General features: G+C 37.2%; 1 long non-coding RNA gene across 2 annotated transcripts; it reads left to right on the top strand.

Moving 5' to 3' along the window:
* The first annotated feature begins 17,771 nt into the window (after positions 1-17,771).
* LOC133272479 (uncharacterized) lies at positions 17,772-57,215 on the top strand. 2 transcript variants are annotated; one of them, XR_009744448.1, is made up of 3 exons: positions 17,772-17,953; positions 23,447-23,685; positions 56,248-57,215. It is a non-coding gene; the product is annotated as an uncharacterized LOC133272479 (long non-coding RNA). The 2 variants fall into 2 exon arrangements; XR_009744449.1 differs by lacking the exon at positions 17,772-17,953 and adding an exon at positions 22,149-22,249.
* The last annotated feature ends 14,874 nt before the right edge of the window (positions 57,216-72,089 follow it).

Here is a 72,089-nt window from a genome sequence, read left to right as displayed (position 1 = left end):
TACTTCAGGTTTGGATCAAATTAATCACACATGATATATTTAATGAAGATAAAATGCACCCACAGAGGTCATCTGGCTCAGGAGGGATATCTCAAGTGTGGGAAAGAGAACAGAGAAGATGTCTTGTAGAAAACAAAACAATGTAGCTAGCTGAATGGAAAGTAAAATATTACGTACCTAAGAGTATCTGAGAAATGTTCTGACCTGTCTTGGTTTCTCCTGCTATAAACACTACATCACCATCACAACGAAGAGAAATAGACTGTGATCACTGAATATTGAGAATTTTATCAGTGCATGATAATTAGAAAACACCTGTTCAGGATATAAATGTGCTGGCATATGGAGAAAATTTTTGATGTTCGATAGCCCTTAAAATTTCTCATTTTTCATGATGATGGAGGGATCTAGGTTACTGTTATACAATGAAGTATACTGCACAAACAGAGGTGCAAACTCTGCTTTTGTTTACTCATGTAGCAAGATTTAACACTTTGTTTAACAGCATGCAATGGTATTTGTGTCTTTATTACTATTCTAATAGTTTGTATATCTCATTTAAAGAATTATAACAGCACATGAATAGATGTTGAACATGATAAAGAAGAAAATGTGCGAAGGTACTAGTGGCTTTCTCTCAAGTTATAGTCAGTATATCCCTCTAGAGATATTTGTACTGTGCCTGTAGGTTTAGAGCTGTAGTACTTGTTAGATAATATAACTAACTGATCTTAAAAAAGGGAAGTTCATGACTTATGTCTGAAACAACACTTACACCTGATATCTGGGGGGATTCTTCACAGGTCTGGACTATAAATACTGGTATTCTAGGAAAAAAAGATAAACGGGAGGAGAGAGATACCTGGGTTGCAATTATTTACCAAGCCATAGAGAAAAGTGTACTGAAACCCAGACAACTTTGAGGTTCCCTAGAGCAAAAATATTTTATTGTACCTAGTGTAGGCAACAGCTGCTGATGGCTAAGGCTGCAGAGAGTAGAAATGCTCTATGTTTATAAGAGCACATTTATTGACCAAATAATAGAAGGGTAATGAATAAATCAAAGGAGGAAATTAAAAAAAAAACCTTTGAAATAGGAAAAAAAAAAAAAAGCTCTGATCCAAAGATTAAAGAACTTACATTACAAAATTTTTGTTGTGATGTGTTTTGTTTTATTCCCTGGGCCTATATATTCCTAGGATTTGCTGCTAGGATTTAGTCTAGCTGTAAGGTAAAGTGTCAGTCAAAGACTGTAGTGCTGGATCTTTCTCTTGAATGTCTTGGCTTTACTCATCCCCCTGGCCTGAAACAAGGCAATAACCTGAGTAGATGTGATGATCCCACTTATCTACCGAACTCCATTAAGGAGCATAAGGAATGTGGGAGAAGTTGGTGAGAAGGTCTGTGACGTTTAATTCAACAGCAACTGTTTAAACATGTACAGTATTAAGAGTTCACTTTAGAAAAACAGATTGCCTACATAGCTGTTTAATTCTAGCCTGCTCTAATCTGGAGAATCTTTATGAGTTCAGTGATACAGTGATAGAGTACATTTACTTGGTTTAGACCAGTGAAGATAGCAAAGCAGCATCACACATCAAACACTCAGGTCGTAGGTATGTGTAGTTCTCTTAGCTGGGAAAAATCTGCTCTGAAAAAAACCATATAAACTTCATGATTTGATTTTCCAGTCTTACGGGTACTGTTTGCATGTGGTATTCAAAAGATTGAAGAGGAAAAAAACGCAGTTTGTACCCAGCTGAGTGTATTTTTAGTACTGCTAAGGAGCCTTCAACAATGCTGAAAACCAGCATTGAAATTTTACTATTCTGCCACCTCCAGAACAGTGTTTTTCTTCCCTGAAATGAGTTGCTGCTGGCTTGTGGATGTCCCAGGAATGTGGCAATCTTTGTTATCTTAAAAGACAGTACAATTTGTCAAACAGCATTAAAGTATGTAACCTCTCAGAATACTCTCAGTGAAGAGACCTAGGCTGCTCTGAGAGGCTTTTCAGAGAACATAGTAAGAATCCTGATCTGAATCTTCTGCTGGAGAAGACAGTTTCCCTCCATGGGTAAGTACATGGAAATTAGGAACATTTAAGGTTCCTGATCTCTGCCTTCAGCTTTCTGAAAGTTAGCTGCCTCCTCAGAGTTAATCACCTGGGTCCTGTCTGACATGAATACAGAAAAAGGGAGACAGGTGTCCTCCAAGTGCAATTTATCCTGCCTATCTCAGGTTATCTTGGGAGGGGATAAATTCCCCTGGGATCCTGTGTCTCCTTCCTGCAGTAATCTTGACACCTAGTTAAGATTATGTGCCTAAGTACTAGATGTGAAGTATCAGTGAGATGAATCCTTCCATTTCTTTTCTGTATTAGTTAAGCTGTATTTTGAAGGCAAGTGGGGAATGAATGCTAGCTCACAGCAGACATAGCTTGTCAGACTCCTACCTCCATTTCCTTCTAACTGAGGCTTCTTGAAGTAATAAAATAGTATTTCTTGTTTTGCAATCCATAGTCTCTGAGGTGTCATGCTGTGTACACATTGGTCACAAATAATTAGCATGCGCTATAGTAAGCAGAAGCTGAGAGGAAATTATCTTAGAAAGAAGGTGTCTTTGTATTATGCAACATTCTGATAGCCTGTTGAGGATCTGAAAACTTTTGAAATATATAGTGGTTAAGAAATTAAAAGCGAGCAACTGTTCCAATGAAAAGGTAAATCCATCTAACACTTGGTATGCCGTTCTATTTCAACCTTAGTTTTTCTAACAATGTTACATGAGAATTCAGCTGTTTGTTATGTTTAGAATGGTGAAAAGAAATATAGCAGTCTGCAATGTACACATTTCTGAGGTACAGCGAGACATGCTCCTCAGTAAGGGGTTACAACATAACATAAATCAAACTCATAAAAGCAATAACTTACATGTATTTTATTACCATAGGCACATTTATTAGGATTAAAATTTTACAATATCATAATGCCCCTACTGGCTCACCTTAAAGTATTAATGTGATAGGAAAACTATTAATAAATATATATCATACAGTATGTATTTTCTGGAAAAGTGTGACTTTAAACACTGGGTATTGTACTTGTCATGAAGAATTTTCAATATTCGTTCCCAAGTCATAAATTAAAATAAAGCAAATAGATAATGCTTACGTTATATATCAGTGTGCCCCCAGATGACTGAATATTTCTACCAGTTTTCCCCAGGAACACATCCTTCAGCAAAACAGAAAATCCATAAGCCTTTGGTGTTGTCTTTGCAAATGGTTATTCCAAAACATGCATGGATGTTTCAAAACGTGGATCTGAAGGAAAAAAAAAAAAAAAAAAGAGGTTTTGTTATGCATAGCATACATGTTATGCATTCTTTTCAGTTACTTATTTTAAGCCTATATTTGAGTAATAAAAAATGTTATCAATATTTCAGCCATTGGGTTTTCAATAGTTCTAATAACTAAGCCTATTGTCACAAAACTTAAAACTTGCAACTTAAACAAAAGATAGCTAAGTTAGCAGGGTTTATCAAACACAGAATAAATGAAGAGTCTGGAATCTGATAGCTTTCTTTTCCTTTTTTCCCCCTCTCTCTTTTATTTTGCTATTAGCAGTTCTAGCTGGTTGAATTACGTTCAACTCTATCAAACCTCTACTGAATCCTCTGTAGAACACTCCAGATGTTCTTCACCTTTATGTAATGCACATTTTCCCAGCTGTTCATTACTGGTCTTCATGACTTCATTTTGACAACAACACATAAAGTAAAGGGCACTTCAGGGGGATGTTTGATATAAAACTATAGCAGCCATCAACTTAATATGTTTTGGGATATTTCAATAGCATTTGTTTATCTAATACATCACTGTGGGTGGGATTCATCTCACCTAACTTCAGGCATCAATAATCTCATCTAGTCATGCCATGGTCTTCAGGAGACTGATAGGCACATTTAGGGCATCAATCATTTGACAAAATTCTACTTTGGGAGGAGATGAACCATGCCCAAAAAATTCCTATCCTACCCACTCACTGATTATAAACGCTAAGGTGATTAACTCAGATACGGATGTCGGATTTGAAAACATCTACATTTCATCTCTGTGTCTAGTGGAGATATAAGAAATTCTTAAACCCCTGTGTAGATATTTTGGGATTAATGTGTCTGGAGTATGAAGTGATGCTGACATAAGGAAGAAAAAGAACAGAACAATCTGAGCAGTGGAACTACTCAAATTTTTGGGGACACATATTTGGCCAAAAGTAATTTCAAGCATTTTCTGAAGAGCTGACATTGGATGTGAAGACTGTCTATCACATTTGCATGTGGCAGTGCAAATGCACTGCTACTTGATTGGGATATGCCATTTTGAGTGCAAGAGAGGAGTAAGCAGGCAGAGCTACAGGAACTTAGCTCTTCCTGAAAAGGTCATGCTCCTCGAAGTAAAAGGCCACTTTTCTGAACACGGGCTCAAAGGCCCAAAGAATGACGAAGTCCATTCTTTGACCTCTTTCATCTCCTGAACTGCTTTACATCATAGGACATTCTTCTTCAGGGTCTTCTTGCAAACCTGTCTGCTCTGCAAATGTGTCTTTGCAGAAGATCTGCTGGAATGGTATCATTCTGTGCTGTCGATAACATCTTTACACTGTTTAAGTCCTCTTGCCACCATCTCCCTCTTTGCTGCAGAAGAGGCCTTCCTATTGGAATGAAAATGACCACGAGGCAATTTCTGAGTGAAAATAAAATGAAAATATATGATATTGTGAGCATTACCTAGTGAGTATACAAATAAGCATTGCCATCTGTGGTAGTTTTTTCAAACGAGATTTTTAGGATCTGTTTTATTTTTTGTTTTCAGTGAAGAACAAAAACTGGAAAGTTGTAGGGAAATCTGTCCTGAAGTATTTGCCACCAGTATATGTATTTCTTCTTTACAAACAACATTCATTTATATTTCATTTGATCACTTTTCCCATACTCTTTGTCAAAGAAAAACAGTTGATTGGAGGACAAGGACACTTACTGTGAGAACAAACTGGCATGGTATTTTGCAGATCAATATTGATATTTCCTATTTGATGCATATTTTATTGTTAATTGGATGTTGGGTTATTCCTGTTTGGATATATGCAAATATTTCTGAACTTTTTACTTAGAAATAATAAGAAAACATAATTTTAAAAAATGCGTTTCAATATATGTAGAAAAACAAACCTAGTTTAGAGTTTGGACAGATGGTCTGATTTGGTGCAGCTGAAAAATAGCACAATTAAAACCTAAATATTGTATGTTTCCACACTGCATGAGTCAGAGGTCAAGCGTAGGCATTTATTTTTAATTTTGCCAGAAGATCTTGTCTAGTGCACAATATAGAGCAAAACTAAGCAAGATTAATGCTCATTCCTGACTGAGTATGATTGGAACTTTCTGCTGGCATTTATACATAGGTTTAAATTCATTAAAATACAACTATCTAATATTTGTTCTATATGACTGAATTAATTACATTTGTAAATGTTAACACTCAATGACAGGTCTACACAAATCACCTCATTAAAATACATGTACACTGTGTGCCTGAACTCTTAATTTTAACTCATTTTTAGCTAACATCAACATGTTGATATTAAAAACATTAACCTATTGAGGAGTTTTCTTACCATTTCCTGTATATTCCTCATCACAAATAATGGAATTATTAAAGAAACAAAGAAATGGAGACAACAAACTGCCTGGACTTTGAATGGTAGCTGTCACTAGTAGAAGAATGTGAAGATATATTTTGATAGATGATTTCCCTTGTCCTAATTCAGGAAAGAGTGAATGCAACATACAAAACCATAAATGCTTTCAAGCTTGTAAAAGTTATAATGGAAAAAATAAACATCTTTCTCTCTGTTTGCTCTTTCATGATCTATAAACTAAAGAAAGATAATTTCAATAAGGATTTAGTTACTATAATTTTCTGATGCTAGCACTTGATACAAGAAAGAGATACCCTCTTTCTGTACTTGCAGGTTCTTCCCTTTTTTCCACTTTAATCTCTTCCTAAACTGTGTTTCTCCTGCACAGTCTGGCATGGATAAAATATTTCCGTTTCAGTTTTTGGTTGGTTGTTTTTTTCCCTCTTTTTTCCATCAAAGTCATTCAGAAGTCCTACTTCTTTGTAAATCTCACTGATGTTTCTACCTATATCAGTTTTGATTATCCTAGAAGATTTTCAGATGAGAAACTGTGTGTTTTATCCAAGTCTGTTAGTCTTTTGTCTAGAAAAAAAATATTCATTCAATTCTAATAGTACCTTCCATGTTTTCTGACACAAGTTTGGTAAAAACATTAATAAGCCCTCTTTGGCACATGAGTAATATTTACCAGCTAGGCAGATGGTCACATGCTCTAACTAAATACGTATGCCACAGAAGACAATCTGGGTATTCAGGTTAGCAAATGGAGAATTGTAAGACTCGGTTTCAAAATTATTAGCTGAGCCCTCCTTCTGAAAGAAAATGCCTCAGGAACTGTAAAGCCCATGAGGTACATGCAAAAATTTTCAATTGCTAAAGCCTGCTCCAAAGGCAACCACTTCTTGATTGCCTGACACTCAAAATACCTAGCTTGAAATTTTGAAATGCTAGCTTCTTTGGGACCTCACACTTTATGGTATTGTTATTTCCAACCTTATACTTAGATTTTACAAGCCAAATACTTTGCATGATGTCCTCTGCCAATACTAAGCAAATACATTGTAAATGATATGTGTGAACTGTGATGTAGAGAAAGCAGTTATAGTTTATTATTACTCTCTTACAGCTCTTCTTTAAAGCTAAATAGGTCAATGTAGACTACCCTAGACAATGTTCTAATTTAGATTCTACCTGCATATCTACCAAACTGGTTGAAATTTACAGTATGTTTGCTTGCTTTATTTATAAATTTTTCCTGTCTAAGGAAATCACTTTGATCAGCTGAAAATGGAATAAAAGATAAAAAAAAAAAAAAGACTTATGAACAAAAAATTTTCAAAGAATCACTGTGTCATTAATTTACATAAAATTTCAGATTCATTTAGAAAAAAATGACAAATCATTACTGAAAACACATTCAGTTAGGCTATATATAAGCCTATTGAGATAGACGCAAAGATCAAAACTGGTGTGTTGTAATTTATAAAATTCCAGACATACTCTTAGTAGGGTAAAGATGCAAAGTTGTGCTGATATACCATTTATTTGAAACTGTAATACTTGTAATGCTTGGCATTATTATTTATATACTTCTAGCAAACTCAAAAAAAAAAAAAAAAAGAAAATTGGTTAGGTATACTTCTGTTTCTGAAGCCAAAAAAGAGAACTGGCATTTTGCAGTGGTCTGTCGAAAGCATACAAACATCTTTGATGCATATGATCCTGCAAAACTTCAACCTGTATACATGATTTTCATGAAAGAATAAAAGTGCTCAGTTTTGAAGGCCTACTGTTCCACAGTCTTAGAAACTCTGGAAATACTCAACAGATTGGTATTGTTTAGAATCTCCTCTGAATGTTTTCAAGGGTTATGTAAAATTCTGAATGCTAATTCTGTTCAGAAATGTTTGGAGAGGCAAACAAAAAAATAGCAAACAAGCCCAGACAAAACTTGTCAAATGTGTGTGGGGAAAAAAAACACCGTGCCTTTTGCCTATTGTATTGTAGGGAGCATATCCCTACTTCCTAATGATCACCACTTTCCTGATCACCTCTAAAGAGAAAGAATTCCTATAGCTTTCCTGTACTGACATGTGTTAGTTACTGTACGCTATTGCTTTTAGACCAGACTCTTTATATTAGCTTATTGGTTTTCTCAGATTACAGCCAAAGGGCTATATATGAGAAGAACAGCCTTTCATGCAGTATTGTGGCATTTTCAGTTAAGAAGTTAAAAAGACATACACAAATTTATTTTTCTATTTATGAAGAATTATTCTGATTCATTTGAAGCAGAAATACTTTGTAGCTTATATCAGTCAGTTATTCATTCCTATTATGCTAATTTCCCCGAGTACTTATTTACATTTGAACCATTAGGGCACATAAACCAGATTTGTGATTGTTTTCCTTTAAGAAATAGTTTCTTACAGCCTTACTGCACATGTTTCATACTGAATTGACTGGAAGAAATCAAAGAAATCTGAAGAATTTGACTTGTTCGTAAGAAATGAAGAGTTGTTGACTGATATCCTAAAAAACTCTGCAGTTTTGGGGGCTTTTTTGTAATCAGCTCTATGGAGTCAAGCAATGTTTTCAAATGATGTCATGTAAGATATTTCTCTAAGTTCATGAGATTGCCCATTATTAAGGAAACCTCTAGTTTCTTTCTAAAGCACTGTAGAAACAATAAAGAATAAATTGGTTTCCTTACCACCTTGTAAGACTACTGCATTTCACTTCCCATTTTCCAAAAACAAAAGCTGAGGCACCAGTGTTGAAAAGATTGATTTTTAAAGTGACAGAGCTATCACAGAAGTGCTCACCCATTCTCAGTGTTTTCTAAAAAAGATCCTAAAAACCTCACCGCATTGTCTGGTGACAGTGCAAGTCAGTTCCAACTGGCTCCAAGATGGACCTGCAGCTAGCCAGAGCTGAGCCCATCAGTTACATTGGTAGCCTCTCTGTGATAACATATTTAAGAAAGAGTAAAAAATGCTGTGCAACAGTAGCCAGAAAAGAGGAACATGGAAATATGAAAAAACTATGGAGACACCAAGGTCAGTGAAGACGGTTGCAGAGGAGTCCTCCATGAACTGGAACAGAGATTACCCTGCAGCCCATGGAGCAGGTATCCCACAGCCTGTGGAGGACCCCACATATTTCCCCTGGGTATCCCAATATTTTTCCTGTATCTAGCTCTGATTTGCAGATTGTCATAAATGTAAGCTCAGTAATAGAGTGAATCCAGCTAAGTCCTATAAAAATCTGTAATATCACTGCAGGTAGAGGATGAGATAAACCCTACTTAAACTAAGGATGCTGTATGGAACATTATCATACTGTAGAAGTGATCCACCACTGACAGTAGCAATTATTACATGTCCTAATAGTTCCACTCCGTTGTTGCTAATTCTTTTGGGCACATACTAGGAAGATGTTCTCTCCTAGAATCAGTACAGCCTGAAACCTTATTGCAACCATAAATTAATTTCTTACGTGATTGCAATCTTTACTGAGGAAAGTAGCTTAAATCAGTATCTTTTTTTTTAAGTCATGATTAACCCATACCCTTACTCTGTGAAGAGACATTCAGTCAGAAAGGAAAAAAAAAAAGTAAAACGTGCATAATACATATGAACTTTATTTTACCAACATTCCTCATATTCTTTAAAAGTTCATACCTAAAATAAACACCGTGGCACCACTTTTCAGCTTGCTACTTGAAGGAGCAACCCTAATTGCAATGACAAAACACCAGATCAGAAAGCACAAGATTTGTTAAGGAAAAAACATAAATTCCCATTTTATTGCCTCTTCTGATAGCAAATCTAACAGAAGTCCTGGAGAAATTTTTAAAGCACCTAAATTTTATGTGTGCTCCAATAGCTTTTCTTTTCCCCCAGGGACAAAAAAATACCTTAGTAAGAGATAGTTGTGGGTCTTGAGATTTATTGTCTCCTCAAATATAAATCACCTCTTTTTTATATCAGACCAGAAATCAAGTTCTAGTCATTTTTACAGGCGAAGTTTTGAGCTCAATAAATGCACAAAACAGAGTTCAAGAGTATTTTATAAACTCTTACTTTAATAAGTTCAATAAATTGCTTTATACTTTTAAAACAGTGTAGAATGGCTTTTGTATCAGTTTGTGCTTTATCCCTTTTTTTTTGCCTCATCATTGTTTTCTCTCCTGAGTTATATGATTGTCTTCAGAACCACAAACACTATTCACTGGTGTACTGGAAATTAATAGTGTATTGATAGGTGTATATTTATCAATAAGAAAGCCTAATCATCTCACATTTTGTTTATTTTCTCCTGCAGCTCACAAAATGTCTGTGGCAGGCTTATCTGTACGTAATAGATTTGTTGTGAACTTATACTCAGTTAAAGGTTAGAATCATAGTATCATAGAATGATTTGGATAGGAAGAGACTTCAAAGATCATCTAGTTCCAAATCCCTTGCCGCAGGCAGGGACACCTTCCACTAGATCAGTTTGCTCAAATTCCTGTCCAACCTGGCCTTGAGCACTGCCAGGTGCTCAAGCCACAACTTTTCTGGGCAACCTGTTCAGTGCCTCACCATCCTCATAGTGAAGAATTTCTTCCAAGTATCTAATCTAAATCTACCCTCTTTCAGTTTAAAGCCATTTACCTTTGTCCTGCTTATACATGTCCTTGTAAAACGTCCCTCTCCAGATTTCTTGTAGGTCCCCTTTAGGTACTGGAAAACTGCCCTAAGGTCTCCCCAGAGCCTTCTCTCTTCCAGGCTGAACAATCCCAACTCTCTCAGCCTGTCTTCATAGGAGAGATGCTCTACCCCTCTGTTCATCTTTGTGGCCTCCTCTGGACTAGCTCAAGCAGGTCCATGCCCTTCTTATGTTGGGGACCCCAGAGTTGGATGCAGTACTGCAGGTGGGGTCATGAGAGAAGGAGAGGGACCTCCTTTGACCTGCTGGCCGCGCTCCTTTTGATGCAGCCCAGGGTACGTTTGGTTTTCCGGGCTGCGAGTACACACTGCCAGCTCATGCTGAGCTTCTTGTCAATCAACATCTCCTGGTCCTGGGATGTGTTCTTACTTATTAATGCAGATTATGTAAAACCAAACTGGAATCCACATATTCTGCTTTTTATATTCCACCTCATTTCAGGAACAGTGGAAAATATTTTGTACTTTCTGTTTTCTGAATCCTGGATCTGGATATATTTGATTTCAGTCGCTATAATGGAAGACTCAGGTACTGAATATTATTATGGTGATGGTCTCATGGCTATTGCCAGATAGTTGGAGAATCAGGCTGCTGTTGCTATGGAGGGAAGCCTAAGTCTGAGCAAAGCAGACCCAAATTTCCGCAGCTGAACAGTCCTTCACTTCCCCCTTCTCTGCACCTCACTCTTTTCCCTCTCCCTTGCTCCTTCTCATGGTAGAGGCAATTTCACTCTGCCCCCAAACCACCTCTTTAGCCATGTGTTATCACCTTTTATCAATACTACTAGAAGCCTCAGCAGCAACTCTGTAAAACACAGCAATAGGTACTATTTATCATGAAATAAACAAGGAGAGGAGCTCAATAGGGTACCTTGTCAATGCTGTAGACACAGTGCTGTACACCCAGTGTAATGCACCCACTCAGCACAGCTCTGTGGGTAGGGTACAGTCTTACAAGGTCTGATTGCAGTAAGGCTGTGCTTGCATCTTCCAAGGTAATGAACCTTTTCTGCCAGTACTATTTTGACTCAGCCATACAGATCTGTGAAACATTTGTGGCTGGCAAGTCTCTCCTTCCTCCGTTACATAGTGCAGGTGTCACTTGCCAGAGTATTTGTAGATGACCCAGCACAGGGCAGGGATTAGACGCAAAACCCCCCAGCCTCCCACAGGGTTAGCCGGCCCACAGCAATGATCCTTTCCCTCTACAATGTACATAGCATTTTGCTGATGCTTCCTGGTACACGAGCCCCAGAATGATGCAGATGAACTAAAGGTATTCAGCAGACAGCTGGGTGGGCAAAGGGAAAACACTCTGGGAAGCTCTCCTGCTCAGGGTCCTGTGTGTTATATTTCTGAAATAGGATTGTTTAGTTTGACAGTTAGCCACAACCATGATCAGTGCTTGAATACAATCCCCTGTGTCTGGGTGTTTCCACGGTGTAATCTGACATTTCTGTGTGGGGATGTACACATATAGATGGGATAAAGACAAACAGACATGCACCTCTAGATCTCTTTTCTACCCATGTTCCTTTGTTCTCTTGAATGATGAAAACCAAGTAAAAAATAAAATAAAATAAAATATTTTTGTCCCAGATAACTCAGCTTTCTAATGCTCCTAAGTCAAGATAATATAACTACCTAAGTGTGAAGAACTTCCCCCATGCAGCTGAGAGCCTCAGCCCTGACCTGCAAAGACCACCCTCTGCAACAGCAGTTATAATTGTACTTTCATGCTATTTCAGTCACAGACTCTTCCTAAGGCTGTCACCAATGTAGAGAAGGGTTTATTTGGACATGATATTTTTATAATTTTGGCTGCTGTGTAGTTGGAAAGAAGAAATAGAAAAAAACCCAACAGTTTCTATTCAGTTTACTGGCTTGAAGGCTTGAAAAGCATCATGGTTCTAAGGTTCCCTATGAATCCTGTGTTGCCAGTAATCTTCCTTCTACACTTTTAGATACAAAATAATATACATGAATTATGCACTTAAGGTGTTTAAGCAAGTGATAAACCCTTTAAATGAAGGAGTAAAGATTTATCAGATGTGGAAAATATTGCTGCCCAAGCCAGAACTTCCAGTCACAGGTTTTAAGTCACTTGGTAAATCTGCAGCCTAAACATGCATGCAGCCGGGCCACCTTTTCTATGACCCTGTCAGATCTTATTATTTAGCAATTTGCATATCTAAAATGTAGCTACAGGTACACATCTTGGTCTTTGAATCTCTATTCTGTAATTGAAGGTGTAAATAAGTAAAGCACTTACAGATTAAAGTTAATTTAATTAAATTTTACAGAGTAAATTTCTCTACAGAGGAATTAATGAAGTTACTAGATTTCAATGTATTTTTCATTTTCAAATCATTGCAAGATACATTGAACACCAACTAACTTTAGCAGTGCTGGATTAAACAGGAAGGGTATTCTGACATCAGCTGCAGTAATATATGATTATGAATCTCTCTCCAAATAATAAAAGCAATTACAAAAAAAAAAAATTAGATTTTTCTGAGTTATTTTGTTTAGAAAGAGGACTGGAAAGTTACTGGCAAGTTTTTTTGAACTTTTTTCCAACCCTTGCTACAAAAAGATTCCATACAGCTCTTTATTCAAAGCCAGATGCTCACCCAGCCACAAACTAAACGATACTGAATAGATTTACCAATAGGCTGAGCTTGTTTTTTTGCTGCTTTCATAGAAAATCTCTTTGGTGGAAGCAAATCTCTTCCACCAGGATTTTATTAAGATCTTCTAGAACTGAAAAGCACAGCTCACTGTAAAAACTGAGGTATGATCTCTAAATGCTATCTACTCCAAATCGAACAGGAGATGTGTGCATGTTAGGAGCCCATGGTGAATGGGAATAGTTTCCTAGATGACAAAACAGCTGTCAAGCAGATGAGTACAACCTAACTGACAGAGCATTTTAGAAGGTGACTGGATTTAGTCTGCACACAAACAGCTCAAACCCAACACAGGTGAGTTGGTTGGCTGAAATCCATTATTATTACTTGGCCATAATACAGCTGTTATGATACATAAAACAATTTTGGCAGCTCCAGGTTAGTTCCTAATGGAAAATGTTATATCAGGAACTATTAGTAAAGTTGCTCTGTTGACACCATGCTACGTGTTGGCAGTCACTTCAGAGGTGAAATATGGAAAAGGGAAGGTGAATTCAATATGTTTAATTTATTTTTATTTATTGATTTTTTTTAATCAAAAGGCACTTTATCCTTCTGGTCAATGCTGTGGAAAGCTGAAATGGGCATCTGGGAAATTTGATGACCTAACATCATTCATGAGCTCACCTCTGATCTGACCGTTGACTGCAGTTTTCATACTGTCCTTATAACCATTCTTGATATATATTACATACCTGCCAAATTAATGACTATTCTTGTTTTTATTCCTATCTAATTGCTGCTGCAACCTTTTCTTGTTAAAATGTAAAATGATTAGTTTTCAGTGATACCTCAGTATGCAAAGATTGTAATGATATGTATTTTAACTCATAACTTTATGCTGTGATTTCAAAATCATTGCTTTGCTTGCTATTCCTTCATAGCTCTTGTATTATTTGTCCTATTATTGTGAAAGACTGACAAGTTTCTGCTGAACATAATTATTAGCTAATACACCATATAAATGCAAACATTTAGTCCTACAGCTTCTTATACAAATAATGTGTTTTCATTGCTTCAAAAAGTATCAAATTTTTAAGCTTTAAAATGGGACCTTTATTATATATATGGGATTCAATTAGAGCCTCCTTCTGATAAGAAAGAGGTTGATGAGGGCAAAAGGTAAATAGATGAAGCAAAGAAAGAAAATCCCAAACTTTTCCACTTTAAAGCAAATTGGAAAACATAGCACACAGTACCTCATGATGCTCGAGCAGATTGGATGCACCTAAGAGTAGTACTAAGAAAAATGTGTTTGCCTATTGACTCATGTTCTGTACCATCCTTATTCAGAGCTATACCTTAAAGCCCACACTATTGCCCTTAATCTTTGACCATCAAACTCATTTGACAGAGAGAGATTAATTCCACTTTTGTATCAGCCACATGAGCTTTGAGACAAATGCAGTTACAAACATCTTGCTTTATAAGCTAGGTGGCCTGCAATATGAGTGGGAGATTTCTACTGATGCTAAAAGTTAGGATAAAATATTTTATTCTTTGCTATATTTAAGTTATTGTTGGTATGTATTTGCTTAGTACATGGTTGCTAATCTTAGTAAAAGGCAATGAGGAAAAAAATCCTCCTTAGGACAACCATATTTCTGGTCTTTTTCTTCCTTCATTTTTCTTTTTCATGCTCCTCCTCTTCTTTAACCTTCTGAGTCTCACTCTCATTCCTTTGGCATTTCCTGAACATATTTCATTTTGCCTAGATCCTAATCATTTCATCTCATTGTGAAAGCCTTACTTACATTATCAATGACAACACGGTAGGTAGGGTTCGTCTCATCTAACTTCATGCAACCTGGTGTAAATAAGTCCGTAAGAGCAAGATTTTTCATTCCACTCTGCAGACTTCCATTATTGTCAATGGTCAGAATCAGGCACTATTAGGAAATGACAGGACCAGTTCAGTTGCCTGAACATAGATGTCTGGTGCCAGACTGGTAGAAATGCTGAGACCTGTACTCATATGGAGTATAACATTAGAGCATGGCAGACAATACTTAGGCAGCTGAATTAGCCCAATTCAATCCATCCTACAGTAAACATCCAAAGTAAGGCAGGTACACTGAGTCCAAGGTATCCTACAGAAGATGTCTACACGTGAGCTAGCTATCTAAGATGCTTATAGTCCACTGAAATTTAAGTCAATCAATTCATTACAATGTGGGGAGCTAGTCAGCTCATTTTGAAGTAGGCATGTATGGTAGGTCAGCCAATTCATTCCAGAAACATTTCTGAAAGAATTAACTAGACTTCAGCCAGCTATAATCTGACTGCAGACAGCTATATTTAGGCATCTGCAATACAGAGGACTTGTCCAGCATTTCATTTAATAGAATCCCACTTTTGACTTTAGGTGATTTCAGCAAGATAAGATAAATCACGCTCTACTCCACCACCAGCAGCAATGGAGTTCAGGCAGATGCATTAAAGACAGGGAAATTCACATCCTTCAGAACAATTGATTCAGTCTTGTCTAGGCCAGGAAGACAACACTGCACCAATGACATTTGATTCAATAAAGGATTATTTCTTTGAATCCCTTTTCAGTCTTCAAAATGTGATGCTTCTTTTGAAATGACAACAGATTTGACAGTATTGTAAACCAGCCTGTACATTACACACAAGGACCTTGGAGGTGACTAGTAGGAGGCAGCTTTGCCTACAGCTAGCACAATCCTTCCATTTTGTGTTTGTTTAGGTAAAACTAAAGAAGATGTTTAATCACTGAAGTTTAGAGATGGATAGAGGTTCAAGAGGTTATCCGGATCACCTTAAAGTAGGATCAAGTTTTTGTTGGACACTCCTGACTGATAATTTGTCTATCTTGTATTTAAAATCTCTAAAGGGAAGGATTACTGAAACTTCAGGCACAGCATTTTCTGGGATTTGTCACAGCAATAGGCTTATTCCTTATATCTAGACAGTTGTTTTTTTTTTATAAAAAAACTTTTTCTTTTTTTTTTTTTCTTCTTCACTCTTTTCACTCCTGGCAATGAGGAAGAAATTAGTTTCATCTTTATAGCCATCTTTTACACAGTAGAGGACTGCTGTCATGTTCCATCTCAGACTCCTTCATTTTTTTTCTAGGCTAAATTCTCTCAGCCTTTACTCACAGGTCATGTCTTCTAAACCTTGTCTCATTTTTCACGTGTTCTCTGGGCTTCTCCCATTTATTTTTCTTAAAGTGTGATATTCAAAAGCATTCACAGAACTCCAGTCTCACCAGGGCGGGCTGGACAGAATTGTGTTCCGTATCTTCTGTGTGTCACCCTGCAAATTCCCCACAAAATGAGAATATTTTGGATATGAAAATTATTTGATCAATTTACATTTAGTTTGCAACTCATTATGAGCCCCATATTTGCGTTCTACTTATGCCTGGACAGCCATTCCCCACTTTCTAAGTGTCCATAAAATTTTGGATGAAAGAAATGTGCTTCAAAATCTTAAGACTTCAGCTGGTTTCAGAATCAGTGGGCAGTCTCAAGGGCTGCAAGATTTGTAAGTTTTCATCAGAAAAAAAAAAAGTTTTTTCAGTGAAAAGAAGAAGGAACCAAGGATCAAAAGAAATAGTTCACTTATCACAACCTATTTTTCATTATGTAATTTTTTTTGCCAGCATGCTAAACTACTTTCAGACTTATAATTAACTCTGAAAAGGAGAGATGGAACACTTGACCACCTTAGGGACAACATGTTTAAAGAATCACTGTAGAACAGCTACATAAAGACTACAAATTTTGTCTTTCAATTCATACTCTCTCATTTTTTGGATATGGATCAAAATAGCAGCATACTATTTCAGAGCTTGTCTGAGTAGGTATCTGGAGGATAAAAGGATTGGCTGATAATGGAGACAAGGAGCCCAACAACAAAAAGTAGGCAAAAGAAAAAGCACTGGGTAAGACAATACTCCAGATTATCCCATTTCACTAAAAAAATTGTGTGAGGTCGGACTATGGAGTGAAACTTCAAGACTTGTGCTATTTTTTTTAGAATTCTTCATCTCTATTAAAGAAACTTCTTAAGGTTCAGGAGATATCCTGTCTTCACTAAAGTCGATGTTTTTTTTTATTGACTCGAGTAAAGATAAGATTTTACATTCAGATCCACATCCCTGAGCCAGCACAATTTTTTTTCCATTGCAGGATACAGACTTTATTAGAATTAAAATGATCAGTACATTTCAGTCATGCTGACAGTTTCCTAAACCTTGTGATACCCTCTCCCTTCTTGCTCCTTCTCTCTCCTTCTCAGCATTGTTTCTCTTCCCAATAGTCAGCATCTCATTATGGAAAGGCAGGGTCATAAATAATTTAAAAAGATGAGAAAAACTGGGGAAAGAGGGTGGGGATGAGGTAGGCCTTTTCTTGTGTTAACACCACACCCTTAAAGTACACCATGCAGTCAATAAGTATATGTATAGGGCTTTGATTCTGAAGCCCCTGCCCTGTGAGACATCTAGATCAACTTAAATCAACAAAAGATTGTTTTGAAACAGTGGAATTCTCCTATCCCAGGAAGAAGGAAAAGAAAGTCAGGCAGGACTTTGTACCGATTATGTACTGGCATTTTACAATTGTATGTGGCTTATTTTCCAATACTTGAACACTATGAATTTCTCTTAACTTGTGGATTTAGCTTGCTTACGCAAAATGCAGAGGACAAAGCCACAGTGCAAGAGCATGGACTGTTCAAGGCATGGCTGGGGCAGAATTAGTATGGGAAGAGTGGTGGGAAGAGCAGCACAGATCTCTCATCTCTCAAAGTTACTCCTCTGTTTTTAACCAGAAGGACCATTCTCATGCCAGTACTCCAAAGACACTGCCAGAATTAGCAGGTATGCTGCCTCTTTTCCTGAATAGTCCCCAACACTAGCTTCTATTAAAAGAAATATGGAAATTAGCAGTTAAAGTCAACGAAGTTGATAGCTCCTACTTACCAAATTGGTGCCTCAGTGATCAGCTCTAACAAGGAAAAACTGTACCCCGCTCCTTATCAACAGCTTCAGACTTGGCAGAGTTGGATTTTGAAGTGACACCAAAAATCATGAGAAAAGTGACACATAGTTTAGTATGATTTTACTTGTACTTTAACCTAAATAGGGCTGAATAGAAGTGGATGATTCAATCATACTGAAGTTCTGTTGTCTCTTTGCAAAAGTTGCTTTTCAGTATAAAACACTTGCAGGCTAGAACCTAATACCAAGTTGCTTTAAAACACTGATTCGTCGTGCGTGTGTTTGTGCATGAGGCTTCACATGAATTTGTTGTCATTCCATCATTCACAGTGACAGGCATTGTAGCTTGCTGTCATCCTATGGCACCTTACAATGATGTGAACTTTATTTTTTTATTAGGATAGTAAATTACATTCAGTTAAAGATAAATGTATGAGCTTAGTCTGAAATTGAATATTGGTTGGGATGCCTGCAGTACTAAAAGGTTAGAATGGTTGACAATAGTCTTTTGGGATAGTTCTCCATTGTCACTTATATGGTTCAACTGGTGGAAATTCTCATGTCCCACTTCCTGTCACTTACTCTAAAATTAAGTGATATTAAGGCAAGAATTAAGAAAATACCCCTTAAGTGGGAATTCCTCATAAGTAGGAATTCATCCCAGATTAAGACAGATGTATCAGATATAGGTATCGAAGTCTACTTTAGTCATGCTTGTCTCTCTTTTATATAGTGCTGCTGGATTATTATTGAATATTGTATTATAATAATGCATAATAATTCCAGTGTACAATGCATTCAGTACACTGTACATTGGAAGTACTTATTTTTCTCTGTTAAGTACAGAAAGGCACCAATGTTGAACCAGTTCAGTCTTAAATGCCTAACTTTTAGAAAGGTAAGTAGCTGAGTGTGATTTTACATGTTTTAATAGAAGATTGCTCATTTTTAAAAAGTTTTTCTCTATGTCTCAAGCCCTTGGAAAAAATCTGTAGCCCTTTACATTCTACTAAATAGAAGATCAAGGGTGGGAAATAGATCCTTGGACCCCAGAGACACCCCACAGAAAACCATTTTCACAAACATTCATTCACTCATTTTTTATTACTGCTTCTTTTTCATCTATTTAAAAACATGTGGGTTTCTCTATGTCCATTGTCCTTAAACTTAAATTAGAAATAGGGTCTTTAGATATCTCTTTAAAAGTGGTCCCAATAAAAAATGCTAAGTAGGGGGTTCCTAACAGGAATGCAAACTCAGCATTACAAATGACACCAGTAGTAAATGTAAGCATGCGGAGCAGGGCAGAAAAAAAAAAAATGAAAAAAAACCCACCAAAACAAACAAGAAAAAACCAACTCCCTTTGCTATAAATCAAACTCAGATTCAATATGAATCATCAAATTTAATATTGCCATGATCAGTATTCATGGAAAATAAATGATGCCAAATATGCTTTAAGAAAAAAGAAATCTGTTTAAATGGTATTAATGGTAAGGCATACTACAGCAAGGTGAACAACACTGATAATATTAAATTAACCCAAGAGGCTCCCTAATCAGGATCCCTATGCAGAAATCTGCTTGCCAACTGTCGTTCTTTTTCCCATTGGTTTAGTTAAGGGTTGAAGTTCTTCTTGAAGTTTCTTTTTTAATCATTAGATCCCGACCTTACAGTTTTCTCTGACTACTTTCCTTCAGGCTGTCTTTGCTCCTGTCAATTTAGGATTTCCAGGGAATTATTCTTCTTTGAAATGCATATTCCAGGCTTGAAATACTGGCATATGTACACTGTAGAGTAATTGTGGAGGCCAAATGTTTAATTACACATGACAGCTGGAGCTGTAGGAGTCCGAGGCATGCTTGAAAACAACTTATGCCCTATGCAGTCTTAACGAAAAGGAACAAAATAATATATATTTAGGTTTTGTGCCACATGGTAGCCGCTGTTCTCTCTCTTTTCACAACTGAGGGTGGTTTGCAAGAAGTTCAGCTGCTTTCACTTCTGTGTACTGTCTCTCTGAATATATACTTTTTTCTCTCCATACAGTCTAGGCACAAACTTTTAGACCATACAATCCTGCAAGAAATGATCAGGTTTTTTTGTTTCATATTTTCCTGAGTGACAGAGAAAAGGTTTTCAGTAGCTCCTTTAATACAGTGTTCTTGATACAAAGTTATAAAATTATGTATTACTAGAAATGCAGGAATCAAGTGCTTTTAATTATGGATGGTATGAGCAATGTTCATATTTTACCCTAATACATGTGATGTGCTCAGAAATAAAGCAAATGAAATAACCTGACTTCTAAGTTTTCAGAAAATGTTTATTTCAATCAGCAAAAATGTCCACATTTATAGACAGAATGATTTTCAGACTTATGAAAACACATATTTAATTCTGCTTACAGAAATACGCTGCTCTTGGTAAAACAGAGGTAAAAAGTTATTTCCTATTATCAATATATCTGTTGTCAATGTTCGGCTCTTCATTTGAAATAAATTCATATAGTTTCACTGACAAAATCCGTGTGTTGGTCTAAAGCATTTGGGGGGTCTGACTCAATATCTGATGCAGCTTTTCTATATATACACATATTACACACACACATTTTAAATTATTATTTCATTTAATTATTATTATACTTACTATGCAAAAGGAGCTAAAAATTTATATTGAATTTTTGCCAAATGAGATTTTCTTTCTACATTATGTTACCTAAGCACATCTTCATTAAAATATACCATAATACGAAAGGGATTTCTTTTTTTATTCTTTTTCTTTCTATATTCTTACTTTATATGGGATTGATGCAACATTTAATTTAGTCATGATGCATTCGTGTTTGTCAGGAAAATAGCAAGCATTTCTTTACCCCTTGATTGTTCAGTTCCCTAGCGAGAAAAAAATATCATTGCTGCCCAAGTGAAAAAGATATTTCACTACTTCCAAGGAGTAGTTTATTACTATCTGTGGCACTTAGATGTACAAACAAGCAAATAAAGAACATTATTATATTTTCCTGATGACTTTTCTTTCATGTAAAGTTAGCAAAGATAAGATTGCTTTGACAAATTAACTTTAAAACAATATTGTTTGGTGGTGTTGGGAATGAACTGCTTTGTACAGTAGGTTAAGGATGAAGAATGTTGTAACTGAGGAAGTTAGAATAAAACTAACCAGCAAACAATTTGAGCACTTGACATCATTTCCATGAATCTGCAAGGAAACCAAACCTCTGTTAAAAGCATGAAGCAAAATTTCAGTTTTAAATATTTTGTATTTCATGAATGAAAAAGACTTCCTTTGAAATGAGCCTTCTTGCTAAAGATGTGAACCATTAAGCATTACTTTTCTTTCTTTTCCTTTTTTTTTTTTTTCCCCTGCAGATTCTGTGCCTTTATTATGAGAATTTGAAGGTAAACAATTTTTTTCAAATTCTGTCAATTCAGGTTTTTGTGGATTCTGATTACCTCTGAATTTAAAAAATAAGGTGGCGGACATGACTCTGAAATCCTCAACTCGATAAGGAGAAAATTAGAAAGGCAGCCAACAAACACTGTCATCTACCACTTCAAAGCCCCCAAATGAGATAGATACATTATAGTTGGACTCTAAATTCTAACAGTTGCTTGTGAGAGGAAGACAGGAAAGTGGCCATGGTAAGCCAGAAAGATCATGTCGTAAAAATGGCTGCTTCCAAGACTGTTCTAATGGAGGCACAGGTATTTCCATCAGCCAGGAGTTTCCATTTGCAGGTAAAACCTCACTCAGGCTCATTTCCAGGTGACATGCATGAGTAAACATACATGTATATTTACATTCATAAATACTACACTTGCAGTTTCCTGATTCGCTCAAGGAGCTGAGGTGTACAAAAGTGCACCTCAGAAAGTAACTGTGATAACTGGTTCCTTAAAGATCTATACCAGAAACCCAGAAGACAAGTCATCTTATTCCTTGCCTCTCACTGAAACATTTCTCTATGAAACCCTTCACTCCTTGTACTGCAGAAACGCTGCCCTCGTCCTACTCACTACAGTATGATTATTTTATTTTCCTCATCTAAGAGGATGAGTTACGTGTTGGATCTGTGTCTTATATAGCTGAAGGTGTTTGATTTCAAGCAAGATCAAACAAATGTCTTTGGCATTTTCTGCCTGACTTATTAACACAGTAAGCTCACATAATACAGAATGTATAGTGTCAAACCATACTCTTTTTTCTCTTAAGAAAACTTGAATTTGAATGTAAATGATTATAATAAAAACTAATTTTAGCAAGCTTTTTGTGCTTTTAAAGTTTTCTGTTAATGTAAAATAAGCTCAAGACAGAAGGTTGTAAAGTACCGAGAACAATATTCAGTACTGAAAACAGTAGATATGGAAAGTATTACTTTACAAATTTTGACAGAGGGAAATATATTTACACCATTAGTGTTGTGGGGAGTTGCATATGATAGATGAACAGATTTGTATCAATCAGGATGACTTACAATAGATATTTTTTTAGTCTTCCCTTTATCTAACTTCATGAACAGTACTCAACCCTTTGTAACATTGCTTTTCTACCTTTGTAGAATCTGAATCTTATTTTAAGTCTCCTATTTTAGGAGTCAAGAGGCTCTTACTGGTGTAAATAAAGCTCCTTGGGAAATACATGACAACATAAAGACATTGTGAAATGCTTTACTTTTGATAGGTAACATTATCTAGAATTTGCAAGTGAGCAGCTCTAAACTGGCTTTTAATTCAAACCAGGCATGAGAGTGCACATGTTGACCTATGGGCTTTGCCAGACTCAAATAGGAACAGAGGAAGTGATACTCCGAAAGCGAGCCTGAACACCTGTACAGGTCACTGTTGGTCCATCATGCTTAACTAATTTTCCCCTGCCCTCTGACCTAGTTTTCAGCAGTGCCATCGAGATTTATATCTTTCATCCTGCAAGCCCTACAGCTGCCTTCAATTAATGAAACCAGACTTTACTTTGTTATCCCAGAAACTGAACTCGCAGTGCTACAGGAACAATTGTTTTATTATGGTATTGACAAATTATCCTATTAACGAGTGGCTACTACGAAAATCAATTAAAATCTTGGCGGAAATACATGAATATCACTGGAGAAGATACAAGGGAGAATTAACTATGGAGGCAATTAACTGTTATTCTATACAGTTCATAAATTAGGTGTGACCAGCACAAAATCTGCGATTTGTACTGATAATTAGAACACAAAATTATTGGGTGAAATATAGAGTGGCATGACATGGAATTTCATTTTTTATTTTATAGGGGATGTGTTTATGTGAGTTACTTGCAACATGTTTGCTATAGATTTCACAAGTTTCTCTTTCTCTCTATTTCTTGCAGATATTTTCATTTGTGTTGGATGGAAATGCCAGTCTCCCATACTTCAGATTTCATGAGAAGGCAGGAGTGGTCATTCATCTTGCATGACTAGGAATACCTACCTGAGTGTATTCTAAACTCAGATCAGCTCCTTACTGACCTTCTGCATGAACTGGGCTTAAACCAACCTGCCTTTCTGCAGAGATGCAAATTTTCTTTCAAAAGGAGGTCTGGAAGATCAAACTGATTTCTGAAATCAGGTGATGTGTCCAAGGACATAGTATTACTTGTCTTAAAGAGTAGAAAAATCTGACCTACAAGCTGGTTGGATTGTTAATAGTGTTACCATTACACTAGAAAATTTAGTTAATATATTTTGCAGAGATCAACACAGGCTTCTTTTGATGCAAGCAAGGACTTGCTCTCATACCCAGGGAAAAATATATAACACCTTCTATTACAAAAATAAGTAATACCCTACTGAAACAGTTTCAGTTAATAATCACTTGTACAATGTCTTGGGATTTAGTTCTGCTCTCTCACATCCTTCATAATGTGTGGTTTAAGAAAAAGCAAAGAAAATTATATATACTGCATAAAGTATACATTATACTTCAAATGATCTTAAACTATACCTTGAACTGTACTTTGGGGAAACATAATCAGAAAAGGCAACATCATAGAATGCGAGATTGCTAAAGTAAACCTTCTAAGGTAAAACTATACTTCCCTTAAGTATATTAAGTATACTTAATGGAGTTAAAAACTTCTAAAATCTTTACGAAAATCTTCAGGAAAAATGTATTTACCTTGTCATTATGCTACTGCACTTGAAGGTAGTGTAAGAAGGCATATATGTGATTTATCCGGGCGGAGGGGAAAATGGGAGACTAGCAAGAAAATCTCCTCAGGCTAATTTGGATAGCTGAGTTGTTGTTAGAGCTCATCTCTTCTGGAGGGTAGTGGAGGTCATGAAAGCTGTGATTTGCTACTATGCCACACATATACATGCTACTATACATACACATATATGGAGCGAAAAAGATATGCACATATATATTTATATGCATGTATATAAATGTGCATATATACTTTTGTATATACATAAATACACATACAGTGGTCTAAGAAAACATATACTAAATAAATTTTGTCCGGTTCTCATATCTCAGTTAAAAAACAAAGATTGTTTCCCTAGGAAAAAATGAACAAAGCAGTCCTGGCACTGGAATATCAGAAAAAGAAAATGTTGAGAGACTGAAAACAGAAAAAGGAAATTAGAGCTATTGTGCACCAGTGAGTCATTATGAGTCTCTCAGCTGCTGTTTGGCAATGGTTGCTGCAGGGAACTCTACGTGAGCATGTCTCATTCACCACCAACAGCTTATGGGGGCTAACACTACAAAGACAGTGCATAGAAGCAAGGGAGATGCCTGGATGGAAAAACCTGCTTTACTAACTATGCTCACTATATGAATGACAAACTTTTCCACCTAGAAATGACAGTAGTCCTTAATGTTGCAGGGCCACAGAGTCTGGATAACTGCAAAGTACTTTATACTCAGATGTCTACTGAAATATTATTCACAAGATGTTATAGTGTGAACTGGTTTTAGACCTTTTGTTTACTACCACTGTTGTTAGAATCATCTCTTTATAAGTGTGATAACATCTAGAAGCCCCAGTTAGAAAAACGCACCACTGTATTAGGTGGTTTCAAAATGAACAGAAGTCCTTTTTTGAAGGCCTTGGAAAATCCTGTAGGGCAAATAGCATTCCTTAGAAGTTAATGAATGTACATGTAATTCACACAAAAAACTAAAGTCTTTCTTTTTTATCAAATGCTTTTCCTAAGAAAATTATTATTTGACAGCTGATATATAAAATCTGTACTAGATTGTAATGATCTTTTCAGGAAAATGTAATCTGCATTGGCATGGAAAATTGGCATAGTAATGTGTCCTGAAAATGGGGGAATAAAAGAAACTTATTGAGCTAATACAAGGTAAGAAACATTTGAGCCTACAGAACAACATGGACAGAAAGCGAGCTGCCATAAATCATGGTAGCTGCAGTCAAATCTCTACAGTTGCAATAATCCTTTGCATAAGGTCCTTCAGTCTGATCTCAGGAGCTTAGTAAAATCTTCTGACCAAACTAGTCCAGTGCAGCTACTACTAAATATATGTATTCACTGTGGTGATGAGCCATACTGATTTATAAAGAGCTGGCATTTTTTATGTTCACAACATCAGGAACAGAGCAATATTATCTTGCTGCAGAGAATTTTGTATGTCTGCATTTTGTATGTCTGCATTTCGTATGTCTGGTGTTTACTTCTGGATGTTGTTTCTGGAGCTGATTGTGCTTCCCTGCCTGCCTGCACCTTCGTTTTTGGGGTTTTTTTTTTGTACTTTTTACAAATTTGTGAGAAAGTTATTCTGCCCAGCATAGCATGGAAACTGTATACACTTTTTCCTGTAAGGTTATTGTGACCATTGAGAGGTAATAGCCATAATGAGCAGTTCAAATTGTAGAGAACAGTGTTGTATACTGAGAGCCCATCTGAAATCATCTGGAATACACACAAGCTTCCCAATCAGAAATTGGCTGAATGGTTGCTCTCAGTGTGTTGCAGTAAAAGGATTGATGTCCAAGGGGAAAACAGTGATGACTGTCATTACTCAGGGCTCAGTTTTGGGACCTGTGCTGTTTAACATCTTTATCAGCAACATGGACAATGGGATTGAGTGCAACCCCAGCAAGCTTGCTGATGATACTAAGCTGTCAGGTATGGTTAATATGCTGGAGGGAAGGCATGCCATTCAGAGGGACCTTGACATGCTTGAAAGGTGGGCTGATGCCAACCTCATGAAGTTCAACCAAGACAAGTGCAAGTCCCTACACCTGGGTTGGGGCAATGCAAAGCAGAAATACAGGCTGGGTGTAGGCTGGATTGAGAGCAGCCCTGAGGAGAAGCACTAGGGGGTGTTTGTTCATGAGAAGCTTAACATGAGCCGGCTTTGGTGTGCGCTTGCTCAACCGTATCCTGAGCTTCATCAAAAGGATCATGACCAACAGGTCAAGGGAGGTGATTCTCCCCCTCTACTCTGCTCTCATGAGACCCCATGTGCAGTACTATGCTCAGCTCTAGGGCCCCAGCACAACCTAAAACCTTGGGGCTTACAGGAAAGCTGGAGAGGGACTTTTTATGGGGCCATGTAGGGGTAGAACAAGGGGGAATGGCTTTAAATTGAAAAAAGGTAGATTTATATTAGCTGTTAGGAAGAAGTTCTTCACTGTGAGGGTGGTGAGGCACTGAACAGGTTGCTCAGAAGAGTTGTGGCTGCCCTATCCTTGGAAGTGTTCAAGGCCAGGTTGGATGGAGCTTTAAGAAATCTGGTCTAATGGATTCCTGCCTGCGGCAGGGAACTTGAAACTAGACAATTTTTAAGGTCCCTTCCAACACAAACCATTCTGTGATTCTATGACTTCATGTTTATCTCTCTGACTGTAATCAACTGGCTAAGCATCTTTCAATAACATCTTTGGAAGAGGCTAAACAGTTTATTGTACCTGTCCCTATGTTTATTGTAAATGAGTTCTTCTATAGCTCTCCTTGTGCAGTCAGGGTGTACTTTATCATGTGGATGATAGAGGATGTTTTATCCTTTATTACAATGCATTCAGGTTTTCGCTGTTGGAGCCTGATCTAACCTTTAGCTTTTGAGCCTTAATGAAAAAAACTGCTTTCATCTCTTTAATCTAGCAGTAGTGTGTTGTTGTCATTGTTTAATACACAGGAAATAGCAAGGGATCTGCAGCAGAGCAGAACAGGCAATAATAATTAAAAGTAACTTCCAAATACACTTGCAAATACATGAAATGATTCTGGTTTATTTGCTGTTTCACAGTAGACATTTTACATTAGTTTCCAGGCAGCAGAAAGTTAATTCAGGAAAGACTTTACAAATCTCAAGATTCCTCCACCATGCTCTTAAGGAAATGGACCAGAAGTGCGCCATTCATTGCTTGCCACAGGCTATTAGTGTTTACCATTCATTTTTCTCTGATTCCAAAATGTCTCTCCCCCAAATATCAGAAACAATATTTGGTAACCTGCTGTATTTCCCAATCAGACACAAAGTTGAGTGAAGCGGATGACTCGTGAAACCCTCCTAGATGTTGGTGGAAGATGCAATCCACTTGTGATGGTAGCTACAGAAAGGCTTGTGTGCTGGCCTTAAACTGTTAAATATAGGTACAGCAGTTCATTTCTGGATGTAACTAGGGGATAATTAGAATAAGTTTTGTCTTCACACCTTGTATAAGCATATGCAAATACATAAAGAGAAATCCAAATTAGTTGTTAAAAAAACTCAAAGACAAAGGCTAAAAGTACTAGAAAAAGAATTTATAGCTTTAATTAAACATTCTTCCAGGCTTCCTCAACTTAGGTACATTATTATATTAGTTTTTCTTCTTGCCCAGTTTATACATGAAGAATCCGCCAATGCTTATGACTATATTGGTTTCTAACCATACTTCATGTCAGATGACTTTGTCCAATGCAAAGATCCAATTGCAATTTATTATTGATGTTGCTGAGGAGAAACCTCAGAGTCTTATGGTGGCATACACAGATACAATTTCATTTTTGGCCATAAGACAGTAATAAAGAGCAATGCAAATGCTCGTCTCTTTCCATTGTGTCTTTTCACCACGTGGAAATGATCAGACCATTGGCTAAGGCTATTTGAATATTGCTGGATCCAGGGATACTACTAACTACATGCTACTAAATCTTTAGGCCTTGTTTTTAAACTCCACCTTCATATATAGCATAGGTTTTCTAGGTCTTTTTTTCTTTTTTTTTTTTTAACCAAATCTCTTTTCATTCTCACTGATAGTCTTTTTTGTATCATGATGTGTCTGTGTCTGCTGACCTTTTACTGCATCCATCATTTTATATACACAATTGTGAATTATATATGCATTACACAATGCATATTTAATTATTGTATAGACACCATTGGCACCATAAGTGAAATTTACGTTTCACAGCTGAAATCACCATTCCCTTTATATACGCAATATGATAAACCATGACACGAACAATGATGTACTCCATCCACAGAATAAGAAATATTGTACATTTTCTAAAACTGTGCATAATGATGAGTTCAGGGATGCACAAGCAGTAAAACTCACCAATTTTTCATAATGTTTCCCTCTATAACTCCAGCAAATTAAGTGTGATAACAAAAATGGTCAAACTTTTGAATTCCTTTGAGTTTGCATGATGGTATAACTAAACCTGCCATCCCTTTGATGGGAGTGCCTTATGTGGCTCAACTCAGCCCAGACCTCATTGACTTCTCTATTCTGAATTTTTCAGATAATATCATCTGGCATCCATACTACTTTGGCATGCCAAAGAATATCTATCATATCTAACTCAATCAATCAGTCTGTCTGTCATACTTTGCATTTATATAATGCCTTTATCCAACAAATGCAACCTGCTTTACAAACTTTAATTAATTTAGGCATCTAGCATCCCAGGGAAGCAGGGAAATACTATCTCTTTTTGTAAAGAGGAGGAAACTAAGACACAGAGAAATTATGAGTGCCTGAATTTAGCTGACTAAAAGACAGACATTTAAGCTTTGTAAAATCACCCTAGGCTCTCTTTAATGTTACAGGAAATAATTCATCCAACATCTTTTAGGCGCCGATTTTTAGAATGAGGCTAATCATCCTCTGGAGGCTTTTATTTGTAGTCATAAAAGAAGCCTAGATGCCTACCTTATACTTAAAAACCTGAGCATCTAACAAAGATGATCCCTATCCAGAATGACTTGTCCAAAGTCAGTGAGGAATACAAGATGTGTGCTGCTCAAATCAAACCAGGTTCTCAGAATATAATGCCTGAGCTTTTCTTTTTGTAAATTGAGAAGACAGAAGGATTTAGAAGCAATGTTTTTATGGTTAAGGCCATGACCTTTCTACTCTAACATAGAAAATCTAAAAGACAGTATATTTTATTTGTCAATAAAAATACAAATTCCTATTTAGGGGTCTTTCTTTTCCCTGGAAAAAAATAATCTTTACAATTGGTGAAAATTTTTTGAGAGGAAAAGAAAATATTTGAAAAGGTTATTACAGTTTTACTTGAAAATGTTACAGTAAATGTTATTTTGGAATTTTTCTGCATTTCTGAAGAATAAAATTATGTTCCAATCCCCCTCCCTCTTTTCTTCACTCTTATGTTTTTTTGTCTTTTTCAGTTTCCTACCCTTACCTTTCTTTCATGGACACACAGTCCAAAACTGAAAATATTAATAGGAAAAAAAAGCAGAAAAATCCCAAGACAAAACCAGAAACAAACAAACAAAAAATCATAAAGCCAAGAGAATTCTTTTTAAAAGTAATTTTGTAATTAAAATGCATATAATGTTCTTCACTGTTTTGTTTTCTCCCCTTGCTTTAACTCCTTTTCTGCTTTGCTTTCCTTGGAGATATTTACCCAAATTAGATCTTGCCTTAAAAATTGTTTCCAAATTTTCCATTCATTGGCACCTTGTTAAGATGTCTCTGGAAGGAAGCCCACAGCACTTTTAACTTCTCTTTTCTATACACTAACACAAGACTGAAAGAACAGTTCACTCCATCTCTTCCCATTTCTGGCAGTGTGATTGCCATCAGAGTCCAGCTTCTTTGAGGGTCATCCAGGGAGGAAAATGCTCCCTCTTCTGTGAAAAGCTGTGAAATCTTATAACTAACAGTTAAATTTCATGATGCTGTAGGGCTTTTCCATTAGTTTTGCCTAGGCATTGACCGGAGCTACCAGAGCTAGCAAGGCAGGACTGCCTTCAGTGCTCACAAGCAATCTAAAATATAAATCAGCTTTAGACAGATGCCAAATGTGGAACAGGAAATGCTGACACACACCCTGCACCATGTGTGGAAGGGAGGAGAAAGTGTAAAAGATTTTGATGAAAGGCAGAAAAAATTTTTATGCACATCAGCTCTCACCTGAAGAAAATGGCAGAGTTCATTTTAGGCAATATGTGTTTTGTAGCTCTTAACCGTAACATAATCAATAGATTTTATTTAACATAAATAAATACAATATAGAATTTGTGGTTTAAAAGAAATAAGAAAAATTAGAGACACAAGATACCTCACTGTGCATTTTAAAATCTCCAGCCACAGTTCAGTGGGAAGGGAGAACATAGGAAAGTCACCTCCTGCCCCCTGTCCCCTACTTAACACTAATTTATGTCACTGGTAGAGAGTCCAACACTAGGGATGGTCTGGATTTTGCAGAACACTGCTTTATTTCAGACATGTTTTCTTTTCAGCCTAACCAAATTGCTCCCAGCCACTTCCTTATAGATTCCAGGATATAAGTGGCATTGATACTGGATGCATAACTGCAAGCCTTCAACAGAAGGGCTCATTTGGGCAGTAAAGATCCTCTCAATCACTATGTTCCCTGTGTAGAAGATTTTTTTCTGAAGTAACTTTTTCTAAGTGCCCTTGGAGCACTTTTCCAAAGTATCCTCAATATAATAGAAGTTCAATGATCCCAAGGAAAAATATTTTTTTTCAAATATGAATTTGAAGATTTTTTTTATTTTTCCTTTTAAAACAATTCAGTGAAATGATTTAGATTTTTAGAAATGGAAAAACCTAGAGCTGTCTTTCTCAAGTAAAGAAAATGCAGAAGAAATAATAGCAGAATGTACTTTGTAACTGCATACAATGTAATATCTCCATATGCTGCAGTCATTGCAATTAAAGGAAAAGGCATTTTTATTATTATTTTAAATAGTTGTTATTCATGAAATGTTTATAGCATATGAAACAAATAATTATGACTAACACATTGTCTAATAAAGATGAAAAGGATGAAATTCCCTATGAATTTTTAATCTGAAAATAAAGAACATTAAGAATCCTTAATTATATCATCAAATATTTAAAATTACCTTCCATACTAAATTCTATTTGTATTTAACATATTTATTTTTTAGATATCTGTAACATTTTTATGAGTAGGTACAAAAAATATCATCATCTGTTACAACCAGAGACATCTTGACTTAATGTATTCAACATCTTGATAAAAATTTCCATTTTGTTTATTTTTAAGATAAATCAACAACCTTTGTACACTATATTAAAATTTATATTTTTCTCAATGCTGTTGGATACATAATTAATACTATTACTACAACAAAAAATAAATTGTGCTTGTCAGGCAAAAATCTCATGTAGGTCCAGATTTTCAGATCCCTTTTATACAAAATGCATAGTTTGCATGCTTCTAATTCATGGAATATGCTTCTCATTTTGATGTTTAGATTTCATACAATAATCCCCCTGTCATATATCACAGCTGAGTCTTCTGTTAATACACGAGGAGACCAGAGTTCTTGCAGAAAATTTGGGCACCAGGTTCCTGAAGAGAACTAATCAGGCATTGCAAATTGTGTCCAAAATCTTTCCATCAGACTCTTTAATGAAAGAAAAAAAAAAAAAAATTCAAAAGTGTGCAAGAAAATACAGAATGCTCAAGTCATATTAAAGAAATTTAATGCAATCAATCTTATCTATCTACAACTTCATATCCAGCAGGTTCTTAGAGGCAAAGCAGTCAGAAAACATTAGGCATTTGGATGCTTTGTTTTAAGGTCGTCTTAAATAGATTCGATATTCCAAAAGGGGTTGTTCAATCTTTTCTGAAATAACAGGCTTCTTTAAGGACATAAAAAAAAAAAGTTTAGGTGTACAAATCTCTGTCTTTTTGTCACTTTGTAAGTTAAAGATGGCTTTACTAAATTGCATTAGAGAGCTGAATACCAATCTTTGTGGCATGATTTCCTAGGAACATGAAAAATTGCACCAATACCTTATTTCTTGCCTAGGTATAATACTAGGTTCTCTTCATGATCTTTTGCATTAAGGTGTAGTGCTTTAAGCCCAGCTAGTAACTCAGAACCATGCAGATGCTCGCTTACTCCCTCCCTTCTTCCCCCCAGCTCCCAGCAGTATGAAGATGAGAATCGAATGCATGTAAACCCCATGGGTTGAGATAAGAACAGTCCAGTAACTAAAGTATAATACAAACCCATTATTACTATTAATACTACTACTAATAATAACAATTATAAGGGAAATAACAAGGGGAGAGAATATAAAACTAAAAAAAAAGGAAGAGAAACAATTAGCACAAGTGATGCACAATATAATTGCTCACCACCTCCCGACCAACACCCGAGCCTTTCAGGGCCTTCCGGGTGACTCCCCCCAGTTTATATATTGGGCATGAAGTGCTCTGGTATGGAATACCCTTTTGGCTAGTTTGGGTCAGGTGTCCTGTCTCTGCTTCCTCTCAGCTTCTTGCCTCCCTCCTTACTGGCAGAGCATGAGACTGAAAACTCCTTGATCAGGGTAAGCATTACTTAGCAACAACTAAAACATTGGTGTGTAATCAACATTGTTCTCAGACTAAAGCTGAAACACAGCACTACATCAGATCCTAAGAAGGAGAAAAATAACTGTTACAGCTGAACCTAGGACAAGGAAAGATCTAGCATTGGACAGGTAACAGTGACTTGACTTGCCTAACTACTGCATCTGAAATCATCTCACAATCTTTTACAATGACCTCCCTTCTTGAAGATGTCAGAATAGATACCACATTCGACAGCCAAGGTGGCAATCTCCTTTTAGTACCACTGAATAATACAATGTGTGGTTGTATTGTTCTCATCTCCCGACAGACAAATGCTACTGTCTATTTAATGTTATTTTTTCATTAAAATGAAAATGTAACTTTGCAAGTATGGTAAAGCTATTCTGGGCGCAGTGCCTTCTTTGCTCTATTTATATATTTCAAATGTATTTAATTTAAAATAACTTCATCTTTCTAACTATAAGCTAAAAATAGAGAAGATGGAAATTCTCTGAAATTGGGCTGGCATGGGGGTTTAGTGTGATAACAGCTTATCTCTGAGAACTGGGTCGGAACATAACTGAAATTATACAAGTTTGATTGCTTTTTAGGCAGCTGTTTTGTTCATCTTGCTCTTGTGTCACATAGGAGTCCCAGGCACAAATTGGGATCCTGAGGAAGAGGGACCGAACAGGCAAAGAAAAGTCAGCTTCTGCCCCATGCCAGCTGTTTAAAATACAGTGAAGTGTTGTATAATCTGTTGCAGTTCAGCTCAGCTGTGTATCTGCCCCAGCACAACTTCCAAGTGGATTAATGGGGGCAGGCTCCCTCCAGTATCAGATACCTTGTCTGACAGACTTGCATGAGAAAGACGAGCTATGTCTAATCAACACTCTGTCTCGTTTTAGGCAATGTTATTACTCTCTGACTTTCATGAGCATCCCTGATAATTTATTAATTAAAAAATGGAAAACATACAATTTGTGAAATTCAGAAAAAAAGGGTATATTAAAACACTGCTCTAGGCATGTATTGCTGCATGTAAATCTGATTTGTTGACATCCTATATAATATACCAAATGAATGTACTTCAGCCCAATGTTTTCCTGTCTTCCAGCATAATTAATTTCCAAGGCTGCGCATGCATCCAAACAAGAAGCATAAAAGGAATAGAAGGAATGAACTTGTTTGAGCATATTCACACAGTATACATGAAAAAATGTAACCAGTAACCTAATGCTTCCCTACTACCAAAAGTTCATCAAGATTAGTAACTTTGGCAGAGCTTAATTAACAGCTAGGGAAAATGTAACCTGGGGTGAAGGGGAGGCAAACTGATTAACAGAAACTTTTGTCTCTTAATTATGCTTTAAATTATTCTGGTTTAGATCCTTCTCACCTACTGGTGGGCAAACTGCATGTACTTTAGTATTCACATTGTGTTCAGGTAAATCTCAGGCATTCAGAAGCTTATTCAAAAACTGCCCTGACATTCCTACTTAGGCAACGCTGCAAACTGTGTTTGAAAAAATCTGTTTCCTGACATTTTTTGCCTGGTTGGATAACTTAAGAGCAGCTTTTTTCACGCTTTTTCATGAGTCTTCTTTTGTCTGGGATAGAGTCAACAACAAAATGGAAAGATTATTAAAAGAAATACACAAACTTCTAACTGAGAAGTAAAAAACCTAACTAAGAACAAAGGTGTTTGGATGGAAACTGGGATAAATACTCACTGAAGAGTTGAGGTGACTTAGCTTGTTTAAACTATTTGAGGCTGCTTTCAGAGCTGACCTTCTGGCTTTCTGCACCCCTGGGTGGGTGGCTGTGCAAAGCCGAATGCAGCCACAAACACGGAGCTGGCAGGCATTCAGCTTTGCATTTACCAGTCATGGTTGAAAGAAAAAGCCAGGCAGACTGGCTGGTATGCAGCCAATAAACGGAGAGGGTGATAATGCTTTTCCACAGTGCGGCCAGGATTTGAACCAGCAGTAGATCCTTGCAGGTGCGCTGTACTTTGCTGGACTGTCCCCAGGTGACACTGGACACTGTATTGACAACACTACCAGCAAAAGTAGAAGCTGCTGCTCCTCTCCCTGGCATCATAGGTCTAGTGAGATACTTGGAGAAGGATCTGTAAGAAAGGTACTCTCTCCCCCTTCCATTCTGCTGAACGGTGCATCTCGTAGCTTTGTTTTAGTGTAACTTTTCACTTATACTTAAATGCACTTCAGCAAAACGGTATCTCCAATTGCATAAGAAAAAAGGGGTATGTTTATGACTCTCTTCCTTTCTCTCCTTCACCATGTGTACTGAACAAAACAGGTATCTGTCAAAATCCAAAAGATTCCTGTCCCAGTTTTTCCAGGTGTGGTACACTGTGGCCTTGGTCCTGCAAAATACAAGCTTTTTTGTGAAGGAGTTTCATGACACGTTTTTTATCATCTTTTCTAAAGTCAATCCCAGCTGCCTCCTTTAAGTACTCCAGAAGACTGAAAAGACAATAGAGAACAAAAAAGCTCAAGGCTGAAGCTGATTCACACTCAGGAAGTCTGAATAACTAACAGCCATGTGAGGAAACCTTAAATTCACTGCATAGATGTGGGGTTTTCCTGGCATTTGCTCACTAAACAATGAAACAAGGTGTGGTGGTGATTCTGTGACAGCAGTGCTTGTGGTTACTTCTGGTTAATGCAAACTACCTACATTACCTCTTTTACCCTGCAGCTTGACAGCAATATGACAATTAGAAAGCAGTCTGATACTATGGGTATGGTTTTGATTTCATTAGATGGTTATTTTTAAAGGGAAATAACTCAGATTTTTTTTTAAAGAAGCTGTTTGTTTAAATCAGGATTATATTTTGTTAGAGAAAAAAAGAAATATTTAAATATATTTAACAGCTTATCTAACTGAGGTAACCAAATAGGTTTTCCATTGAGGTAACCGAACTACTGTCCAGGAGTTATAGCTTCTTAGGAGAGTAATGGAAGCTGTCTTTGCTCTATCAACTTAATTAAATGTCGGCAATGTTTTCACAGGAGCAGGACCAGGACGGCAGCAGAAGCCGGCAGAGAATTCTGGATTAAAACCAGTTGCCACAGCTAATTAATGGGATTTGCCAAAAGCACTGAGCTCTTAGCCTCTTGCTGCAATGGAGAAGGTGCTTCTGTGATTCATGGGACTAAGAAAATAAGGGACCACCTAAACCAATATTTAAGATGTGAGAAATGTGTATTAATTATATTTTAAAAAGATCCAAACCACCACAGTTTAAACACTGCTTGATGCTGTTGTAGGTCTCTGATAGAATGATCAGGGTCTCAATTATTAACCCTCCTTTGGTGGGCTGCTTTTAACCCAGGAAGATACATTTTTAGGATCACTTGTAAATTCCCATGTGAGCCTGCAGGTGGGGATGGAAAAGAGAAACTCCTTATTAGAATTGCTGGAACTTTCCTTTTTATGCATTTATCTCTCAGCCTAGAGGAAGAAGGAGCAGTTCAAACAAACTCTTCTCTGGCTACTTTATTTCAGCACATTTGTGACCTAGATAAGATCATTATCTAACAGCTTGGAGTGAAGGTGAAGTTATAGGGTTGTTTTTAATAGGAAAAAATAGTTATAATTTAATGTAATCTATGTTTGTGAAATAGCTGTGATATATTTCTCAGACTCTGAGCCATAAGGCAGAAAGGACACTTTCAAGCAAATTATTCAACAGGTCAGATAAAATAGCTATTTTAAATTACACTGCTTGGGGAGTGGCACAGTTTTAGAAGGAACTTTATAGTCCTGGGAACTGCTTATTTCTAAAGAAGAATAATTAAACAGCTTGCTTAGGGAAGTTGTGCATTCTCTGTCACATTACGTTTTTAAAACAGGATTGGATATTTTTTCTTGAAGGCAGGCTCTAGGTCAAGCAAAAGTTATGGCATTGGTGCAAAGAGTCTCTGGTAAGAATGACGAAAAAAATTTGTAGGTTAACCTCTTTAGGTTTTGCCTTAAAATTTAATAGATCAGGAGACAATGACAACTAAAGATCAATGTGTCACAGGTACAGTTCAGGCCCCTTTGTAGTCTAAACCCCAGGAAACATCATCCCATCTGCATCCGGAAAGTACTCTTGGACATCTCACCATTTTGTCAATAAGGAAATTCTATTTTCCAAGGTCACTTCTTTTTTTTTTTTTTCATCCTGCAAAGCATCGTTCTGTTGTCAGGAAGAGGGGAGCAGCACAAAATGGATAAGCCAGCAGATCAGACTTCATTCTAGAAAGTTCGTGGAAGGTTTAACTATATCCATGTCTGCATTAACTTTCTCACAGTTCTTAATATGAACTTGGAAATCTCTCTGCATGGGAGGTGCTATGGCAGCCTTAACTGTGCCTCAGGAAAATCCTAGTGGTATGAGCTAATTTGTTTTTGAATAAAACAAAATAAAAAAAAAAAAGGAATGGGTTGGGGAGAAGAAGAATGAGAAATTTGGGCAGAAATATGATCTTTCATGTTCATAACCTCCAAATGCTTGGAGTCTCACAGTCTGACCTAGTGGTGTATGCACTGGTGTTCATGTGTGTGTGAACATGGCAGGGATGAGAGAGCACCCTAAAACCCTAAACACACTAAATTCAGGGTGAAGACTTAAAGGACAGTTGAGACAGTAAATTTTCTTCTTTTTCATCCTTTTCTGCATATATTTTTTTTTTAGCCCTCAGAAGATGAAAACATGGCCCTTGAACATGACAACTAATGCACTGTCCGTTTTAGTGGACTTTTTCTGTTGCTTTGGGTTAGTTACCCTGCCCTATATGTACCACAGTTCCAAGCTCTCCTGCTGAGACCTAGTGCTGAAGCACTGAAGCTCCATATTTTGGAGTTCTTTATTTAGGATTTCTCTTCCAAAAGTGAAGGGCTGCAACTACTTGGTGCCCCCTGCTGTCTTTTGGTCTCATATATTGATTTTCCTCAGTTTGTGACCTCAGGGTCTGCTTTGACCTTTTGCCCTTTCATTTGGGAACTTCTCTACAGAAGAGGTTGCACTGGCGATATTATGGGGAGGCAAGGACAGTCACCTATTTTCTGGTAAAGCTTCTTTTTGGTGTCTGTGGCTTGACTATATTGCCTTGGATATTTGCACATTAAAAAGAATGGTGAAGGTCCATTAGGAGATACCCAGTTATCTATTGCTCCTCTGAAATGACTGGGAGTCAGAGATACCACTTTTGACGTACATGGTGATAAAAGAGAACATAATTTGACCCCGTTCATTTCAGTTTCAGTTAATGGAGTGTCAGTAATCTAAAATACCAGGGGAGAGGTCCAGATGATGCCTGGTAGAAGTTTTTTATTCTTTCATACTGATTAGAGAGCAGGTCTGTGGAACATCTACGCAAGAGAGAAACTCGCATGAATATACAAGCAAATGCAGCACTGTACCAAGCCACACCCACATCTCAAACACTGTCAATTATTTTGGAGGGGACTGGGGTCTTGTTTTTTTCCACATAAACAATGCATTTGTCTTTCCATATAAATCACCTGCAGTGAAATTAAGAAAAAGGAAAAAAAGGAAAAAAATGCACCTCTAAAGCAAAGCATCATAAGCCCTATATTAGTCATCAGCCTGGCTAATTGCCACCACAGTATTTCCCAGTGATATATATATATATATGTTGAGCAACCACCAGAAATATGAGGACTTAATAAGTAGCTAGAAGAGAATTTATACAAAAAACAGACATAACAAGGCAAAGTTAATTCATCACAACTTTCACATAAGCCTTTGTTGGGCAGTTGGCCAGGCCCATCACATTATCTGTTTGACTCAGTGAGTCACTCCAGCTAATAGAATTTTGCCCCGTGTTTGTTGTTGCCATGGCAATGCAATATTATCAGGCATGTCATGTTCACAGATCAGTAGCAGCGGCGCTGCTGCAGACACACAACAGCTTTCAGCCTTTGACCATAAACAGGAATTCACTCAACAGTCAGTCTGTCAAAAAGGAAGTCGGCTGTGGTGAAGAAGCACTAGTGCCAGTACTACTAGCCTTTTCCTTTTTCCTTTGTGAGCGCATTGCCATTATCATTAAAATAACCTTGAGTTGTCATGAATTCATTCATTCACAAACATTGTCAAAGAAGGTGCAATAGTTCAAGAGAATCCAGAGGGTCAAAGAGAGGACTAGTTTTAAATCTGTGCCTATTGAACCTGGAAATGACATAGTCTGTTAGATATAATCTTATTCTTACCATAGCAAATCAAGCTGTGTTGACTGGCACCAATGTCCAAGTCAATTCAGCACCATGAAAGGTTACTAGGAGTAAAGAGGTCATATCCTTTGTGGTATTGCTTTGAGAAATAAACTTAGGCATGTGTGGGAATATTTTACAAAGAATAGCTTTTTCACCAAAAGTGAAAAACAAATCCTGTCAGGAATCTATCGAGACTGCAGGTATTTTCTGACATAGCCATATTTAGTGTTTAAACCAAAGATATAATTACTAACCTTTTTCAATATTTTAAACGTTTAATTGAGTCGTAAATATGCCACTGGATATTTTAATTGCATTCCAAAGAAAATGCTTAAATATCTTTTTGAAACTGGCTTTTGAAACTCAGAATGCACTCTGTCTTGGAGTTTATAAGGACTTTCATTTTCTTTCCAACATAGACATATCAAATAATAATACAGAATACATGATCATAGACCCTCTGAATTTGATTTTTTTGATAGATTACAAAAGATTTGCCCCTGTGTAACCTCTTTGACATCAGCTGAGTTGTTCTGATTTACCCTGCTTTGAAAGCAGGATTAAGATTCTTGGATTTAAATTACAGGAGAAAATTTTTGCAAGGATGTACTGTTTTTTAATGCCTCTGTTTTATGGAAAGACCTGTTTAAACATTTGTTGTTACATATGTCCCCAAATGTTGTTGACAAGCTATACTGGCATTGAGAGACCCTACACAAAGTTTAGGAATGAATTTGAAAATCATTATGAGCAATAAGGGGCTGATTATGCTTTTCCTTCCGTGCGCTTTAAACTGGTACAACTCCAGGGATTTTAAATCAGTTGCTGCTGAAATGGTGGGAGAAGTGGCTCCATTCTGGTAAGTGCTGACCCCCTTTATTGCAACATTGATTCTTAAGTTACACAGCTGAGACCACCAAAGTACTCACATTTACACTGGTGTAAATGAAAACAGTGCTTGGTCACTAGTAAAATTGAACTTTGGAAACACTCTTAAGATATGCTTGATGACTACAGAGCAAAAATCCAGAGATATAAAGCTTTTGCCCATGCCTCTTTTCTGCTGAACAGAATGCCTACTTTCAGCTTGCATTACCACTGAAGTTACATTTTATCCAGTGTAGTAGGATGGCTTTGTACTTGTGAGGCATCTGCATGAATCTCCCCTTCTTAGCATCATGGCACAGATTCTTCAGTCTGGATTACCTTACAGTCTTGAAAAGGGCTGTATCTCTCCAGACATAATGCTCAAAGAAATAGCAATATCTAGTTTGACTGACTGAGTGGTGTACAAACCCAAGAGAAGTACAGTATTCCAATACCAGGATCCATTAATGGCCATGTATTCAAATAACCCTACTCTTGCATTTGATACTTGAACCAGTTTCTGGCAATCAGAAAGGAGTAATGATAGAATTGGACCTTTTCTTTCAACTTCTGTCATGAAGGGGCAAGCATAGCTTGTCAAAGTCCAAAAGATTTGAAATAATATTGCTTTTAACTGAAATCCATTTGCTTTAATGGTAGTACTCTTTTTTTTACTTCAATGAAGTAAATATCAGAATTAAGTGCAAGGAGTAAACAGGCTCCCCTTGTTTTGGGGGAAACGAACAGTAATACTTTCAAAGTCATGAAACTGGGCATGAGCAGGGAACTGACCTTTTTGTGCCCGCAGATGTGCTTTTTGGTCAGCCTGTAGCATACCCATATAAGACAGAAGAATAGGAAGGGAGGAGTAACATATATCTTTATTTATATTTTGCCTGCTTATAAAAATGTTAACATTAGGCTTATACTGATTAAAAGCTATTGCAGTAAAACTGATGCAGCTCCTGAGCCTGATCAGGTCCAGAACACTTGTCAGTCTGGCTTGCAAGGGCTCTGAATGTCTCACACAGACCCCATATTAAGTGTAGTAGAGTTTTAACCAGTGAAACGACATCCAATTCTATAACAATATAATTAAACAGGTGCAATTTTAATGTGTTGAGAAGGAATGAAATACACAGAGTCTGCTGTAGTAGAAATCATGAAATAAACCAGTTATGGTTTGGATCATTACATCTTAGAATAATGTCTGTTCTGTTTACCCCAAGGGTCAGCAGATTTCTGTCATTCAGTGGCAATCTGCAAATGCATTATAGCTAATCACGTCCAACTTGCAAAGGAAAATAAGCCATAGACATTTAAAAAATGTGGTTTTAACACATAACATTTTAAAGACTCTGTGATCTGCAGTTGAATCAAACATTCCGCTCTGTATTTGCTAGTTTTCCTCTATAAGAGTGAAATACACATTTTAATGGAACTTGACTCTACTGTAAACACCTTCAATTTTATTTCTTATATTTGAATGTCACTTTGTATTATTAGTCCAATATTTTCTAACATAACCAAAAAGAAAGAATAATTCTTTCTTTTGACTACAACAGAAAGCATCCTTTGTGAAAAAGTATGTTTAGAAGTTTTCCACATAGGAGGATACATCCATTTCATGGAGGAAATTCTTACTTGTTAAACCTTGCGAATAGCAATTTAGTGAAAAATATATGTGATATTCTATGGGTACTAGACTTTTCAATCATATCATCCAGGTGGTGTGATATATTATAAACAGTCATAACTACTTGCTTCCATTGTTGGACAAACCTAGTAGAAGCTTTTCAATAAATACACGTACTGAAAAATTAAATTTTGTGTCATCTGCAATGGTTCATAAGTTTGTCACAACTATGACAGAAGATATTGACTCTGAGGAAAGGAAAAGATTCAGCAAGTATGAAGAAATTTTTGCATAAGCCTACATATATGTTGGTCTTCCTATCTAGCATCTCTGCTTCCCTTTCATCCTGCCTTTGAAAGAAAAGGTTTTTGTAATCCCTTAAAGAAAAAATTGTAAAATAGCCTTTAATTTTGGCCGCAGCAAAGAACTTTTTAAAATATTTTGTGCTAACAAAAGAGAAATGAGCTGAAAAAGTGGCTGTATAGAAAATGAGCATTTTGGATTTGTAGCTTAGCTCAATATTAATATTTTGTATAATTTAGTGGAATCATTTAAATATGAGGAGCTTTCTAGAACTAAAAATGAAACAAAATATTATTTATTTATAAGCTTTTCCATGGCACTTAATACTTCATGCATTTGAGTACTGATGGTAAGGTCATCTCTTAATTAACAACTTAAGTTTATAAAGGGAGAGAAAAATTCTCAGAACACTTTTAAGCAAATCCAGAAATCTTGAGATCCAATTACCTTAAAAGAGAAAACAATGTGTAAAGAATATCTGGCTAAATATAAAAGTTCACCTCTTATGCTGACTTAAATAATGAAACACTTATCTGATTAACTGTTGCTTGGAACAGTTTTCACCTTATCCCTTGTGTCAGAGGTCATTAAGAAAGCACCCTGATAGGTGTAAGAGGTGGATCTGAGGTTAAACTCCTATATTGCTATAAGTCTGACTGTGTTGAGATATTCAGATGGACAAAGTTTAACATCTGGTGTAACAGAAAATGATTAGTTGTGGTCTACATTGCGAGGATCTTGACTTAAGTCAAACTGATTATCATACCAAGTGAAATTATGGTCTTATTGGAAAGTGGCATATTTCCCATTGGCTACAGTGGTCCCACAGTTTTCATCCATGCTTTTTAAACCTTGAAAACTATGCTGATGCCACCCCCCACCTTCATCATGCATTTAAAGTCCCTTGCTTTTCTAGATTTGGAGTTCTTATGTTGAGAACAAGCACTGTGAGCCACCAAGAAATGGCTGAGAAGCAAAAAGTAAGAGAAAGAAATTGTGCAAAAAGGTTAGAAGCAAAAGATTTTGGAAAAAGAACACAAGATTCAAAATCTTGGGAAAAAAAGATGTGATAGAAGACAATACAGAAATTTAAAAGGAGAAATGAAATGAAAATGGTAGAGGGAGGGTTGTATCCTGGAAGAAGAAGAAGACTGTAAATGAGCCTTGAAAGCAGGAGGGATTGGAAGGATAAGAGTTAGTTGAGCATTCAGTTCTCATGTTGTGTGTAGGCTGAGCATTTAAAAATCCTAGCACTTTATCAGGTAAAGCTGCTGCACAATGATAGTAAAGTTTATGTTCAATTGTTCTGAGCTGCTTTTTAACATTCACAGTGGCACACCTAAACAAATCATCTCACTTTTAATGAAAATTGCTGTGATGTCGATCTTTGCTTTGTTTCAAATGTTCTTGTTAGTTCCTCAATCAATGTACAAGGCAACATTTTCAAGTGCATTAAAATGATGCTATTTACCACTGTTATGATAATGATGGTTCTGTAATGTCTGACAAATATTTAAGCAGTTTGTCTAAATCGGTCAACACATCTAAAAATGTTTGTGGCAATTTTAATAATAAATAGAGCCCCATGTTGAGAGCCAGCTCCTTCAGAATTTTCTCTAAGCCTAAACTGGGGCCAAACTGCTGCTCACGTTGAACTGAGGTCTCCTTTTTAGCATGTGTTGTCATTGAACAGGTTAGCCTCATTTTACATCTGAATTTCACAAGGAGACATGGTTGATTCTACAGAAATAATGAACTCCAAGGTTCACAGGACATGTAATACTCAATTTTGATAGCAGCACAGAGCAGTTTGCACTGATCACCTGAAGAATTAGTCTTATCTGTTTATTGAAAGTGAATTGAAAATGAGAGGGTTTTAGTATCAGATATGAGATACTAGAATTGGAAGGAAATATATGTATGTATAACCACTTCATAAATTTTTCATCTCCATACATTGAACCCACACATTTTGTGGTCAAGTTACCTTGTCTCGAGGAATATTTTTGAGAAATGAGTGAGGTCCAAAATAATGATCCATTCTCAGCAGAATTGCTCTATTTTTTGTAGTATCTTTCTTTCAAATGTCTTTAGAAAGGAGTCTATTAGAAAAGGAAACAAAACTGTATTTACAATGTCATCAAGTATTATGTCGGTTAAGTCAACACAATTATGGTTATGACATGGTGAACTGCCAGAAAGAAGCAGTCTACTTATTTACTACTAAATTTGTTGATTCAGTGAATGCTAAAGCTGTTCATTAATTGTTGAACATAATATTTGTTATGTACTCTGGAATGTGTCTGAGAAGTCGGAAAGAGAGCGAAAGAGAGAAAAGAAATAACAAAGCTGAACCGAAGTGCTTCTCCAAATAATTTTAATCCTAAGAATATTTTCACTGGAAACTAGGTATGTGTAAAAGTTTGTGTTCGTTACATGATTTTCTTTCACAGACATCATTCTTCGTAATTTTATTTGAGCTCAGGTGTTCCTCCATACTTTGTTATTTTTCCTACATCTTACTTTCAAAACCTCTATGGTTCCTCTACCAGTAATTTCAAATTTCTCAGCACTTCTTCCATAGCTGTCTTACTTGAAAAGGTCCACCAGTCTCTTTTCAGAAGTTAAACCATTTCTCTTTTCAAATTGTTTTACCATTCTCTGACAAAAAACAAACAAACAAAATTATTTGATACTACCAGTTCCATTTCTTTCCAGAGCTGTTTTGTGATGGGAAGACATCAGTGACTGCAATAACAATTTGAATCAGGAAAGCAGTAGAATGTGCTAGCTGGGATAAAGTTTGGATTAAAGAGAGATATAGGCAGTATATGTTCTGTCCTTGATTCTGATTTCACGTGGGCTGTTCCCCGACAGTGACCTGTTCTGAGCTGAGTAAGCAAGTCAGCATTCTCCTTTAGCCTGCATTTTAGCATTGTAGCTCTGGGCTTTTTTCAAGAGCTGTATCTTAGACCAAGAGCAATAAGGAGGCTGCAGTCTGAGATAGGTGGACATACTGCTGTACCTTCCCACCAATGCATCTCAGTATTCAGAGGTGGCAGTTCTTGATTCTTCTGATCTGAGTCATTGCCTTCAGGCAAAAGCATCGCCTTCAAGTAGAGCCTGAATCACCAGCAGCTTAGTCTAGGTTGGCACTCTAGCCAAGACATCAAACCATATATTCCTTTCTTAATCCTATGAATTGGACGGTCCCCTTACCAAAGGGGAATTTAGAACAATACTTACACACCAAGGTGATTTTCTCTTTTTTTTAAACCTTCATAAATTCTCTGACCTTTCTTTATTTTGTAAAATATCCCTGAGTGTAGTTCACTGTACATTGATTTTAATAAGCATTCTCTATAGACCAATATGTATAATGTTGGAAATGGTATAATACAATTTTCCTCCACTAAAATGCTATAGAAAATTGCACATTTTATACTGACATGTGCCACATCAATAATACAGGTTTTATATCTTATTTGTAGCTATTGATCTCAACAACATAATGAAAAATTGATTGCAATGAAGTGCACTACTTCTTAAGTGTAAATTTCAATGTCAAATTATTTTTATCTATGCTTCCCAATTATAGATGAAGCTTATACATTTATATATGTTTGCTTTTACAAAACTCTCGATCAGTAAATTAGATATGACAAGAATCTGCTGGGTCAATAGAAACCTTGTTGCTCTCACTAAAATATGATTCAAAAAATTAAATACACTAGTTCCCTTTCTTCATTATAGAATGAATTAAAGTCTCCATATGTGGCATCACCTTCCTGGGCAATTTAACAATTTGAGATAGGGTCCTAAATCTTAAGGGGATATGGGCATACAAAGTATTTTATTGTACAGGAAACCACGTGAAATTCATACACTCATTCTGGAACCTACATGGTAAAATAAACAAGGAGCAGTATATTCTTTTGTTATCTCTTGAGACCTTATTATTTTTGGGGGGAAACATTTGTGTTTGGGAAAACTTTGTGTTATTAGAACTGACAAAAACATGAGAATGTTTTCAATACTTAACAAAGGGGAGGCATTGGATTTTTACTTTTTGCATTGTAAATATGGAATAACTCTATTTCTGCACCTTCTCCATAGCCTTTTGGGAAGCTCAGACTGGGAAATTCATACTATTCTTCTGATGGGTCACAAGTAGAGGTTATCTCCAGAGAAAGCTCCCTAACTCATTTTGTTTTCTAGGGACTGGAATACTTAATACAGAATTGTTTCTGCTTGTGGAACTGCAGAAAATGGCAAAAATATTGCTGATTTAATTAGACACACTGCACATTTCATCAACAAAAGATTTAGGTGTCCAGATAAGGTAGTCTGATAGGTTTTTTCTACGCAGTGAGAGGAGGCAGAAACCTCCAAGGTAGTATGATAGATCTCTTCCTAAGATGATGAGACTGAATCACCTTTTGAAAGTGTTTGTCACTTTACACTGATGTTAGAGACAATAGAGATGATTACTTCAGAGCATGTATTTTAGGGCCTGGCCTAACTGAAGGGGATAAATCCCACCTTAAGGGTTCATATAACTGTAAGTGGATGTTGGCTTGCAATAATGTCATAGCATTGTTCACCCACTATCATATACTTTGTAAATTCAATTATCTCACTGTCAGTAAGGTAGATTTTGGAAATGATTTTGGGCCTACAGGTACAGAAAGGAGATGAGTGGGTTTGAGTGGTCTTTGGATACCAGTGGCTAATGTCCCAATTCTTCAGTTTCTCAATACAGAAGGAAAAGCAACTTCCCAACCCAGTTGCTGATGTTGTGCTGACAGGGGAAAGAAGAGGGAAATGACATCTAGGGCAGAATATCTGTAGTAATCTGACTTTTTTAGCACTACTAATAAAAATACCTGGCCCAATACCTGGAGATCATCTCAGTCATGATCTAGTGTTCAGGATATTTTTTTTCATGTCACTGTTACATAACATCATCTCTCTGCTTCCATATATGTTTCCCTTAAAGCAGGTATTAGTATTTGCCTTTCCCAGAATTGGGTGAGCTGGTTACATTTATTGTGACCAGCTGCTGAAAAGGAAGGAATAAAAAGCTATTTCACACATTGTGGTATGAAGAAAACCTGTTTTCCCACAAAACTGTGCCTTGTGCTTTTGCAGGCAAGATGTTCTTGACAGTTAGGACATTAAAAATGCCCTTCTCTTATAAAGAATCTTTCATTTTCATAAAGCTTGAGTTCATGCTGAAGTCTATTCTTTCATTATAGTATTTAGAAGGTCTTCTCTTTCTGTTCAGCTCTCTGTGACATTTGTGACATTAGATCCTACCTATCTCTCAAATTTGGTTGATAACTGCCATGGGTTCAAAACTGATTGTAAATCAAGTTGAAAATATGACTAAAGCATGGTACCCGTTGTTTGCAGGAAGGAACTGGATGAGTATCTAGTCTGAGATGATGAAAGATATTTTCCGCCTTCACTGCAAAAGCTAAATTTTGTTACAAGCTGGCACTGGTGAAGTGGCTACTCTCTCCCATGCCAGAGAGGTATTCACTTTGACCCTCTCCTCAGGTGAGCAGTTGGTCCAGAGATTTAAGATATGCTGACAGAAAAATGTCAAGCGCTGTTTCAATGAAGGCTGGATTTTATTGTTTCTATGTGTTTGTTTGAGGATGGAGTTTTACAACTTCACAATTCATTTCAAGACATCCTGAAGAAAATGTCCTGTGAATTTTGCATATTTCATGACTGATTTTTAAATTCAGCCCACATAGGGACTTAAAAGCTATGCAAATATTTAAAGAGAGTAAGGTGATGGTCTTACCAATTAGATAATTATTGTTATTATAATTACTAACTAGAAATCAATCAAGACTTTACCATGAGATGGACTATGTGAAGGATGCAGTGGCATACCCATGTAGGAAGAGGACTTTTCCCTGTCTTTTAGAGTCCTGTGCTTCTTCCTTTAATACAAGGACATGAATAAGCTTTGTGCACCTAAAACTCTTCTTCCTGAGAAGTTAGTATGAGCTATACTGCCACCCACATATACATCAGTCAATGGGGAAAACTCAAAATAAATCTCAATGATCATATGAAAGCTAATTTCCACATGACTCTTTAAAACCTAAGTGTGTCACACTGAGACCAGGCTAAACAGTGTTTCCATCACCCTAATTAACTTACTGATGTTTCAAAGCAAAGAGCATGTCAACACAGCTTTATGAGGGATGATCATGCATGAGCACTTAGAAGGACTATGAAATATTAAAAACAAAGAAATCGAGGTGGAAACCAAAAAGTTCCAGAAAGAGCACAAGGAAAAGCTACTAGGCTAAACTGGGGAGGTGACATTTGCAATACTGCTCTGTTGACAAACTGAGGTCCAGAAATTATCTAAAGTAAAATAAAAACAAATTGCCAAACACTGAAATAACTGTGGAGATAACAGATATGATAAAATCATGTTTGTAAGAAGGTAATTATTTAAATGGATGTTTCCCGATTAAGAAAATTTAAAACCTGCAATAGTAGTTAGTGATTTATAATTTATAATTTGTTATTTAATGCAGTTTACCTTCAGGCTGAACTTCTCGAGAGTGCTGGCATTGGTGTCCTTTATTGCTTGGCAAGCTGATAACATCAACAAGAGATGGGCAACAAGACTGACAACCGCAACAGCAAGGTCCTCTGAGAAGGCTGGTATCCATGGGAGGGACAGAGAAATATGAAAAGAAATATAGAAACCCCAGGTCCTACACCTGGGTCAGAGCAATCCCAGGCACAGCTACAGGTTGGGCAGAGAAGAGATTCAGAGCAGCCCTACGGAGAGGAACTTGGGCATGTTGGTTGTTGAGAAACCACATGAGCAGGCTTTAGTGTGCGCTTGCGGCCCAGAAAGCCAGTCGTATCTTGGGCTGCATCAAAAGAAGCGTGACCAGCAGGTGAAAGGAGGTGATCCTGCCCCTCTACTCTGCTCTTGTGAAACGTCACTTGGAGCATTGTGTGCAGTTCTGGTGTCCTCAACATAAGAAGAAAATGTCCAGAGAAGGGCCACGAGGTTGATCAGGGGACGGGAGCACCTCCTGTATGAAGACAGGCTGAGATTGTTGGGGCTCAACCTGGAGTAGAGAAGGCTGCGTGGAGACCTCATAGCAGCCTTCCAGTACCAGAAGGGGGCCTATAGGGATGCTGGGGATGGACTCTTCATTAGAGACTGTAGTGACAGGACAAGGGGTAAAGGGTTTGAATTTCAACAGGGGAAGTTTAGATTAGATATAAGGAAGAAGTTCCTTACTGTGAGGGTGGTGAGGCACTGGAATGTGTTGCCCAAAGAAGTTGTGAATGCTCCATCCCTGGCAGTGCTCAAGGCCAGGCAGGACAGAGCCTTGGGCGACACGGTCTAGTGTGATATGTCCATATGTGGCAGGTGGGTTGGAACTGGATGACCTTAAGGTTCTTCTAACGCTAAGCATTCTATTATTCAGTGAAATTTGTGATGAACACTGTCAAATACAAACCAGAGGAAAGAACTGTTAACTTATTCTTCTGAGAAAAGTTCTCAATTATCCTTTTTCTGAAGCAAGACCTTTTGGTTGTTATGATACAAGCACTCATCATGTATCCCCAAACTTTCCATTGTATGCCAAAGCTAGTGACATACAATGAGCTCCTAGAAGGGGTGTGAGAATGTTACCTTACACATCATCAGATTACATGGAATTTGAGCTCACTTCTTAATGACCACAGAAAAAAATATACAGTTACTGTGAGTAACTCTTGCCCACAGAAAAATACATTGATCAGGCATACATTATCAGACACCAGAGAATTCAATTCCCTGTTCCCAGATCCTTAATGAAAAAAGATGTAACCTAATTCCTACTAGGCAAACCACAGCTGTGTTGGTGTTCTTATTCCATGAAAACAGGGAACAGCACTGAGAAGTCTACAGATTTTATTTTTTTAGCTATCAGGAAATGCAATCTAAATACTCTCAGTGTCTAACAGAGCAAGAAAGAGAAGGAGTAACTTTCTTTTAGCAACTGCAATTGAGTTCTAACTTTTGAGTTGGACATTTTGATTAGTTGCTCTTTCATCCTTTTCATGAGCCCTTTTCAGTTCCTGAGGGGCATATTTACAACAATAAATTAAGAAATAAGAGGAATTACACTAGTTAGAAAGTGAGTGACTACTAGACCCACATTTTGCATATTTAGGCTCATTTTACATTGTTATATTTCACCATTTTATGCAGACAACCACAGACCCTGGCTGAAATGTTTTATGAGCATAGTCACACTTCTTTCTGGCTTAGTGATAGAAGCAGCTAATCTATTCATGAGGTGATATAGCTGGAGCCGAGGCAGTGACCATGTAAGAAGACAAGAAAATTATATTGCACTAACTGAAGGAACTAAGTGCTCTTTACCTAGCTAAGGTAATCAGTAGTTACAGTAAAGTTTGTGTACACCAAATGTCAGCAACCTGTATGGGCAAGAGATGGAAAGTTTTAAAAATTACTTGTTTCACTGCAATTCCCCTAAAAGAAGTCTATCACTTATGCCACCAACACCAAGGGGTTTTATATTTGTGTAAAGCTCACCTGCATAACTTCACCTGTGTAAAATACAATCATCTGCTCTGGCTATTTACCCCAGACATCTTCAGCCAGTGGAGAGTGGCAAGTGCCTTGTAGAATCATCTTACCTGTTTTAATACAGGATGGATTGCCTTCAGGAGACATTGTCATATTGGTCACAAAGAGTTTCTTGATAGCTATTTGACACCAGACACCTCATTATGCTTATGCCTTACAATGTTTTACTCAAGCTTTAATATCGGGTGTTAATAGCCTTGATTCAAGATCTTCATTAATGGCTGCATGGCATTTTTAGGTTGCCAAATGGAAGTAAAATGTTATTTTCCACCTTTAACATTCACTGGTGGGATCTGCACACCATGAATAGAGTTCTACCTTACTCTGTGCTCTTTCAATGGTACCAAGGAAACACTTTTGTCTGTTGCAATTAGTTTGACATGATTGTTTCCCACTGGCTTAGTGAATCATTCAGCAGTTCTTTCCCAGGTTGTCTTTCCACATCAACATAAGTAGCAGGATAAATGAAACGTAGTGAGTTTCCAGATTGCGTTGCAGATGCAGGACTTATCTTGTGGAAATGATTTCTGTCCTCTCTTGCTCTGGTACACCCTTTTGGGGAGTGGTGACTGTGTGGCTTTACAGCAATGTATCCGACTGTAGAAGCATTTAGCAGTTTTACAGTTGCATATCTGATCTGATTTTACTTAAGTAAATATGAAGTCATATAATTACTTTAATTTGTAAAACAAGACTAAATTGAGTCACCTTGCTTTACAGCATGTTGTAAAAACCAATTCATATTTTACAGAACCTTTAGCCAAACTTCCTACTTTTATTTCTAGAGTTTCAGATCTCTCTTCACTTGTGTATTAACTCTCTTGTCATATATTTTGATGTAGCAAATGTCATGCAAATAAAATAAAATGGTCATTTGATTAAGGTGACTGGAAAATGTGATCTAATACTTACTGGGACAACACCTGGGAGTCTCTGAAACCTCCTGCAACACAAACCTACTCTTTCCTCCCTTTGGGAATTCTCTTTAGCACCATTTTATTTAGTTTGCATAAGTTCAAGTTTCATCAAAGTAGTATTTATTTGTGTAAAACTGTACACCAGATGTCCGCAACCATGAAGCCTATAAAGTATTTAGTTGCCAATGTGACCCTGGTGGTTTCAACAATTATGAACTGAAGCAGGTCTGTTTACATAAGGCTTTAATGTTAAACTATATGCAAACATAACTGTGTGGACTCAGAGTCTCTAAGACAGACATATCCAGTTTCACAAATATTCCAGCAAATGAAATCTTAGAACTTGTAAGACGCTAAGTATAGCACAAAGAACATGAAAATCACGATGCAGTAGTACTTAGCACTTATATATAGCACTTTACATCTTCAAAGTACTGTGCTAACAATATCTAATTAATCCTCCTCAGCTAATTAATCCTTTCCAGATCAGGAAGCTGAGACACATTAATTACAATTATTATTTATGTACTTATATAGCACCATAGGTGTGCATGCCACTTTACAGACTTATAGACCAGTCCCTCACTATTGTAAACAGCTAAAATTTGTCTTTAATACTAATAGGATAAAGTTTATGGCATGCAATATTTGGAGGGAAAACTTTTCCTTGGAGAAGTTACAGCTGTGAATCAAGATTCTGCCATCAGATTTGTCTGAAAGGACATAGTAATAGTAAAGGGGAGCTGGGTATAAGGACCTATATTGCAATTTGGGGATTTTTTTAAGAGAAAAATGCTGTTGTGTATGAAATGGTTTTTAAGAAGTTTCAGAACATGTTCAAGCCTCTCAATATATGAACTATTAACAGTAACTAACATCTATGATATTAGTAGATTTTCATAAAGAAGATCATGAAATAATGAGTGGTTCCCCTTTGTGGATAAAAGTTCTAAGTACTTGTAATATTTGCAACTCCATTTTGAAAGATGGTCACAGTTGTCTCAGATTTTGGGTTATTGTACTTGAAGCTTCGTTCTATTCATAGTGCATAATTTCCCAATGCAACACAAACCAGAGTTTATAAGAGAGATTATTACTTAATCATTACTTTAAAATTTACTTAATCTGCAATACCAGTACTTAAGTAGAAGTAAATCTAAAACTAATGATCTCCCTGTTCCCAGACCATAGCACACTCCCTTAGATGAAGTAATATTATGGGGAAAATAGAGAATATTTTAATGGTGATCAGAGTATGACCTATATCCCTGTTCGGTTTCAGTCCTATCCAGACAGTCCTCATTACTAGCAGGAAAACATGCAAAGACATTCAAGAGCTTTATCACATATAAGCTCTAGTAACCAAACATTATTCAGGATATAATTATTAGTAACTCACAAGCTAGGCCAAATTTAAGCAAATTGTTCCTTGCATGGCAAAAGGTTGCTGTAATAAACCTAGGACAAACGACCTTCAACTTATAATGGATGGTCTATAAATGTCTTCAGAAACAGTCAGAAAAATGCATGTAAGGGAAAGTATTTCTCAGTCTGAGTATGTGTGCTGACATCATATCCTGTGACATTTGTTGCATTTTAATCTCAGACTTCAAGTCCCTATTTGATGTTGAATTATGAAATTCTTCATATCAAGTGGATGGAATAAATCTCACTTTTTAGAATTTCTTAGTCTGAGGGGGTTATAAAGTGTATGGCTTAATCCTGAGTGAATAAATTGTAACAAAAAACCTTTTGAAAACTTTTGGGGTTTACGTTTGTGTGTTGTATACTGTAGTTCTTTCTGACAACAATTCACAAGCAGCTTGTTATTAGTACCGATAAATGAGATTCAATTTTTGATCCAGTTTGCTTAGTTGTGACTATCTATACTGCTTCTATATTATAGCTCTTGACCAAAAGTGAAGAACACATTTTGGGTGGACTTTTTTTTTTTTTTTTCCCCCCACAGCTGAAATGGTAAGGATTATTTAGGTAAGCAGAATGTAATTTCCTGAACTGGCATTTGTCCAGTATATGTGGTTTGACCTCCTTTTAATCGAGATCTGTTTATTTAGAGTAGCAGGGCACAATCAAAGACCAAGTGTATTTTCAGAGAAGGAGGTGAGGAAGTGAAAACAGGCAGCACCAATAAAGAATTCTAATCAGGAATGAAACACCTAAAAGTGCATTGAAACAGTGTTCTGCAGTGCTTCAATTAATGCCAGGCTGTTTTAACTTGCACAACTGGTACTTAACGAATTTACGAATAATACGAGCTGACGCCAACCAGTTTCATGTTTTCATTAGGACAGGCCATTATTACAGAGTGCTTCAGATGTATTGAGTGACAGTGAACTTTCTGTTCTCAGGGTGTGGTGGTGCAGTGCTTAGTCTTCCCATGGGCTCAGGCACTCAGACTTAAGCCTTGCTTTAGGTTTGTGCGGAACATCCACCAACCAAGTGAAGTATAAATGAGTAGCATTTCATTGAGGCTGGAGGTAAACATTGCTGCCTACTGCTTTTCTCTGTGTGCCACTGGCTAGTTAAATGGGAATACTTCAAATATCAGAGTGTGAATGGCAACCTAGAGCTGGATTGAAGTTGATCTTTTCTCTAGGCATCTGAGGCATTCAATTTGGGGAAAAAAAGCAACCATTGTATTTTCCCACCTACCACTTTAAATCCTAATGTTGCAGCAGCCACACATAAAATCTACCTTTTTCTGGTTTATGATAGACTTAACTTGAAGCTCAGCAACACTTTCACTTTCATGAACTTTCTAAATGACTGAAACAGGCAATGCTAAGGAATGCCTAAATACTCAATCCCCATCCCCTTGCCCCTGTAGCTGAATATCCAAGTGGGTTTCACCATCATTAGGAATGAAAGTCCTTACTATTCCCTTATTTGATGCTTTACATTTGCTAAGAATCATAGAATCATAGAATCGTTAGGGTTGAAAAGGACCTTTATATCATCTAGTTCCAAACCCCTGCCTTGGGCAGGGACACCTTACGCTAAATCATATCACCCAAGGCCTCGTCCAACCTGGTCTTGAGCACTGCCAGGGATGGAGCATTCACAACCTCCCTGGGCAACCCATTCCAGTGCCTCACCACCCTAACAGGAAAGAATTTCCTCCTTATATCCAACCTAAACTTCCCCTGTTTAAGTTTTAACCCATTACCCCTTGTCCTGTCACTACAGTCCCTAATGAAGAGTCCATCCCCAGCATCCCTATAGGCCCCCTTCAGATACTGAAAGGCTGCTAGGAGGTCTCCACGCAGCCTTCTCTTCTCCAGGCTGAACAGCCCCAACTTCCTCAGCCTGTCTTCATACGGGAGGTGCTCCAGTCCCTTGATCATCCTCGTGGCCCTTCTCTGGACTTGTTCCAACAGTTCCATGTCCTTTTTACGTTGAGGACACCAGAACTGCACACAATACTCCAGGTGAGGTCTCACAAGAGCAGAGTAGAGGGGCAGGATCACCTCCTTTGACCTGCTGGTCACGCTCCTTTTGCAGCCCAGGATACGGTTGGCTTTCTGGGCTGCAAGCGCACACTGCCAGCTCATGTTCATGTCTGGAACTCTGTCTGGGGACAAGTGAGCAGTCCACAGAGAGTTTGTGGGTCAGCGTTAAAGGGAATATAGCTATGGGAGACATTACTGTGGGGATCTGTTACAGACCACCTGATCAAGGAGAACCTGCGGATGAAGCACTCCATAAGAGAAGTCATATTCTCTTGTGTACGCATTACTGCTATTGCACATTATTAGTGATAGCATGTGAATGTACGAATTGTCACCAGCCTAGTCATAGATCAGATAATCTAGCTGTGTACTAATTACTACTTTGTTATTTAACTCTTCTGAAAGCAACCAGCTATTCCAGAATGAGTTTCACTGCAAAAATGTGAACAGACTGAAAGAAAGCCACAAGAGGATATGTTGATTATAGATCACTAGAGGAACTAAGACACAGCTTTATTTTAGACAGGTACTGTCCAGGAATCTATCATGAATGTGGAGCTGTATGTCTAATGAAATGTGGAAAGGGAAGAATTTTATGGATCATGCCTGGTATTTTTAGGGTGTCTGGAAGACGAAAGAATGTGTAAAAATTGATATTTAACTGAGATTAAGGCCAGTGGCTGAAGGAGACAGGCACAGAAGACTGGGGGAAGGTTAGAACAGGTGACCAATTTAGAATTGTACAGAAGAGGAAAGCCATTACTGATTTATGTAATTAAAGGTGACATGGGGAACTGTCAGAGAAGGAAGAAGTCTCTAGCTATATGTTTAGGGTGATAAAAGATTGATGGAATGATAAGAAAAAGGCACAGATAAAACAGATTAACTTGTTCTTGAGACCAACCAAATATTATGTTCCAAGGTAAAATACATAAGGGTGGACCTCTTTTGCCACAGGTGAACCATCTCAATGAAGATGACTCATGCACTGCAGAGGAAGAGTTATATCTGTGTATATGGTGGAATGATGAGTGAAAAGGAGTTTCTGAGAATCTGCTTTTATTTTTTTTCAACTATCAATCATCTGTTGTATATAAGAATTTTAAGAATATATGGTCATGATGACCCTCTGAAGATTTCAAGTGGAAGATGGGTTTTAAGTTGTTCCTTTCTTCCTCTTTTCCATTCCTCCTTTTCTCCCCCTTCCTTCCACCTCCCTTCCCATCTTCGTCTTTTTTTTCTTTTCCTTTCACTACAGGCTCAAACTGTGGAGTGTTTTGAGCAGCATGGCAACATATCATCAAATGCAGCAAGCTTGGAAAAGGTGCTCAGGTCATTCTCCCAACCTGCTCAATGAAACCAACTAGCTCCTGTGCACTACTTGCTGACGGTAGCTGATTCTTTGTTGATAAAGAAGGGTCAACATATATAATCAGATTTGTGCTATTCCTTCCCATGATCAAAAAGAGGAGGTTCCCTCTTCCCTCATTTGAAATCTTTGTTGAAGTACACAGTCAGCATACCTTCCTGCTAAGTGCCTCTACAATTGTTATAGGTTTGCAGATTTTTTTCTTTCTCCTCTGCCACCCCACATAAAAACTGAAGCTGCTGGCTCCTATCAAGCCTCAGCCAGGAAAGGAGCTAAAAGGAAGAATCTCTCTGCATAATTCCAATATTGATGAATTAAGATCTAAAATATCTTTCTGTATTTCAAAAAACATTCAGAGTCCATGCTTAAAATTGAGATTAGCTCCATCAAGAAGCAGTAAATTCAGCAATAAGATTTAATCTCTGTGGCACTCAAAAGACAAGATTCAATTATATTCTGTGATCTTAATTGAATTACAAAAACCCCCTCAAAAGTAATGACATTATTTTATATTTTCCCCAAGCCCAGGTTACTTGGATTGAAAAGAATTAAATAAGCCATGGTTTCAGAAAAATATGTTTGTTTTTGTGGCCTAATAATTCACAGCTTTGAGGAGAAGCTAATATCCTTTAAGTAAAAGACTAATATCTGTGTCTGGAAGAGCTTTTTTTGACCCATCTGGTTTGTCAGAAAAGTCTCCTACCTCTGATATTTATACAATATCATGCAAATGTCAAAATCTGAATGTCATCTTCAAAGACCCTTTTATGTCAGGCAACCCCTTTATAGGGAAAAAATAAACAATTTTATGTATGCATGCTTGATGCCAGTCCAATTAATAAAAGCCTTTTTTGCTATGCTTGGCTACAAGCAAGTTTCTCTTTTGAAAATGAACAGAGGGAGAATGAGATAAAAGGTCTGTATTGTTTCCTTGCAAATTTTACAGTTTCATTTTTAATTTGTGTTTGGATGTGAGGATCTTGGTGCAGATGGTGTGATAGTCCACAGTATGTTCTGAGAACCTGAAATGATAACAAAGATATGCAAATTGAGAGGGTGCTTTGGATGAAAGCCAGGATATCCAATTTCACAATAGCTGAAAACAAATTGATGTGCCCAGCAAACTACACAGAGTAGCACTAGGAAATGTAACAGTGCCAAAACAAATTATATTAATGACCTGAGCAGTTTGTTGAATTCTATTGGCTAGCTTAATGTTGGTTACATTTTTTCTGCTTTGGCACTTCATTTACTGCACAAAACAACTTTCATAAATGAAAAAAAAAAAAAGGCAAAACCCAAAACCAAACCCCACAATAAAAAAAGAGCACTTAATGAAAAAAAATCAGTTTTGGTAATTGCAAAATAAAGTTATACAAGAATTGGTTTTGCATCTGAGAAATGTGCAGCATATTTCATGTGAAACAAATTGAAAAAGTAGATACTCTTGAAATTCAGAAGTAAGAGTTGAAATTACTTCTATAAGGAAACTCTTTAATGTTTCAATCTAGATCAGCATTACATTTCATATTAACAAAAAAAGAGCAAAATTTTTATTATTTGATAGAGAAACCTGAAAAAGAGATGCTTTCAAGGGAAATATTTGGGTGTAAAGCCACTGTCTGAAGTAATTCTGAAACAGTAATGCTATTCACATCTTTGCCAGCATTAAAATGAGAACCTGAGCCCCTGGCTGTCATTTCTGTCTTCCCCTCCTCCTTTCTTTGAATGAAAGATTCCTGTCTCCAAGTCAATTGCTTTAAATAGTCTTTTAAATTTTTTTCCTCTCTTAAACTATGTTTAAGTGGATGAGAAAAAAAGTCTGCCAAGAATATTTGTAGTTTGACTATCCCCTAACAGTTCATACATTTTTACATGAATAGCTTCTTTCTATTTAGAATGAGAAAATAAAAGGCACTTCCAGTTTTCATAAAATCATACTAGCAAGTCAGTGAATCAAATGCACCTTTCACATATTTCAGTACTCCATAGTGAGTAACATGTTTTGTACTACCAAGACACATAATCTGAATCTTTTAAAGCCTGAATTTGGATTTGATCCTAAACACATGAATTTTTTTTTTATTTACTAATACCATACCTAAATGGGCCCTAGTAATGGAAAGCATAAACTGAGTTTTGATCTTGCTACCCCAGCGGTCAATAGGCTACTTTCACAGCTAGTGTAATACCAGAGTTTCAATGGAGAGATAGCAGTCTAAGTCATTCAGATGTCAGTGAACTGCAAACATTTTTTAATTTGCAGAACCACCACTAATCCTTCGTTCATCTAAAAAACTCTGAGGGCATTTTATACAATACTAAATCAAAGTAAAAATACTGTCAGATGCACCCCCTCCCCTAGTGTACAACTATGACTTTAAAATGTTATGGTTGATATATTAAAATGTGAAGCAGTTACTTGTTGCTTTCAACTTTATTTTAATCTCTCACAAGAATGAAAACAAATAGTGGCAGAGAATTCATCAGACATTCAGTACAAAAACAATGTGGCTCAATTCTTAAATGTCACCTATTATATATACACTTGTATTTGTCCTAATGCCACAAAACTGTTCTTCTGAACAACACTTATATCCATATTTTGCACTTTTGATGACTTTAGCATTCCCAGTACAGAATCTGTAACTAAAAATTTCAAGAAAATGTCAATACACTAATTGTAGTTATTGTCATTTCATAGATAAGCATACTTGTGAAAAAAGACCCCTCCAACTCTCCACCCCATACAAACAAAAACCCCAACACACCAAAACCCTTGGTACGAGCTTTGTTTGTAACATTTTTTTTTCAGGTTCTTCTCTCAAAACTTGCATCTAGAGGAATCCTTCTTTACAGATTAATTTGCCCTGGCTGGCAGAGTCCAGTGTTTCAGCAGGGCTTACAGCATCACTCCTACACTTGTCCTGAACCTGGAGGTGTTTCCTGTTGGACATTTGGAAGAAAATTGATGTGGAGTTATGATAATTCAGAAGGGAATGAGGCATATTGGGTAAAGAGAACTGAGAAAAAGGGAGAAGGGTATGTAGTCTCTTCCTTGGTCCTGAGGGATTTACTCAGAAAACATAGGCCAGGTATACAGCTCCTGGATCCATGCTATTGGGGAGTCTGTGGTTAAAGCTGGTAGTCATAGGGTGACTGACTTTTTGTATAAATAAGCAACAGATTAAAAGACTTCATAGTCTTCCCCTCAGAAAACAACCCAATCCCTGTGACAGGATAGCAATCACATATGTCTTCAAAAAAAATGTGTGGGAACGACCCACATCCGTTCCTTAAGCCTTCTTTTCTGCTTATGGTAACAGAAGGAGATGATCTGGCTCTGTAGTTTTTAACTCATCCAGCACTGAGAATGATTCATTAAGTAAAACCAGAAGATTTAGAAGGTATGCTAAAAGTTTCTTTTCTTAGTGGCATGTCTTGCATGAAAATGTCAAAGTTTCCTTACAGCCTGTTGGATTGGGAAGATGATAACACAACTCATCCTATAGGTTTGCAGGACTGATCAGCAAAGATGGAAAAAAATTAGTTTTCTTTGGAAAAAAAACTTCAAGAAAAATGCAACTACTCTGTTCAGCATGAATTACTATTCTAAGGCCTGTGTCTCCATTTATTTTGATTTTTCTCTTATTGCACCAAGAGCTTGTGTCCTCCTGAGTGTATCTGTGCAAAGGAAGAATTGGAATAAAAGGAAACTGTGGAAACTGCGGCATTTACAAGCTTTAATAGTGTTCACCACTTTTTATGCACATTCTGCATGACTTTTATAAGAGCTTTGTGGGTTTTAGTTAAGAAAGCCTTAAGGGTAAGCCTACTTCTTGCTTCCAGAGGTGCTGGGTCTTCCCAGTAGTGGCACCAGTGCAGTGAATCCTGCTGCCCTGCTGCAGAACTGGCTTTGCAAAATGAGGCTGCACTGGAGCCATGGTATCTGCCTGGAAGGCAGGTCTGTTAGACCTCCTGGTGCAGCAGGTTACACCTAAGTGCTGCTGGGACCTGCCCTTTTTGCAGACAGTGCACATCAAAGGGCAAGTCTCTATCATCTCTGGTGGAAAAATGCCTGCTCCCCACCACGGGCATGAAATCATGTCAGGTTGAGCACCAGCAGGGACAGCTCCTGCTCTGCAGTAGTGGGTTGTAAAACCTAGACTTTCAGTGGGGAAGCTGGAAGCAGCTCTTCTTCCTGCAAGAAATGTGTAGTGCCTCTTTTTAGCTGAGCACTCTCAAGCCTGAGGTGCCTGTTCCAAATGCTCTCATCTCCTACTGACTTCATTCCTCTGTGCTACTCCTACACTCTCCTCAGTAGGTGTGCAGCACTGTGCCATTTATATGTTGCATACAATGTGTCTGAGAGTAGAAGTTTAGCTTTTCTAATTAGGCATGGTGCTATTTTAAAACCCTTTTTTCATTGCAAGATGAAGGTGCAAGTGCGAATTTGACGCACATTTGTCAAAGGAAATAATAATAATAATAAAATCCTCACAAAGCAATTAATAGCTTTTATTAACTGATGTATCTATGTAACAGCAAAGTATAGGTTTTAGATGAGCCCGGAAAATGACCCTTGGTAAAAAGCTTGCTAAAAGGAATACCTTGGAGCTGTCCATCAGTGGCACAGACGCACACAAATCCTGAGCAGTGAGGCAATGTACTCTCTGTCTTCATGCATAATACATACAAAATAGGTGAAGTGGTATGTAAAGTGAATTTTAATTGGTTATAATTGTCATTTCATTTAGTAAAGTATTGTCTGGAGACCAGGATATCAATTAGCACTCTACGGACTCTGTTACTTATGAAAATATGCATATATAGAGATGATGTGCTCTAGCAGCAGATATACTTTAATTAAGAAAGTGGTACAGTAAATTAAAGACCTTTAAAGTATTAATTAATTGGTGTATAGATCAGTTCTGGGCTTCAACTTGGTAAAGTTAAAATCACTGTACCTGATTTAAATGAGATAAGAAATACGTATTCTGTGTTGATACTTGCTTTTTAAAGGTGTCCATTGCCAGAACCATGTTAGCTTAAAGATGAAAGGCATCCCTTCTCTATACAGCACTGAAGTTTTAGCTTAAGTTAGAACTGTTTAAAGTTCTTATTTGTTCATACATAAACATCAACCAGAAGTGTTTTGTCAGGAGTCTTTATCCAGCTCTGGTTGTATATGTCCTTCATATTCCTTGGTATTAATAAACATCACAGATTAATAAGGCATAGAGAAGTGACTGATATATTCTATATTATTATTAAAATGTTTGTAACTAAGGCAGGTTTGATTGGGGTTTTTTTCTTCTCCTTTTCCATCGGGAAAGACGGGGGACCTGTCCCTTTTTAACCACTTGCTCTGAATGACTTTTATACCCAATATAAGTGAGAATAGAGGATGAATGTCACCTCTCTTCTCTTCCTCCTCCTGCCGATGCATACTCCTTCTTTTGATTGACAGATACTAATAACCTTCCTGCCCTAAGTGCCATGGAGACACTTTATTAGGACAAACAGCCAAGGAAATCTAGGAATGAAGCCAAGCCTGCAGTGAGTTATTATCGGGCTTGTATTTATCTCAGCTTTGTAATTTTTTTCAGTGATATGCAAATCCTGAAATAGATCTTCTTCTGTTGAAGGACAGGTCCCTCTGTTAATTGATCCACTGAGATTCAGACTAACCTCTTTTAGCTATCAGCCAGGGAAACGGGCTACATAAAAGAGTCTCAGTGCTGTATACAGTTCACATAAATTCACTGTGCATTCTACAAGGAAAACTTCCGCACAGAGAATGCATTTTTAGTTCCTGAACATATTTTACATATCAGTGTTATCTGCATAACAGATCAAACTGATTTGTTTATTTGTTTATTAGATATGTATGAGGGTGTACTCTCATAATCAGATGTGATTTTAGATGGAGCTTGCTTTCTTTCTGGGATGATACACCACAAACATGTATTGTAAAAACACATTAAATGAAATTCAGACATAATGAAAATGCATTTCTTCAAAATCACCTTTTTTTAGAAAAAAAAGACGCTACATAACAGAAACACTTTATTACTGAGCAATTTGACTGGGAATTAGCAGCACAGGTGCATCTCTTACATGCCTTGAGATTCTGCAAACACTTTTTGTTTCTTCGTGGAGATTTGCAGCAAACAGGTAACACTGTTTCAAATAGAACTTTTAATAGCATATTAATAACAGCATCAAGAAGGATTTACTTCTGCTTTGTCATTCTATAGGGATAAGGCCATTTAGCAAGTAATTTATTTGACAGCAGAATTTATAACAAGGGAAATGTTCAGGGAAACACTAATAATAATAATAATAATAACAATAATATCAAAGAGTCCAGAATGAAAAAGGATCAGCATAAAAAATGTTTATTATTTTTACACTTACATAACATCTCTCTTTCATGAGAATCCCGAAGATCTTCATTAATCCCTAGTATAGTAACAACAGTAAAAGTATAGCTATAGTTGAGACTGGGAAGGTAACCCCAAGAAGGGGCAAATTTGAAGCTGAGTTCAAACTCTGCTGAAGAGTGAAGAGGGATCAATAATGCTCAGACATTGCGGACCAGCTTTCATTTTGACACTCCATCTAAACCACAGCAACATGAAGTAGCACAGGAGAAATCTATTACCAAAACCTTTCCAGTTTCTCAACCTAAGAGACAGGACGATGTGCAGTAATGAGGTGTGAGGCATGAAAGCCTGCACTCTAATCCTGGTTCTGCCCGCCAAATTATGTCATGGCCTTGAGCAAGTCATTTCACCTTTACTTCTTTAAAATGAGGATGATAAGCTTACAAGGCTCAGTCTATGATTCTTACTCAGTAAGTATTTGTAAAGTGCTTCCGTTATGTGAAATCCGTATGCAAGTACAAGTAATTTTTGTGTGCACGACCACAGTACCTGGAGTGGGAAGCTCCTGAAGGGATAGCATTATTAGTGTGGGATGCAAGGGAATCTGTATTTCAGCATAGATCAGAACCCAGACTTCAGACACTGAAAATTATCGTTTTCACAGCCAAATGTCTCCAGTAAGGTAATGGAAGAACTAGACAGGAACATCTTTACAGGTTAGGGAGCGGAGATCTAGAATCAGTGCCCACCTATAGCACTTCTGGACATGTTTGAGTATGATCATGCTGATTTTAGCAGTAATATGGCCTGTGTTTATAGCCGATGTGTTTAGGTCTGACAGGGACAGAGAACCCTGAAAATCATAATTGAACTTCTAAATTACTGGGTTATTTTGCGAATCGCAGATATATCTTTAAACTTTAACATGTTGTTGAACTCCTTTATTTTTTCCATCTGTCCTCAAAGAATTTTCTATCAATTGTTCTGTAGAAGCGAATCCACCAGGCAAAGCTGTTGTTTACAAAGCTCATATATGTGTAACTCATACCCCTGATCATGCAATAGCAGCTCCAGATAAAATGTCTGTGTTACATAGAAGGTATGGTACTACAGATTGAAAGATGTTAAATAATCATGGGTTGTGCAGATGATTACTAAATTGACATTGCTGGAGTTTATTCCTTTGTGTTTTTTTCTGGTTGAGGTCATTTCTGAGTAACAAAGATGTGAAATTAAATTATCACTCAGTTCTCTTCAGACTTCTCTTTTTCTTCTCTGAAATTTCACTCTTCCATTTCCTTTTTAGTTATTTGTACACTAGTGTGTTAATGGTTTGGAGGAAATGTCTAGCAAATGACATCAGGGTCTAGGGCTCTGTGAAGGAATAAATGTATCAACATGAGATTTTACAAGATTTTATAGAAATTGTGGAGGGATGTATTTAAGTACAAGCATCCATGTTGTATGAGTCAGTACTAGGATCTAGTAGATTGTCTTTTAAAAAAAAAGGCGTTTTGCAAATAGATTTTCAACCTAGTGTTTTTGACAGAAAAATTAGAGAAGAAAGACCACAGCACTTTTATAAAGTGCTAGTTTCACAACAAACTTTTCTTTCTGTGACTTCTGCTTTGTTTGAGTGAAATTGATCCAGCTGAAATTAGTTATGTTTTGATGCCTAAACCCAGAAATTTCTCAGGATTTTTTGGAAGGAATTCTATTTTATGCATGAAATGACAGTAAAGGCAAGCATCTCACATTCTGAGGATTTTTTAATTTAACTGAGGGTTTTTTTTGTGTGTACAGATAGATCAGGACAAGCAAATAAGATTGCAACTAGTAAAAAAATATACAAGTAGAAAGTTGGCAGCTTTCTGTATACATAGTATGCAAAGAAACCGTAGTGTATGTACTACAATAGCTCTAAAAGGCTACCATAGGAACCTATTATTTCTTATGTTAGATGCTACAAAACAAGCAATTAATTGAGTTTCCAAACCTGATTCTCTGGGGAAGGTGATTTATATATGGAACTCATGTGAGAAAGAGTTGGCTTATTCCTGTGCTTCTGGTTTTGGTATTTGATTTGTTGCAAACTAACCCAGATAATCTGTGATAGTCTTAAAGGACAGACAGTAACTTTATCTCTCTCCCTCCATTTTTCGCTCCCTTCCTCTTTGTTATGTATACAGAGTGACATTTTGCGCATACACACATGCACGTGTATTTTATTGTATGTACTTTATTTAAAGTATGTATGCATTTATATATACACACACATACATTTGTGCAGACTGTATTTGCTATCTTATTGCAAATATAAAATGAGAATCTTATAATCAGTCTTTAATAATAAGGTGAGGTTTTTTTTGGAAAAAGTTGGCAAGGCTTTCCTGAATTCCCTGGGATCACAATTAAACCAGTGTTTAGTGTTTTAGGAACAGCTTCTGAAGTGCTTAATAAGTGAAAGAAAATTATGACAAAACAGTGCTGTCTTTAGAAGTGTACTGAAAAATAAGACATGCTAATTTTGATCAATCAGGTTAGTTAGAGTACATAACAGCTTTTAGAAGAGATTAACATCTGAAAAATCACTTTTTCTGGAACTGATGAACTTCACTAAATTTACGTTCATCTTAGCATGTAGAGAGCTGGGCAGGAATACATCATAAAGCCAGCAAAGTTAGCCTTTCAGGGTAAATAATTTTCTCGGTACTGGCTTCAAACCTAAGGCAGTGCCAAGGTAAAAGACAGCTCAATTTAATCTGACCAAGGCAAAACATGATGTATTTTTTTATTGATATTGTCTTTTATTTTGTATCTAATCACAGTAATCTGAGAAAAAGGAAACTGTCAGAAAAAAAGGCTTTTTTAAAACCCAGGACATGACAGTAAGGCTAGTCAGCTTTCCTTAGTGGACAAAGTGAAAGTGAAATGTTCTGATCCTTAAAGTGTGAGGAAGTAAAGGTTTCTCAAAGTCAGGGCAATACAGCAGGTGACAGAGAGCACATAGCCTACAGGCACGTCTACAGGCCATTCCTGGTTTTCTCACACATGCTATTAAAAGGTTGTTTTATCCTGAGGCAAAGTTACACTGAAAGAGTTAAAAAACACTTTAGAACATCAGATGTCATGTCACAATGCTTCAGAAACACTGCTGAAGTGTTGCAATGCATATAATGCTTTTTCTTACCTTCATTTATCTTACCTAGGAAATCACTTTTAAGCTTGATCTAAAGCTTGATTCAGTCCTCAGCACTTCTTTAAAAAAAAAAAAAATTTGGTTTAGCACTGACATCAATAAGCTTTAGGCTAAGCCATATAATTTTATTGACAAACATTAAAAATATTAAAATTACCTTCCAGTTTAGGAATAGATTTAGCCAGTTAGATAATCAGTTGAAGATTGGCATAAATCTACTGAAAACAATGGTACTATGCTGATTTAAATCATCAGAGTTGTTATGAAAAGATATTTGGAGAAAACGAAGAAACTAACCCTAAAAAAAGTACATAAGCTAAAATGAAAATAACTAGCATTTTCACAAAATCTAGAATATATAAAAAGACACAAGAAAAAGATTCTCTTGATCTGAAACAGCAAGTAAATTACATTAATCTAGTTTTTGAATGCTTTAACAGATGACAGTGTTAAAATAAGAAAGTGAACAAAAAGTCTTGTTTATGACAGGGTAATATGACCCAAGACCTTTCCCTGCCCTTAGAACGCATCTCTGTACAAGCAGCTAGTCAGGAATTTGGCTGAAAGGGCTGTGAGGAAACAGGCTAGTGTTATGGATCAACCAGTATCTCTCACAAATAGGCAGGAACATGTTTCAGATATAAATTGCGATAGAATCTGTCAGGGGGAAAACAAAAAAAAAAATATTTAGTCTCCGTTTGCACTTGCATTTTACAATCTTGCACAAACTGACAAGAAATAAAGCAGTGCTCTACCTGTATGAGCCTAGGAGCTAACTAAGGGGAAGTTGCTCTTGCAAGAGCAAGGCAAACCTGGGTGCTGTCACTATTCACCACCCAAGAACAGAGGAAACTGGGTTGCTAGTCCAAGAGGACAGGCTATGGAGGGAAGAAGGCAAGACATTTCCCAGGCTGATTCCTAACCCTAGTGAATTGTATCCATGTTATCCAGAACTGACAGATATGTATAACACCCAGTTAGTCAAATCACAATGGCCAAACCAGGGTCTTTGCCCAGAGGAGTTTATCTGTTTGTTACCTTCTAGCTTATGCCAGACAGAGCTTTCAGCCAGGCTATGAGCAGGAAGGAACATCCACATGACATTTGGAGTCACAGAATCATAGAGTCACAAAATCATTCAGCTTGGAAAAGACCTCTAAGATCATCGAGTCCAACTGTAAAACTAACACTGCATGGGAGTTGCATTCACCCAGAAGTCAGTTCTTTATTATTACATTTCCTCTTCAAACTTTGTGGATAGGTCCTCTAGTTGCCCATATATAGACAGAAAAAATGGAGAAGGATCTTTGAAAGTGTCTTCACACACAAACCTGACCATTTGAAGGTGGTCTAACTTAGATAAATATTGGTATCTTTGCTGACATTGCCAGCACAGTTAATGCCCTCTAAAAGCCCTGTTTAATGTGAACATCTGGCCAATTATGTAACTGTTAACTGGAGTGAAACCATCATGCACATTCCATATAAACAGCTTACTGTGTCATGTAGTAACAGCATTTGATTTTTAACAGTCTGGGTGCTTTCAAGCTGACCCTTTCCTCAGAACTCTTTCCCAAATATTAGCAACCCCTTTAGCTTGTACAGTTCCCAAGAGTATTTCTTACACACGTTATATAACTTGTTTAGTTTAAGTTTTTTCACTCCACACAGCAACCTTACATTGCTTTCTCATCTGCTGCTGGACCCATCTTGTTCATCTCAGTAGCAAGAAACAGCATAACCTGAAGTACAAACATATTTCTACAGAAAGGTAAGAATCCCTCTGGCTAATCTGACATATTCCATGTTGAATCATTCTAGCTATCATATACTGAAACTGTCAGAAATCACAGCAAGGCCCAAATATATACAGCTTCTTCCATGCTGGACTCCCGATCAAGTCATGATTACTGTCGTGAACTGGGTGAGTTATACAAGAGAAGAAGGATTATTGGGTTTTGTTACAAATAACATACCAGTCAGTGAAGTGAAAGGCATGCCACATCCAAAAAGGTGATGTATGACATGCTTTTCACTTCACCAGGAGGGATAGAGGAGCAAAAAACCGACGTTTCACATGCCTCATCTTCCACTCACAATTTGTTTAAGTGATTGCCTTGCTATTGTTTTCCACAAGGTGCTCCAATCAGCAACTAAATTGTATTTTAGTCTATTTACAAAATGAAATGTGTTGTCTGCTGTGCAATTCTTACCTTTGAAAAATAAGATGAATAAAGGCTAATATAAATGACTGTGTCTCCAGTTGTTAGTGGAGTCTACAATGGAGTTTAAGCCTAAAGCCAGACATTGCAGATCTGCATGAGGAGCCTGGAGTTTCCGAAAGATTGCATCATGGTTGCACACTACAGGCACTGCTGGCACCAGAAATATCTCTCAGTCTTCTGGCAAGACAGCCGCGCTGTCTCAAGAGCTATTAAACCTGTGGACAGTTTCTTCACAGACTCACTCACTGCGTCCCCTTACCTTCCATCTTTATTTTCCTCCTACCCTTCTTAGCATGCTCTACATACTCTTTTAATCACTGCTTTTATTAATCTATGAAAAGCAATTTAGCTATCTTCAATACCTTAGGTATTTTACTAACTTTCCCCAAAATATTCTGTACAATAGTATCATAATTGAATAATACAGGTTTCACTTGAGGGGACCAAAACCAGATGGTTTGTTTTTAAACACTTCCTGAAATACAAATGCTTAATTTGGACAGAGAACTATGATTCAGAAGCTGCAAGAACGCAGTTCTGGTCCCTGGTTTGTGCGCTCTGTTTGGTCTTGTTGTTTGCAATGGCATATTAATTCTGAAAGTGACATATTGCTTTTGAGTGAGAGGAAGTTATAAAGGGAGCCAGAAATATACCATCTCTATAATACCTCCATAATAAATGTTTCACACTGGATTCCATAATAAGTGTCATATTCACTCTTATGGCTTTGCACAGGAACAAATGCCATGATTACTGACAGGGTACAAAGAGAAAAGTTTCTGGCAAATATGTAGCCCATTTATCAAAGCATACTCAAGGTGTGGCAGATTACAAAAGTATGCCAGAATACTGGGCTGCTAAAGCTCTGAGAAATGATTGGAAAGAGATTACAGAAAAAACAAACCCCTGAACTTAAAAAAAAAATACTTTTTGAAAGGTATTATGCTACGGGTAGCTTCCTCTAGATGATTAATCACCTAGCAACACAAGCATGCTCTTTGTAGGGGGAATCCTTTACAAGAACACTCCAGAGGTTCAAACTGGGCTGTCTTTGAGTTCAATACAAAGAATTAGGAACACAGAATGTGCAGTTCATCTAATCCCTAGGTAGATATATACATTAAATCACATGACTCACCAAATCCATCTCTAGTCTGGGTAGCCAGATCAGTTCAATGGTGAGACTACCTTCTGTACCAGAGCTAAGTTTGGTGTACATGGGAATGGAGAATCATAAAACCATAGAATGCTTAGCGTTGGAAAGAGCCTTGAGGTCATCTAGTTCCAACCCCCCTGCCGTGGGCAGGGACATATCACACTAAACCATATCACCCAAGACTCCGTCCAACCTGGCCTTGAATGCTGCCAGGGATGGAGCATTCACAACATCCTTGGACAACCTGTTCCAGTGCCTCACCACCCTAACAGGAAAGAATTTCCTCCTTATATCCAATCTAAACTTCCCCTGTTGAACTTTGAAACCATTACCCCTTGTCCTGTCACTACAGTCCCTAATGAAGACTCCCTCTCCAGCATCCCTGTAGGACCCCTTCAGATACTGGAAGGCTGCTATGAGGTCTCCATGCAGCTTCTCTTCTCCAGGCTGAACAGCCCCAACTTTCTCAGCCTGTCTTCATACAGGATGTGCTCCAGCCCCTTGATCATCCCCGTGGCCCTCCTCTGGACTTTCTCCAGCAGCTTCATGTCCTTATGTTGGGGACACAGAATTGTACACAGTACTCAAAGTGAGGTCTCATGGGAGCAGAGTAGAGGGGCAGGATCACCTCCTTTCACCTGCTGGTCACTCTTCTTTTGATGATGCCCAAGATATGTTTGGCTTTCTGGGCTGTGAGCACACACTGAAACCAGCTCATGTTAAGTTTCTTTTCAACCCCCAAGTCCCTCTCTGCAGGGCTGCTCTGGATCATATCTCTGCTCAGCCTGTAGCTGTGCCTGGGATTGCCCTGACCAGGGTGTAGGACTTTACACTTCGTTATGATGAACTTCATGAGGTTGGCATTGGCCCACCTCTCAAGCATGTCAAGGTCCCTCTGGATAGCATTCCTTCCCTCCAGTGTATCAACTGAACCACATAACTTAGTGATAACGATAAACTTGCTGAGGTTGCACTCAATCTCACTGTCCATGTCACCAACAAAGATGTTGAACAAGATCAGTCCTAACACCAATCCCTGAGGGATACCATTTGGCACTGATCTCCAATTGGGCATTAAGCCGTTGACCACAAATATTTGCGTGTGACCATCCAGCCAATTCTTCATCCACTGAGTGGTCCACCTATCAAATTGATGTCTCTTCAGTTTGGAGAACTGCCCTGCCAACAACTGCAATTCAGCCTACAACATAGGTCATCATCTCTACATTTTTCTGCTTTCATCATCCTAGGATTTCTATGCCCCTGCACTTCAAATATCTGATGATTGTTGTGGGGATTGAACGTGATAAGATCTGCATGAGAAACAGTTTGGGAATGAGCTCTGAGGCCTTGGTGCTTGACACGCCCTGGGGGGATGTGTTGGAAGGACAGGGAAGACGGAAAAATAAGCCTTGGGGGAAGGGGAGAGGATGTAGTTGTGGTGGGAGTCAATGTGGGGGTTGTGAGAGGGTCTGCAACATTGTGATTGGACAATTTACCTGGAGAGTTTTACAGGGGCCAATGAGACTGAACGTTGTATGTATGTGCAGGTTGGGAAAGTACCGAACAGGGGGATAAAAAGGGCTTGGTTGTAAAAAAAGTTGGATTTGAGTCTTGACTGGGATTTGAGTCTCTTCATCAACTTGAGTCTGTGTTGTGAAACGCCACAGCTTGTTAATGGCCAAACATCCTCAATGCAACAGGTATCGGAAGCACCCTCTGCATGACTGGGAATTTCCATCAGGCAGCTAAAAAGAGTAAGGAGCATATATAAGGTAGGTCTGTTACCTAAGAAGCATTAAGTACTAGAAAGTCTGAAGTTACCAGGACTGTGTCTTTCACTGTCTTTCTCACACCCACAGACTAGGAAACAACTAGTAGCATTGGCAAAACTCCTAAAACTGCAGGCTGGCTAGTGATGATTTCAGTGTTTTAAACAGTAGTTTCTGTTTAATGAGTGGCCAGTTTCTATATTTACACCTGGTAACTATTTAACTATGCCTGTATTCAATCAGAGTGAATTAAATATCCCTGATGTAGGCAATGTATTTGAGGCATTTCAGGTAGGATTCACATGCCTATTTATAGCCATCTAGAGTTAACCCAGCCTTAGAGTGTAGCAGCTATCCTCCTCCATCTATAAATGCACGGAAAGAGAAAGAGATTTTTTAATGCTTGATTTGTCATCCTAGAAAACCTCCTTCGTATGGGATGAATTGCCTTAATGTCTTTGACAGGAAAAGGGACTCAGATATTCACTTCAGCTGGTGCTGCAGTTCATCACAAATCAGAGGCCAGTGTCAGAGAGGATGAATCCCACCCCAAAAGTGCTAATGACCACTCAAAAACCTGAAGAAAACAAAGGATTCCCATAGAAAATTGTATTGTTCCCTGGAGCTATTTTCTCATTGAAAATTAAATACTATGTGTTGACCAATTTTTTTTTTTTTTTTTTACTTCATTGTGCTCAAACTGATTCTTTTTCATGAAAATATAACCCTGGATCAAGGTTATTATTAACCTGTATAACCCATGTTAGTAGTGGTTAAAAAAGTTAGTCTAACCTAATCACCTCAAGTTTAAGAAAGATCCACTGGTTACTGCACTTTTTTCTAATTCTCTATTTTCATGCTTTCCTCATTTGTACCATTTTCATATTTTATTTCTTCATTTACAGCCATTTTCTCGTTTGTATTTTCTCTCTTCCATGCAACAGAGAAGTTTCTCATTTACAAGCTGACATCTGTGGTTTTGAATAGCAC

This window comes from Pezoporus flaviventris, unplaced genomic scaffold (assembly GCF_033815535.1).
Source record: "Pezoporus flaviventris isolate CSIRO_AGI_PZ_B2104156 unplaced genomic scaffold, CSIRO_AGI_Pfla_v1 ptg000030l, whole genome shotgun sequence".
Taxonomy (NCBI): Eukaryota; Metazoa; Chordata; class Aves; order Psittaciformes; family Psittacidae; genus Pezoporus; species Pezoporus flaviventris.
Note: the sequence above shows the minus strand (reverse complement) of the source record. Positions and strands in the feature narration are given on the sequence as shown.